Here is a 71,806-nt window from a genome sequence, read left to right as displayed (position 1 = left end):
AGAAGAACAGTCAGAAGACAGACAAAACACAAAAACACAGTTACAAGAACACAGTCAGAACTGACATAGACAAAAGACCACAGAGGAACACAGATAAGCAAAAAAAACACTATGAGAGGAGCACAATTCAGAAGAACACAGTGAGAATACAGAAGAGCAAAGTTAGAAGAACACAGGGAAAAAGTCAGAAGAACAGTTAGAAGACCACAATTATAGAAGAGCACAGTAAGAAGAATGCAGTCAGAATAACACAGTTAGAAGAACATTAACACAGTCAGAAATACAGAGTTAGAAAAGCTAAGTTCACAGAGAACACAGAAAGAAAATCACAGTTACAAGAACACAGTCAAGCACAGTCAGAACAACCTATCTGGAAGAGAAGATAGAAGAACAGTTACAATAGTACAGTCAGAGGAACACAGTCAAAGGAACACAGTGAGAATATAGTTAGATCACAGTTAGTAGAACAGATTGAGAAAAATACAGTCAGAGCACAAGAAGAAGCACAGAAAAGAGTTAGAAGAGCACATCAAGAAGAACACAAACAGAACAGTCAGAAAAAAACAGTTTAGGATATCACAGTTAATAAAACATTATAAAAGAGCACAGTTAGACGAGCACAGTTGAAATAGTTAATTCAGAGCAGTCAGGAAAAAAATTAGAATGGTTTAGTTTAGAATATCAGTTGAAAGAGCACAGTTAGAACAGCACAGTTAAAATAGCAGGGTTCGAAGAATGCAGTTAGAGGAGTACAGTGGCAACAGCACAGTTAGAAGAGCACAGGTTTGATTACTGTTTCTTTGTGAACTCCAGTCACTGTATGGATTCATTCAGTTCCACCAGCAGCTCACCTGGTGCACTGCAATGAAAGACTTATTAGATAAATACTGCATATTAGTACAGAGGCCTTTTCACAACACTGTGTATTTATACTGTGTGACCTTTTCCTTCTAGAAACAGACCCTGTGCACATTAACCACATCTGACTAATGGAATATTCTCAAAATGGGGAAGGGTGTGATCATGTGGCTTCTGTGGAGCCATGACAAGATGAGGTGAAGCTGGCAAATCTGGGACACTTCGGGACAAGAGCGCATCATAGCTCTGGCAGTGGGTGTGCACGCACACACGCATACACACACACACGCGCGAAAACAAGCACGTCATCTGGCCCTGTTTGCTCCACTTAATTTGTTTAGCTCATTTCGACCAATCTGGAGCTATCTAAAGGGGGCATATTTTCTTTCAAAAATGTGTTCTAGTTTTACACACACTGGGTGTTTTAAGCTCTGACCCTTTGGTAGAGTGGTAGGACTAGATTTGTTACTTGGCAACTTTTGTTTTTGAAATGTAGGTAAAAGTTTCAAGTTTTGAATATCATGGGGTATCATGTGTAAAATGTTAAACGCATTGTCATTTTTACTAAAACTTGTTCTTTACATCTTTACATGAAATATATAAATATGTCAGTATATTTATCTATTCAATAAACACACAACCTTTGTTTCCTTCTTCTGTTAAGTTACCGTCATGAAAATACACAGTGTTTCTTCGATGTTATATTATATATGTTATGAAACACAGCTGATAAACGAATGAAGTGATGTTTCCAGAGTCACATTACTGAAGAGTTCAAGGAGTTCAGCTGAGATGTCGAGTAACTGCACACGCGCACACATAAGTAAACTGATAAAGCAGTGACACGCACACACATCTACACATACACACAGTCAAATGGCAAAACCCTCTCCAGAATTGGAAATGGGCTTAAAGAGTAGCGGGGTTCTGGAGCGATGACATTTTATTTTAATCTGATGACCTTTTATCATAATAATTCATATTATCTCTTTGCACTGCGAACAATCTCCTTCACAGAAGCTCACACAGCTGATGATTACATGACAGGAAGTGAACAAAGAATGCTTTATGTCTTAAGTTCACTACTGGAACGCCTTCCTTACTTCTCTAACTTCCAGGCTTCATATTGTATTATGAATTTCAATGTTAAACTCATGCAAGGGGCCATATCTGCAGTAATCCACTAGTAACCAGGCAGGAACAATCGGACACTGTACATTAGATACAGGAAACACTGTCACTCTTATGCAGTAAAGATCCAATTTGAAGTCAGTTGTTCAACAGGAAAATAAAAACTATTTTCCAAGAAATGGTAGCTATTTATACTAAGCTCATCTAATTACATAAGATCAGTTACAATGAACAACATGACGTTATTAAGGCTGTTATGTTCCAACTTGAACTATTGCAATGTAATGGTGTTTAACATGTACAAGGGGAAGCTTTAAACCATACATCTACATTAACATTTATGGCATTTAGCAGATGTTTCCCAGAACGACTTTCAGAAGTGTTAAGTTGACCACTCCAAAAAATTTTGCTAGCAAGTGTGAATGGTCAAAAGATCAGTACTCATACCCAGATACAAAAATGCTCAATACCCAGTAGCTAGAAACAAACACTGCACTATATCTGAATGTCAGAGAACATCAAAGTAAGACATGTAAGTGAAAGCACAAGCCTTTAATAAGTGCAACATTAGTGTTAAGTGCTTCTGAAAGAGAGGGGTCTTCAGCCGGCCGTTTGACAGCGATGGAAGAGTTGGAAGTGACTCTGCTGTCTGGACACTCTTGGGAAGTTCATTTCACCACCTTGGCTCAAGGACAGAGAAAGGTCTAGAAGCTCTTCCATATATCTTGAAGTTTGGTGGGTCAAGCCAGGCCATACTTGAAGCTTGAAGGACTCAGGATGTTTTGACCATTGTCATCAGGTAGGGAGGTGCTGGTTCGTCTTTTGCTTTGTCAGGCAGCATCAGAATCAGTTAGGATTTGAGGTGACATTGTAATAATTATTCATTTTAGTCCACAACAATTTGCAGTTTTCCTCACTGAGTGTACCACAACAACATACTACTGTGGTTAAGAATGTATGACATGGTTTGATCACAGAAATAGAATCCTAGAACTGTTTGCAAAGTACTTAGAAATCTGAGCTGATGTCAAAATAGGTCCTATGTCTGTACTAAATCATAATAATTAATAATTGAGATACTTGGGTGAGCCTGCAGACGTTCCAGTAACATTGGGCCTCCACTCTTATAAAGATGGACACCATTGCCCTTGTAAATTGAACAAATCCCAAATAAGAACACAATGGGGAATGTCAGAGGGTTTTAAAAAAACTTGCTGAATAAGACCCACTGGCCCATTATAACCCATTATGACCCATTATGGCCCATTATAACACCATGTTAGGCCACAATATGTGGCAAACCTTTTAAATTAGAGACAGTAAGACAGTAGACTAATTTGTTTTGTAGTTGTAGCTTTGAGATATCAATTAAACTTAAGTGGAAACTTGAAGAAGTTTAAACCTAATTGGACAATCTTACATAATTATAAGCACAAGGTGTATATTTTAATACACCTTTAATGTAAGTCGTTTGTAGTCAAAAGTCTGAAACTCATCGACATCACCAAATTCCTCCCTTAAGATGCTTTTTCAGGCCTTCCACCTGATTCAGTAGCTGCTAGTTTGTTGGTCTTATTTTCCACTTGTACATCCTATCAGTTTTACAGTATTTCTCTATACACTTCAGAATTCATATTGATATTATATTCACTAAACACCAGTGACCCAGTTCCACTGGCAGCCATACTTGCATATGCCTCCATCATGTTTGACAGATGATGTGGTGGCGCTTTAGATGATTATTTATTTCTTTCCTTCTCCATATTTAAGTTAATCTTGCATTCATCTGTGCAAAGAACCTTGCTCTAGAACTAGACAGACCTAGCCGTCTAATCTACCTTTTCTGTTCCTGAGTGTTACCTATACATTTACTTTCAGAAATGCATCTCTTGATCACAGACTTTGACAACAATACGCCTACTTCTGCTGGAGTGTTTTGGACTTAATTAGATGGTGTGAAAAGGTTTTTCTTCACCATGAACTACTTATCAGTTAATGGAGGAAGGCATGTACATATAGTACTGACAATAAGTCACCCAAAGCTAATGTCTGTGGCACTTCCAAAATGCTTTGCATGTGATAAACAGTGAGCATCTATTCTTAGCGATGACAGAAATTGGAAAACACATAGTGTCCACAGAGAATGCTCTTCTCTGAATGACATCCAAAATATACATATTGTTAGCACTGAGATCAGTTTGGAGGGCTATAAAATTCCAAGACTCTGTTACCAGACTAACAGGAATTAGTGATCATGTGACCCAGGAAAGTGAATGCATCCCGCAGTGAAAAGAGGAACCATAAAATCAGGCAGTTCCTGAAATTTGCAGATTTTACATGACCAAGTCACATGACCAATAATTTAACTGCTAGATTGTATCTAGTTTCAGAGTGCTGATGCCCAAATTCCTCCATATTGACTTGACAGCATAACATGTCAGCTGGCAATGTCCCTGTCTCTTTTGGTTTTCCTCTTTGTTCACGTTTGCTCCATGTGCTCTGTTACGTGTTCTCTTCATTTGTCCCTCTCCTGGCTATCGTTTGTTACCACTCCCCCTCATTATCCCCCCTAGGTGTTCCCTGTCTCTCTGGTGTCTGTCTAATTCTCTGGTTTTGTGCTCGTTGTTCTTGTCTGTGTTAAATCTACTGTTTTATTTGTACATCTAGTATGGTTTGTGATGTTCCCAGCTCTGAAATGCGCTTTGTCTTCACCTCATCAACCATTACAGACAGTTAGGACTTTGAAACTTTAAAGATTCTTAAATATGAAGTTTATTAAATGGTTATTGACTTTGGTAAACACTTTGAATAGGTCAAGTGAACCAAAAATCACACCAAGTAGAAGTTCTTTGAGCTTAAACTTATTAAAATGGTTTATCTCTTATTTATTAAAACAGTTCTTTAAAGAGTTGTTCGTTGATGTGTTCTTTAGGGAACCTAAAGTACTTCCTTTAGGTCATTTATTTATTTTTAATAGTCCTTAATAAGGCATTTTTATTTTAAGATTTGCATTTTCTCTAAAAGGGAAAGATCAGGCCCTCAAGCTCAATGTTCAGTATTTCATAGCAATAGTAAGCCAGGCAAGTAATGTCTCTGAGGATCTATGTACAACCTTAGACATATGGTACTGTTCCACAATTAGGGAGATACTGTGACCTGAAAATCAAAAACTACAGGTAGAAAAATACATAACTACATGTTTTTAACTTAGTTCTCTATATTGCTGGAATAACATAACTCCATACTTCTAATAATAAATACGTCTGGGAGAGCTTGCAACACCCATGCACGTAGAAGGTAAAAGACGACCCCTGATTTTGGCAGATAGAGAGAGAGAAACTGCCCGACAGACATCTAATCCCTCCTGGACCACTCTGGTCTGACATCTGCATCCCATGTTGCCATGGGGACCATGTTGCTATGAGATCAATCTATTTATGCCACCGTGGATGGCACTGAGTGCCTTTGTGAAAAAAGCAGTGGGTCTGGTTGCAGTGGTACTTGCTTTTATTCAAACTCGCCTTTCACAGATGCAGCCCTATTTTGCTATACCTTGTGATGCTTTATCTCCATTATTGTTTCTTGTGGTGGGTTGTTTGACTTTTGGTGATATATATAGGATTGATACTCGGAGGCATGTTTGAACATACTTCTAATTCTTTTTGTTTTTAACTTTATATAAAAAAGTTACATTTTGTGGGACTTTGGGGGGACCTCGTGTGTAGTTGCAGGAATAATAATTATGATGACTTTTGTTAACTAAATTAAGTCGAGCTTGTGTGAATTTCATTCATTTATCAAAATTTAGCCCTTCAAATAATTCCAAAAGTGGAGCACTTTGGCACCTAGGGAAAGAACATGGGAACTACACTCAAATCATTTTGAATTCTCATTAAGCACATAATGTTAGGTCTACTTTCTACTTGAAAGTTGGCCTTTTTGATTGTTCTGAGGTTTGTGAAAGAAAACTTTTCATGTAGCCAATGGAAGCCCAGTAATGACACTTTCAGGCAGAAAGACGTGTTGCTAAATGTACCCAACCATCACCATGAACTGAAGGGCTCTAGACCAGGTGCTAGATTGAAACAGCCCTTCTCTTTCTGTATTGGTCTACCAGAACTTTCCTCTTGTGAGAAAGAGCAATGAGCTGCTTTTGCAAACCATCCACATCGGCATTAGCAAACCTCCCCCAAAACCGATAGTGTAGGCACTATCTTGTGCACTTATGAAGATCACTGACACTTCCCAAAAGCAGCAGATGACCTGAGGATGCCTGCTTAGAATCTAGCAAGGCACTTTTTGTTACTTATTTAAAGGTGAACGGAAAGTCCTCCCAGTTAAGTTGGCCAGGAAAATGAATATTATGTTCTAGTGATTACCGGGTCAATATGGGCACAGGAGTGGGAAACAAAGTCTGCACTGCATAATACCACTTGAGTACAATAGGCCAGTCAAATGCCCCCATTGAACAGTTAAGTCGCAATCCTCTTAACTGGGATGATTTCCAAACATTTTGAAAGAAAGAATCTTCAGGCTTGTTGACACTGAGACTACACCAATGTCTGCGATAAATAATAATCATGAGGCAGCAAATGAAATGAGGATACTGGCAGGGCAAGTAAAGACAGCATGGTTGCTGTCTTATCTATACAGTGGTACAAATAGGCCTATAGTTAGAGTCTGCCAGTTTTAGAGTCTTAGTATTTAACATTTGTGGTCTCATTCTCATACAGTTGATCTAACTCATGAGGCATTGAGAGAATTAATGAATGCATCACTTTCTACATCAACTGCAGAGGATTTGTTTTATGTCACATGGTTCTCATTTGGAAACTGCAAAGAAAACAAAATAATGCTTATGTTAAGAAAGTGATCTTTACCTGAAGATACAACAGACTTCAGGAATACATTTCATCCAGGTATAGCAAATTAATAACTACAAGTTGGCTTTGCTGGCTTAACAGCAACAATAATGTCGATGACCACATATCCCATTCAGTGTCAGAGACCAGTGAGGGAGAGTGTATTGACTAAAGACTACAACAGTCCCCCACACTATTTAATTTAGTGATTCTACCCTTGTTTATGAATGTCCATGATTATGCCAGGTCTGGTGAAGATGGCAGGGCCTTTCCATGCTTTCCTTTTTTGGGGGGCTGGTGAGAACTAGGCTCACTGTGGTTAACTGGGTTGTGGGTAGTCCTTCAAATGCAAGAACGCAAGGTGTTAGTCCAAGATCGAGATAACTGGGAGAGAATAACTGCATATGCAAACTAAAGCCTGCACAGTTAAAAGAGAAATGATAAAGATTACAGTTCAGAAAAGTTATTGCCAAGATGTTTAAGGATTATTTGAGGAGTGAAAATTTGAGACCATACAAAAAGCATCTTTGTTTCCCTTTAAAGCTGTTAGAAAATCCAGATGACTCACCTTGAAGAGAAGGGGGCTTCTGAATGTATGAACCAGACCTCTCCTCATTTGTTATGTAGTAAATATGTGAATTGAGGTTTTACAGTGTAAATGTGTAATTGGCCCCATGCTCCACCTGCAAATGATCACGTTGGAGGTGACTGAAGAAAGTAGCCAGCAAATTATAACATCCTAAACATTGGAATGTCAAAGCCTTGACTTGGCTCTGAGCAGTTACATGTGATAGGAAGGTAAACGAAATGCCTTTTTTTGAGGACATGGAGGAGAAACACTGAATAGATGCCAACACAATGCCATCAAAATGGCAGAGAACCAACTCCATAGGAGCCTAAACCCTTGGAGGATGACAGCAGCCCCAACATTCCAGACTCTGTAGGAGCTAGTGTTCTAGTCATTTTGGGGCCTGGAGAAACATTGTCACTGACCTAGGGCAAACATTTGAGGCTGAATCCATGCAGCAACTGTGTTCCTCTAAAGCTGTTGGGCTCGGATGACTCCTTACCATGTCAAAGAGAATAGGGCTTAGGAATGCAGTGAGTTTGGTCAACTAATACTCTGTGCATGGTCTGATTAGTTGCAGTTGGTGCTCCTTCTGCTCGTGTCACGAAATGTGTGCAGATCCAAAGAACTGAAAAAATAAAACAATCAATTCAATGATAATTCAATGTATGTCCACTGTGATCAGGAGAGTTCTGCACTAGTGTAGTATGAAGGAGACGGAAGCTGCTAAAATGTGCATGCAGGTTCATTCAGAATTGGCTGTGACAAATATAAGATATGAGAATTTTTAATCCCATTTTATTATCCTAAATAAAAGCTTTTTATTTAAAGCACAATGAAATGTATATTTCGCTAAACCTTTTGCTGGGCTGGTGTTTTGCCTGCTTATAAGACCAACATGACTGAATGATGCATAATAAGATTTATAAAATAATCTCTCTAGATATACAGAAATAGAAATATATTCATATTGATCTTGCCAAAACAGTAGTAAAGACCATTTAAGACCATTTTTTAGCTGGCTATTATTAATATGCCATCAAACCTGCCATTCTGCTCTTTTTGTCACTGTATGCATCTATCTGTCTTTACATTGTCAGGAATTTAATATGAAAATCCATATTTAACCCAAAAAAACATTCATTTTCATTATCTACAGTATAAAGTACCAAACCTTTTAGCTGCCCTAGTTGTTTTTATAATAATTATTTGTATTATTACTGCTACTACTACAATCAACAACAACAATAATTTTATAATAATACTTAAAATGATTTCAAATCATAATATCATAATATTAAGTATAATACTCTTCATTTATATCATTCTATATCCTCAAATTGTGTCTCTTTTTTTAGGAATCTTAAGAAATTGTGTGCAAATCCTAAAGTTTCTGTAATGCTTTAAACATCACAGTATGTGGGTAAATGTTGAAGGTGGTTCTGGGGCTATGGTAAAGGGCCTCTCACTGGCACAGAGCCTAGTTCTTCTGGAGTACTGCCAATATTGTCGCCCCTCTGCTGTGCCCCATTAATCCCCAGTTGCAGTAAGAAGGTAAAGAGAAAAATACATTTTTGAAATAGGGTTAGCATTTATGAAACCCTCTGGAGAGAATTTCAAGAGACACTGTCAAAGTAAAGGATCCAAAATGCTAACTTCCCTCTTGAGAGCAGATTAGAGTCGCCATTTCATTTTGGATCTTACCCCAGCATGAAAGTTACGTTTCCCTACAGAAGCTGCATAGTTCTGACTTTGTGTCCTCATGGCACGCCAACTTCTTCATGTAGTGTAAAGGTGACATGATTCTTGTGCTTGTTGCTTCAGTATCATGTGGAGGAGGATTTCCTGGGAAAGCGTGTGGTGGAGCACGTTGCCAGAGAGCTGTCAGTAATGCCATTCATGAACGAAATGAGCTTACCTCTGTGGCGTGCCCTGGATGTGACCCTGGATCTTTAGTGACTCCATCTGTTTCTCTTCCTCTAAACTATACATTACAGACAATCCATCATCTCCTCATGGGAAAGTTTTTCCCCATCATACCCCCACAGAAAAATAGTGCTACACAGTGGTGTGCGATAGGAACATGGCATTTGCCTTTAGTCACCCAATTCACCAATATGGTAGATCCTGCTGTTGACAAGAGTGTGTTTCAGAGATATTCACAAGTCGCATCAAGCAAGTCTTCCATTCAGTATTCAATCTCTGGGAAGGGAGTCTTACTCAGGCCTGAATATTTTAGTTTGGTCTTATAATTTGCCACAGTCATTGCCTTGTACAGAAGTACTCTCACTGAAAACTCATGAGGTTCAACATATATTATAATTATCATGGAAAAAAGTCAGAAGAAAGGACAGAACTGAAGTATTACTTGGTGTAAATGTGGTGTTTATTGGAAAGAGGGTACCATATTAGGCTAGCTTATTTACTATGCAAATTACATGCTAGTCTACAATTTAAATTGTTTAGCCTCTTCCTTTTAGACCATGTACACATTAGTAGCTTGAAGTGGTAGAATGTGGTCTGAGATACATCTAAATCCTAGTCAAGTGTGTTCTATGAGAACTAAATGTATGTGTTTTTTTTTTTTTTTTTAACTGCAAATTCACCTTATTTTAGGATGTGGGTAATTGATGTGACATGACATTTTTACTGTGATAATGATCATATTACTGGAACCCCATGTGAAGCCTACAGCATGCATACGGTAATTATTTTGTCCCTGAATTCTTAAAATAATTTTTTGTCCTTAATTTGTTGTCCTTAGTGTGACACCCCAAAAATATATACACCTTTTAGACAATTATGCAAATATCTTTTGCTAACTGCTATTTCATAGAGGATCAGCGAGAGAGGTCACAAATATAAAAAGAAAATTAACAGGGATCCATGCAAAAGGTGATAATATAATAATGACATAGAAAGTACAGAGATTTGAAATGTTGCCTTTAAAATGCAGCCATATTTATCAATCATATTTACTTGTGTTGTGCAGCTGGGAAGCTTTGTGTTATTGAACTATGCATAGCTGACATGGGGTTTACTTGGTCATGTTAAAATTAACATTGGTGGAAAACAAGCAACGTTTATTTTTCACTTAAAAAAAAAAAAATCATTACTGTTCTGTTAGTTTGATATAATACTGTTGCTGTTTTTTTTTAATCTAAAACAAAACACTAAGTATTGCATTAGGGAAACATCATACCTCATCTTAAATTGGTATAGTTTTCAAAGAGCACAATCTGACTCAAATGTGTCCAATACATTATAAGCAAAAATAGTGTTTTTTATAATGTCTTAAATAAATAACACTACATTCAAATTAGTGTCTCACAGTAAAAAAAATCTCTCATGCTATATGCATTGTATTTTCTGCATTTTGTTAAGTTGCACCATGAGATACAGTCCTGGTGTAGTTTAGTGAAAATGTTAAAAATAATTGACGTTGAACTTAATGAATCCTTACATTTTCTTAAATATCAGCTTTAAGACTGCATAGGCCTAAATCTATTAATTTATCTATCAAAACATGTGTTTTACACTTTTTACTGTGTATTTTAACTGCCTAGATATGTTGTTCTTATAATGAACAGGTGAGAGCAATCTTCACAACTGCTTTTGCTGCTACTTATTTCAAATGGCTTCCTATTCACTTTGTAGGGCATTACATAGATCATTAAAATGGAGGCTTCAATACTCAAACGCTGCATTCATTCACATGTGTAACAAAGGGCCATTTGGGATTTAGTCCACGCCATTTGAATGTAGAAATTTGTAGTTTCATGATTACAGTGTACACTTAAAATGATTCAGCCTTATTTTGATGTTTTTGATGCAGGTGGTTCATTCATGTGGCATTATTGATTTGAATGTGTGTACGCGGATCGTTTCAGAAAGCAGTTCTGTTCATATTAAAGACTACTTATCCACACCAATGTAAACTATTAGGCAATAAAGATCAGATCTAAGCACAATGAGGGTTGTAACGTAAACATGGTCTTAAACACCCTATTTACTGCATTTACTGCATGTAGCTTTGACGCTCTCATCCATTATTTTTAAATCATCACAGCATGTTACACAGGTAGGCGGATGTACCAATAGGCATCTTGCTCAACAACTCTTTTTTTGTGTTTTTTTTTAACCCTAGACCCTAAAGATTATGATCTTTCCCACTACAAACCACACAACCATGTAGTGTTTGGTTTGCTTCATTAAAGGATCCCCTCAGGTTTTTTTTTTAAATCTTGAGTCTGAGTCCAGCTGCAAATCAGTTACCTACAAATTAGTCGAGTTAAAAGTTGGTCAATATCTTTGGGGTCTTCTGACATTACATGCAGAATTAGTGCTACACTATACTATGATATTACAAGGCAGGCTTTTCTTCTTGTTTGGATACATTTATCCAAACAAAAGGAACATCTAGTGTCACACTGACCTGTTTCATTAAATAAAAAGTATCAACACTGACTGCTTATTGATTTTAACTAAATATTGTATTGCATGGAAGTTTTTTTGAAGTTATTCATTCTTTCCAAAATTGTCATACATCAGAATAAAATTAATGTGATAATGTAATGTGATTAATGTGAAAATAAAAAAAAACAACAGATGAAGGAAATCTGATTATAATAAAAGCACTAGCATATTTTATGTAACACCACCATTTTTATAGGGCTGAACACAGTGCAGATATTTATCTGTAAATCCACCAGCCATTGGGCACGTTATTTGATAGTGTTTAATACTGGCATTGAACATAATCAAACTTGTTATTTGTGGACTTGGGTATCAGACACTGGACTTAAGTTCTAATCCAAATGTGTGAGCAGGAATCCAGAATATCACGCTCAATCCGTTTCTCACACAGAACATTCCCCTGGGCTAATGTGCAGATCAGCCTTTAAGACAGCAAGCCTCTAAAGCCCAACATTCAGCCTATGTCTGTTACGTCCTACCTTAATGTCATTTTCTTACCCAGTTTCATGGATACCAGTTCACTCTCATCACTGAGGCATTTTTAGGGAACCATTTTAGGGCACCATCCCTGGTGCGGCTTTCAGTTAGGCTAATTGTGTCTTCTGTCACATACGTTTTTACTTCCTGAGCTGAAAGAAAAACACTCATAAAAAAAGGATAATTACAGTCTCTCAAACCAATTACATCGTTTTGGGTTTTTTAAGCCATTAGCTGTTTCATCCAGACTTCTGCCGTTGACCTGCTCTGTTGTTGGGCAGAGTTCAGTGAACAGACCGTCTCTGTGTCCTCAGGCTGCCTCCCCTCGGCACTGGTCGAGTGGCATGCTGCCTTTCAGACAGTCGCTCCAACCTCCCCTGTTGATTGGATTAGCAAAGGAGACACTGCAGGAGCTTTAGTGTTCTCCTCTCGCCTCAGATCATCTATGGCTCACCTTCCATCACCTCAGCTGACCTCACGAGGCCAAACACACATGACTCTCCTGACCTGCTCATCATACAGTATGTTGTCCTTTCTCTTTCTGACCTCGGCACACAGTGAAGAGGTTGTGGTCCCAAATACACTCCTAAAATATAGGTGCCAACATGGGTTCTTTGGAAGAATGTCATAGAACGGTGGTTCTCAGTCTGTATCCTGGAGCACCATTGTCCTGCACATGATAGAGTTTCCCCTGCTCCCAGCATACCTGATGACCTAATGAACCAGTTAAAGGGGAATAATTAAATCTTCACATAATTCAATCACTAACATGTAAACAAAGTCATTCAGAGTGGTCTGATGTGAAAAGCTCCATTGTAGAGAAATAGTCAGAAGTGTTCGCTCTAGTAGCGAGACATCTGAGGCACTTTAAAGGGATAGTTGGGTAAAAATAACATGAACATTATCTCTTACCCCAGAAGCAATCAATCAGCCAAAACATGCTCGCTTATCTTAGTTAAGAAGTATGGTAACTAAATGCTAAATTCGTAATTAATATTCTCCCAAAAATAAATTAAAAAGCTATATAATCGGGTTGAAACATTTTTAAAAATGTCATGGAAAGAATCTCACACTTTCCATTTGTGAAACTAATGCATGATGCATTTTAGGCAAGTGCAGAGGCATTTTTGATGTGCATTTATAGTTATAATATATAGCCTAGCACCTCCTGTTACAAACTTTTGAAATCCAACATATATTGGCTGATCAACATCATCTGGACTAAGTGGTAAAGCATGTTATTTAGATTTGTAGCTAGATTATTCCTATGCTTCTAAAAGCTACTTCACATAATGCTTCTACAAAAGAAATGTTAAAAAAGCCTACATTACCTGATGTCTCAGACATTCATTTATGTTTGTTTTGGCATGAAATATATTCTGCAATATCTTTTCACACAAGCCAAAAAGGACTTTTATCCACATTCACCCAGTTTTTCAGATCTCTTACTTGAACTATGCATTTCAAATGCCTATATAGCATTGGTGGAATACATAGTTTTTTTGATATTTCAAAAAATATATTTTTTTACAGCATGGCTGTCTTTGTGGAGAGGGGTGAATTGTTGCTAGCTAGCAGGGCAAAACAGTCTCACTATTTCACACACAAAAGGGCAAACTCATCTCTTCAGTGTTAATCTGATAGCAGTGTCCTAGTTAAACAGATAATAACAACATATCTAGGTAGGTTTCCAAAGAATCTGGAAGGCTGCACCTGGTACAACCTGGGAAGCAGGTACAAATGCAACCCTGAGAGCCTCAACTGGAGAGACCTGGGGGGACCCACCTCGGCACCGCAACTGGAACAGCTCTAGAACCTGTGAACTGTAGTTGTCTCAGGAGCAGAAAGAGCAGAGACTTTGGCCACAAGAACTGGAAATTCTGAAGAGCCAGAACTGGAGCCATGTGGGCAGGTGTCAACAATCCAGAGTACTGGATGGAACCTTGAGCAGGTCAAAAGACCCAGAGGTCATTGGCAGCTTAGAAGGCTCAGAGACCGGTGCAGATGAGACCAGATGGGGACAGATGACCTGGGAGCCAGCACTGGAACTAACCATTCTGAGACCCAAGGTAAGGACTGGAGACTGCAGGGCAGAAACAGACCAGGCAGGAACTGACTGGAGAGCAATCAGCAGGACAGGAACAGACATCAGGCAAGAGGTCAGGAGTGGTGGACTCTGCAGAGGTGCTTGATCCAGGCAGTTTGATTGAACTGTCCCAACCATATGAGAGGGAAAAGTTCCCCAACCTGAGCTCAGTTATGGGCTGCCAACTAGAGTCCTAAATACATGATGTAAACATACTTTGCCATTCCTAACCCAACTGAACTTAATACAAAGTTGTTCCATAACATGCAAATTAGGATTAAAGTCATTTTCATTAAGCACCTCACAAACATTCTACATACACATGGCACATAACCAGATGAATAACATCAGCATAAAAAAACTATTATAGACATTCCCTGTTACTAGCAAGATGTATGATGTGATACAAGGAATTTCAAACTTCCACATAATTTTCTATGTCAACACAACACATGTACCCAAAATATGTATCCACTGGTCCTTGTCTTTGCAGTATTGTACCATGTCCTACCCGTTCTGCACCGGAGCCTTTGCCAAACAGTGTTTAGTTGTACTGTTCAGCCCTGTATTAATATAATGGCAATAAGGTTGAATTGAATTTGAATTGAATTGAATCAAGTAAATTCAGTGCATTATCGTTTTATTGTCCACTGTAAAACAGGATTTTGTTGGCAAGACAACTGAATGCAATAAGCCTTGGTTGCATATCTTGAACCAAGGCATTATTCTACTGATAAACAGGCATTTCATGAATGCACTGTACACTATACAAATGATCTTGAGCCTGTGCTGCTACATATATACATTTATAATATAGAATGTATTATGCAGAAAATTGGATAATTGGTGTCCAGATAATATTTGACATCATATTAGTTGATATTAGTTGATAATATGAGGACTGAAGTGTAGGCCTTCTATGTCAAGAGAAAGGAGTCCAGTCTGGTTACCGATGTCCTTTTGTGTCCTGCGGGTCTCTCTGGTTAAGAATAACTTATGCAGCCCTTCACTGTGGCTATTCTCAGCTTGGGCGCGATTCACATGAACACATCCCTCCTTCTTTTTCGTTCTTACTCTCTGTGTCAGATTTTTTGCCTTGTCATTCATCAGCAGGGTCAAATCTATGTTCATACTGTGTATATTTACCAGTAATGGAAATATACATACACACTACTATGTCATCTAAAAGTATCTAGACCCTCCTTTTGATTAGAGAATTCTGCAGCCAAACATCATCACCGTGTCACTAGAAGGGTATAAAGCACTGTGTTCTCTGGAGTGATGGAGCTCCACCCAACACCTTTAGGATGAGTTGGAGTGGAGTTTGTAATCCAGACCTAGTCATCTAACATCACTACCTGAGCTCACTAATGTTTTCATGGCTAAATGCAATCAAATCCTTGCAGTAATGTTCTTAAATATAGTTTATAGAAGCCTTCTCAGTAGAGCAGTGGGGCAAACTTCCCATTAGTGCCGAAACCTTGGGGTGGGGGGGGGGGGGGGGGGGGGCGAGGTCTGCAGTGCATTTTTCAGAACTAATATTTAGCCAGTCTTTTTTTTCAGCAGAGAGTCTATCATTAAGTTGAGGACTTGCGTCCCCAGTTGACTCCACTGAAACATTTTCAGTCGATGATGACGAGAGGAGAGCACCAGCAGCATGTTGGCTTGCTCTTTAAGAAAAGTCACTGGCTTTGTTCTTTTTTTCCCCCTCCTCTCTCCCTCCACCCTCCCTCTTCTGCCTTCACCTCAGAAGAACCGCGCCAGCGTCGGGCCCAAATAACCATATCTAGGAGCCTTATCACATAAGCAACAAAACAGAAAGTAGGTCAGCACAAGCTGAACTGACTGTGGCGCAGGGCTTGGTAAAAAGGAGCAGACCTCTTTTTTTTCACAGAGCAGCTGGTGGTGGTTGTTACAGGGCCAGGTCACACAGACCTGTGGGTGTGGGGAGATGGAGAACGAGAGAGGGAGAGAGCGTGAGAGGGATGAGAAAAGACGACGAGAGAATGGGGACATGGATATGATGGCGTAGCTTAAACCTGAACTAGTTCTTCCCCAGGTCCATATTGACTCAAGGGCCTTCTCCTCCTTCACTTCACTTTCTTTTTCTCCTCTTTTCTCCTCATCCCACCACCCCCCACCCAACCCTTTTCTGTTTCATCCGGATATAGAATGTGAGAAGTCACAGAACGGTGGGGGTGGAAGACACAACAGAAAAAGAAAGAGAGAGAAAGAGGGAGAGAAATGGGTAGGGAAAGAGGAAAGACAGATAGAACAAGGGAACAAGGGTAGGGGGAGAGAGAGAGAGAGAGAGAGAGAGAGAGAGAGAGAGAGAGAGAGAGAGAGAGAAAACATATATAAGATATAGATGGAAACAGGGAGACAGACAGAGACAGAGAGAGAAAAAGAGGGAGACAGGGAAAGAAAGAAAGACGGTAAGTGAGGAAGAGAGGTAACAGGGAGAAGGCGAGAAGCAGATGCAGACAGAGAGAGAGGGAGAGAGAGAGGAGTAAGGGGAGGGGGTAGAGAGAGAAAGACAGATACAGAAAAAGAAAGAGAGAAGAGGGGACAAGGGTGGGCGAGAGAGAGAGAGATGAAAAAAAGAGAAAGAAAGAAAGACAGACGAAGGGAAAGACGTGAGAGAGCGAGAGAGGTAACAGGGACAAGACGAGAAAAAGGAGAAAATGATGCAGACAGAAAGAGAGAGAGAGAGAGAGAGAGAGAGAGAGAGAGAGAGAGAGAGAGAGAGACAGAGGTAGAGAGCACCAAACAGCTGATATGTGTTGGTGGATTTTGCTTGAACACGATTGGACACATTTGCAATGAGGTTGATGCTTAAAAGTTCTGATGCTTGTTACCATGGCAATAAGAGCTGACACCATCCCGTCGTGATGTTTTTTAGGATGCACAAGCCCTGGGTTTGGCGATGAGGCTTTTTAACTGCAGAGGCACACACGCAAACACAAATGAGAGGAAAACTGGAATTAATGCAGTGAAAAAGAAGGAGGAGGAGGAGGAGGAGGAGGAGGAGGAAGAGGAGGAGGAAGAGGAGGGTGTTTCGGCTGTCAGTGCATGTATTCAATGAACTCGTATACCCAGCTGAGGACTGAGTCAGAAAAGGAACCAGAGGGGATTGGTTAGTAAAAAAAAAAAGGAGAAACGGTCATAGAAAAAGGTTGAAAGAAAAAAGAGGGGGGGGGGGGGGGGGGGGCGTTTGAAGCAGTGCAGTCTGAAAGAGAAGCCGACTGAAACTCACATGAAGTGCTTCTGTGTGTGTGTGTGTGTGTGTGTGTGTGTGTGTGTGTGACATCTGATTTTCGTCATAGGAAGCGTGCATCTTCATCCACATCATGAGCGATGATGGTTTTTGTTGAGGGCACTTAACACTTAAAAGGACCCTGAGGAAGAGATTGATCCATTTACATAAAGGAGCTTTTTCCCCCCTCAGAACAAGCACACTTGTCTTACTTGCCTGGAATTTTCTTCTTCGTAACCATAAATCATTCCCCACACATGTGGATAACCCATCGCTAATTGACTGTGACCACTGCCTCAAATGTGTTTATCTATGCAAGAGAGGCTTGTGCAGGATTTGTCCTGCCCTGAACCCGATTAGTGTTTGACGGTTTCCCTGAAGAGGCGGCCTACGGTGCTTCAAAAAAGCAACAGACGGAGTAATAGACATGCCCTAGTTTGTCAACAAAATCACGCTCTAATGAGTGACGCACAAGTTTGAGCATTCCTGGATTCAGGGGCATTAAAGATTGATAGAGAGCAGGCGAATACATGTGAAATGAACTCACAGCAGAGTCACTGAGTGGGCTGCTCATCTGTTCAAGGAGCTTATTATAAATGTGCAATGCCATTATTATTAAAATGGTGTGAACTTATGCTGTGAGATCAGCTTGTGCATGTTTTGGGGTTTTATTCATTAAAGAAAAACATGCCCAAGTTTTCATCTTTACACAATTTTAGCTCATTACTCTCCTTTTTAGCCATTGAATGGGAAGGTGAAAAATACCTAAGGTGTCTTCATCTACAGTGGCATCTGTTAAGGGGTGATAGATTAGGCAGTAAGTGAACAGTCAGTTCTTGAAGTTGATGATGTGTTAAAAGCAGTGGTCAGTACCTACCAAAAAAGCTCCAAGAAAGGACAACCGGTGAACCGGCGACAGGGTCATAAGCACCTAACTTGATCCATGGAGGACCCACCTTACAACTTACAGAACCTCAAGGATCTGCTGCTAACATCTTGGTGACAGATACCACATGACACCTTCAGAGGTCTTGTGGAGTCCATGCCTCGAATGCTCAGATCTTAGTTAGCAGCACAAGGAGGACCTACAGAATATTAGGCAGGTGGTCCTGATCGGTGTACTGCATCTGCCTCCTCAAACCCAACAATCAGCAGCCATGGTCTCCTCTAAGCAGCTGCCTGCTTCATAAATGAATCATAAATGACCCACAAAACAGCAAAGGGCTATCAAAAATTGTGAAGATCAAGTCTAGAAAAACTATCTGAGAGAACTTAACCCCTGTTTGACTGCAAAAGACCTTCAGAACCATTTAGCTCTGCAGTGCCTGTGTGCACTGTTCTGCTGTGCAGCAATACCTGCACAAGTATGATCTTCATGGAGGAAAATCCTGGATCCTCCCCAGAAAATTCAGCATTTTGGATTGATAAAGTTATCAATTTTGCTTGCAATAAACAAAGATATATTTGGAGAAAAAATGCTGCAGAATATCATGAAAACAAAAGACCTCTACAGCACCAGACAGATCGAGCTTTGGATTTGTGTTGCATCCAGTGGTGCAGAGAAAAGATACTGGTTGAGGGAATAATGGATTTTAATGAATTCCAGCAGGATTCTGGGAACTAATGGCACACTGTCTATTCAAAAGGCTGAAAAAGATGATGATTCTAAACACAAGCAAATCCACGATGGACCACATCAAGAGGCACAAGCTAAAGGTTTTGCTGTGGCTCTCAGAGTAACATGACCTAAAAAGAATGGAAAATCTGTGAATAGTGTCAAATAAGCAGGGCATGCAGTATATTTAGAATTTAAGAAGATAAGAATTTCACAGAACTAAAAAGACTTTTTCAAGGAAGAATGGGTGTAAATCCCCCAAACAAGAATTAAAAGACTCTTAGCTGCTACAAGAAGTGTTTACAAGCTGTAATACTTGCCAAAGGGGGTGTTACTAAGTGCTGATTACTTACTGACTGTTGTTACCACACAAACTTTAGCTTTTGGCCATTTTCCTATTTATTTTTTATTTTTATTTTTTTTAAACTCAAAGGTGGAAATGAAAAATCATTTAAATTGACATTAAATATAAACATTAAAATATAAAATGTGTCTTCTTTATTTTTAGGCCTTTTTTGTAAATCAGGATATCTGTTATGGAATTAGCTATTCACAGCAACATCCATTTTGATCAGGGGTGCCCAAACATTTGCATGCCACACTCATCATTGATATATATAATGTCATGCTTAAAACTACTAAAATGATAAACTTAAGAATTAAGACACCTTCCAGAGATTAGTTTTTAAAAAGTACTTACAACTACATAAACTGCATGTAAATTGGGTAAATAATGCAATTCATTCTGGGCACATTAACTTCATTTTTTAAGCACTGTGTTAAAATTATTTTTTTATAATTATTCCAGGGCTTATGTTTGCTCTGGGAGTTCTGCTCTATATTCCTTAAGAAGCACATTGATTATTTCACCTGCAATAATTTAAATTTCCTTTTTCAGAGCATCATCTAAACACCAGATCTCCAGTTTCCAGTTTATGTGGAGTCAAACCTACAAAAGAACTGTTTCTCAAAAGATTACTATCGTGTGTCCTTGTATAAGAATGATAAAGGCCACTGGATGGCAGCAAAGCGTAAACAAGGCGCAGAGGGGCCTTGCAGTAATCATGTACATATTCTCCATAAGGGCTTGGAAGACTGTTTAGATTGTGTTCAAATACCACTACACGTGTATATAGTACATAGTAAAAATGGTTATTTAGCTCATACCAGCAGTGGAACCATTGTTGGTGCCATATAGTATCATTTTTTTTAATGACCTTGAAAAAGATGAACCAGACAAGTTAAGAGTTTAGCATTCAAATGGAGTAGTCGCGGGTACTTATAAAACCACTGCCTTGACTTTTAAGGCAGTAAGGAGCAGAGGCAGGCAATGAAGAGAGTGAAATTGCTCTTAAGATATGTTAAAATATTGATGGACAAAGGGAACGTGCTTATGGTCACTTGTCATCATTCTTAAAAGCACATTCGCAAAGCATCAGCCGTACAAAGTTGGAATAAAGACCTTAGAGTACACATAAGATCAGACACAGAGAACTAGCTCCAGCAATAGACACCTCTGCCTTGTCTGCGCTTTTACAATGAATAATCAATATAAATAACCGTCAATTACCCGTTCTATTACAATTTGCAACATGGATAAGACTTCAGAATCAGATTAGTCTGATGCGGTTGAAACAAATCATCACATGTTTTTTATGTATTTTGAAGGACAAACAAGCATCACAAACCTGGTAGTTCTAAAAAAACAGTTCCTAAGGGGCACAAAACTTCCACACTTTTTGAAATAAAAGACTTTCATGCCGTGCGTAAACTCAGGTTCAAATTTATTTTATTGAATCCGTTCTTCCCTCTAGCAGTGAAATGTTGGCACTGGCTGCAACACAAGCCCAGAGCATGATCCACCCCTGTGCTTAACAGTTCTTTTTTATTATTATTACTATTAAAACCAACATATGCTGTTTTCTTATTTCTGAATTGTTCATTTTATGAGGACAATGGGATCCACCAATATAAGAACTTTGCTCAGTTCTCTCTATTTTAAGGCTGCAGGTAAGTGGATATGTGTGCGTTTGTTCTATTTTTCTAATGAAATGTAGTTATGGTTGATGGCTGCCCCTGTGATAAAACTATATTTTTTAATTTCTAAAAGAGATGAAGGTCAGGGTTCTGACCGGGCTATGCAAGGACATTTACATTTCTGATGTTTAACTGTGCTACTTGTGGTGCTGCACCTACACTTCAAGCCACTGTCATTACAAACTTGGTTTCCAGCTCCAGGCCTACACCTGTACAAAGAAATATTATTAAATAGAAGAAAAAAATTGATCTCAAGTTTGTGAAGAGCCTTTCAACTGACAAAACAGTATGCTTTAACTGTATACCTCATTTGGGATTATTTAAAGGACAATGCATTGAATAGTTCTTTGAGGGAAACAGGATGGTACTTCTATGACATGACTGTTTTTAACAGGAAATTAATTTTCCCATTTGTGGTTGCTTTTTGGATTTGCTTTCACTTCACAGTTTTCACAAAACATTTTATGGGGTAATTTTTTTTTTTTTTATCAGAAAGCAAATTCTTACTCCATGTGATCAGAATGCTTTTGTTACGCATTCAGTTAAATAAGTTCATCTGGAGCAGAAAATCACACAATCAACTCAACATATTAGCATTATACAGCACCAGATGCATTTGTGTATTTTTAAAGCATTTACTAACGAAGCTGTCTTACGGGTCAATTTCACAGTCAACACTGTTAGCTTCTGTTAAAGGGCCCAAATACATGGCATAGTTTGGGCACTTCTGGTCAAAATATGTTATACTAAACAGTGAGAGATGGCCTGATTTCCAAAAGGTAAAATGTTCAGGAGGGCATGTTTAATACTTTAAGCAACATTACTTTTTAAAATCTCAAATGTTTAGGCATCCTACATGGGAGCATGTAACCAGCTCCGCTCTCCCTCGCAAAAGGCTTGTAGTTCTGTAGCCCCACCATTTCCTGTCAACTACCATTTCTTAATTACATTACCAGCTGAGAAAACAGCAACTTATACACATCTTAATATCGTCTTATAATCTTCTCCTGCTTTGTGGGCATCAATTCTTTTCATTTCCAGAGAGCTAGGCAGCTGATTTGAGGATCCCATGGCTGGTGATTATTTGGGACAAGATTTAAGGAGCATATTTATAAAGCTTTGAAATTTGCTACTTTCTAATGACGACTGAACAAACCAATTAAGGTTAGAGACCTTGGTAAAACTTATTGGAGAGCTCAAATTGCATGGGGTGTCAAAATAATGTTCCTCTTGCCCCCATCTGAAAAAAAGAATGCATAAAATGTTTCCCCTTGACTGTTTATCTTCTACTAAAATATTCACAGGAACAATTTTTGGCCATGGGTGCCTAAACTCTCTATAATGTATAGTCTCCACCGCCTGCACCATGAGACAGGTATAAGATATGTGATCTTTTCTAATTGGCTGTCCTGTGTTGTGTTTCATTTGAATAGCACCCCTAAGAACTGCAATATGAATAGGCTGACCAGTCATACTCAAACAGTCAAACAGTTTCATCACTTTTTTTTTTTTTTTGCTTCACTGGTTAGAAACACCTAGCTGTATAGGGGAGATTTTCATGGGTAAATCACGTTTACCCACAATCTTTTGTCCCAATGTAACAGTGGCAAAATTTAAACTATGAAACCACTCAATCCTCACTGTTCTCAATGACCGTCAAATAACACCACCTACTGTTGTTTCATGGTATAAAACCATGTAGTGGATCCAGCATGCATTCATCAAGCTTGCTCTAGGCACACACAACCACAAACACACAAGTATACGTCATTTGTTTTCTCTCTGAATGAAAATATAAATCTCACAACTTTTCTTTATTTACTACTATATACTATTTATATAGATGTACACCAATTGAGCATTGGTTAAAAGCGCACACACACACACACACACACACACACACACACACACAAACACTAACGTACCACAGATCTCATCACATATGGCAGACTGCTGAAATAAAAGGTTGTGAATTACAAATTGATAAAAAAAAAGAGCATCTAAACCTAGATATTTCTAATGCAAACAGGTACAGAAGTCACATCATCCACTGTCTGCGGTTGCTAATAAGCCTTTATCTGTACATGAGAATTTGTACAAAGATCTAGCATTTAGGAATAGATAGAACATGAAAGTACATATGTACAACTTTACATGAAGCAAACTAGTAAGGGGGGGTATACTAAAAGGACACTTTGCAAAATGTGTATTTAATTAAAAGAACCAAAACCAAATAAAAATAAAATAAATAAAAATCAAAACAAAAACAACCAAAAACAAAAAAAAAAAGCCTCCAGAGATTTTTCATTTAAAGCCATTTAATCCAGGAAACTGGTCACCAAAACAAGCTGCAGTGTGCAGAGGAAGGGATGAAACGAACTTCAGTAGTGCTAAAATACACTACATCTTGTAAAGCACTAGTGTAAGTATGGAAACAAATCAAACGCAGTACCCTTTAAAAACAGCTGAGATACCTGGAGCGACAAACAAATTATTGGAGATTGTTATTATTTAAGACAATTTATAAAAAAATAAAATAAAAGACAGAGAGAAAATGTGAATCACGGTAGTTATATTTACAGTTTGCACATTCAAATCGAACATTAACAAGCTAATGCAGGCAAAAAAAAACAAACAAAAAAAAAACAAACTTTCGAGCATTTCGAGCACTTCACACAGACATACAAATACCCCCAGAATGCAAGGAGCTTCTCCTCAGCTCCAGTCACTTAACAGAGAATGGAAGTTCAAACAATGGTTCAGACTGACGACTACCAAAAGAAACTAAAGCAGATCAAACTCTTCTGCTGCAACACGAGATGGTTCAAAGTCAGAGTCCAACAATTATCATTTCTTTCTCTTCTCCTCTTAAGTTTGTGTGTGCTTTCTACGTTGTCCATGGAGTTACTTTAGCATCCACAGTCATGGTTTGACCCTTTAAGCCACTGCCATAGACCAGCCATACAGCTTGATCTTTTTACTTCTAGCTTATGCTTTGCAAATTAGATCTTTTCCAGCTGCTCTAGGTGCACTCTGTAATGGTAAATTGCTTCTAAATGAAAGACTTTTGGCTTTTAGGCAAGAAAGTTCACAGCCATCCTAGCTGAACGGTATTTTTCTAAAAGTCTTCCAACGTGTAAAAGGCACTCTATGCAAGTAAAGGCTTTTGTTTTACATCTGGATGCGAGCAGAACTCCCCATAAAGCACTAGTCTTGAGAGCTTGAATGCATAGTCCAAGCGACGTCCAAGAAACATGTGCACAGCTAGCTCTGATCAACATTCACAAAACAGAATCCCATCATCACTGTATATGTAATGACGCGCCTTAAAGCCCCAGGGACCCTACATAATAATTTGAGGTTTAAAAAAAAATGTATTGCAGTTCAGAATCTATACGGTCCCAGAGGATTCAGGATCCAGACATCTAAAAAGTGTAAAATATAGGGTCGCAGAGGAGGAGATGCATCAAACTATTTACCACTGTTTGAACCTCCATGCTCGCGCTGGGTGAGCGTATTGCCAGCTGTACTGTGTAGCTTTAAAAAAAAAATAAAAAATTGGCACACAGAACTTACTTCCTACACAGGAATATTAATCATGGACAGAAGCCTCCAAAAGAAAAGAAAAATAAAGTTCTGTTGCCAGTGACACTTGGCTGGGTTACAGTCCCCATTGCTGGACAAGAAAACACTCAAAACAAACATCACACATAAAACGACACAAACCACCAGTCCGAGGGCCGAAGCTGGAGGCAATAGCAGCTGTGTCCTAGCACTGAGGAAAAAACAATATTAGAGATGTACACACGCTTCCACCCAAAACTGTGCTTTTCTGTCCTCAAAAGAACAGAGGCTTTCGCTCAACTTAACACAATGGTCAGCAGTTGTACTGCAAGTGCTCCCGTGTCAAAAACAACCTGTTCATGTTTACCACCCTAGCACCTACATTTTAATAATGAATAATGATAACTAATGGTGGGAAGGGATTAAAAAAAAGCGCCAGTGCAGGCACATGTCTAGGTGGGGGAGAAAAGAAAAAAAAAAAAAAAAAAAAAAAAAAAAAAACACTGTGGAAAAAGACCACAAAAAAGCAAAAGTACACCTGAGAAGGTCTTTTAAAAAGACAGAAAAGGAAAGAGAGAGACAGAGAGAGAGACAGAGAGAGAGAGAGAGAGAGAGAGAGAGAGAGAGAGAGATGAAAGATGACCAGCGTAGGGGTCTGGGTGAGAGGGTCACTGAGGCTGTTTAAGGGAGCAGAGCTGGGTGTTTTCCAGGCCACACCAAGGCTGTCCCGTGCTGCTGCTTCCGCCATCAGTGCTATGCTGGGGCACTTTGCACTGGGCGTGCTGTGCCTGGCCACAGGAGTCTGGGCTGAGTCTGGGCTTCTCTAGTCCTTTAGTGGCCGTCGTGAGTGGCTATCATTTCCTCTGCGCGCCGGTGCGTTTCTAGGGCCTTTACCGTAGACATGTCCTGAGGCAGCTCTGATTTGCGGCGCATTAGGGGGCGCTCTTTCCGCTGGTCCCTCTGAAGCTAAAGCACAAAAATATTCATGTTGGTAAATCTGCAAAGTCATTTAAAAAACAAACAAAAAAAAAAAACACAAAACCCCAAAATCAGACCATGAGATGCTACCAATGCTTTAAAATACAGGTTCCAGCAATGACATTGCCCTCTTAAGTACCAATTCTTTCAAAAACACTTTCTGAAGTTCCAAAGTACATACTCCTGATTAAAGACGACAAGACCCTGAGACCCTGAGAACAAGACCACTATTTTAAGATCAAAATAATAACTTAAAAATAATAATTTAAGGACACTGAGTAAATTACCGGAGTAGCTTCCTCTTCTACTGTCTTTTTAAGCATCATGACATCATCCATCATTGTACCATCTGTTTCTATCTCCATTGGGCTGCCCAAGTTGGTGGAGTCAATATACATGAGGAACTATAAAAACACAAATCGACACCAACAAATTAACAAAAATAAACAGAAAAAAAAAAAATCCTGATGTATACTAAAACAGATGGTATGCTATGTGCCTTTTCTAATTAATTATTTTTAAGATGGACAGACATCAAAACTTCGTAAGCTAATACCTGGATTTACAGACCCTATTTACACTTCATCGCTTCACATGAATTGGGCAGGTCAGACTATCTGATCACGCAACAAACAAGTGTAACATGCAGCATCGGAGATGGACTGCTCAATCACTACTTAAACCACTTGAGGAGGAAGTTTCAGATGCAGCAGCCTTAACAGTCATTAGCTGTAGCTAAACATCTACAACAGGTCTGTGTCAGTACATTTCTCCAAATGAGTATTGTTTCTAGCAGTGGTAAACTGTGACTGTCAGACCTAGGTCTTCAGTTCAGGCCCCAAATGTCAAAACTCATGATGCTTATTTCTGCTATTCCCACTGTGGCATTCTAGTGCAATGATAACATTTATGCTTGTTCTAGTTTAAACACAAACATTTAAACCCTGATTTGAAGCATGTAATGTGCATTTTACCTTTACCTGTAACACTGCCAGTAAAGAGCCTTGCTGTTTTCCATCATTAACAATTGATTAAAACCTGGTGTCTTTGGGAAAACTGGTTCTATGTTCAGGGAATCAGAACTTTATTGGTTGATTGGTCCTAAATATGTTGGTGGCCAGTCTGATATGTCAGGCCTTCATCCTTGCCCCAAAGTCCCAAACTATAGGAGAGCTCATTGTCATTGATGTATTCACCCATATCCAGACTGGACAATTTTTTTTTTACCAATCAAGACTTTATAATAAAAAATGACTGTACCATAGAAGTATGATAACAATCATAAATTCTACTAAATTCAAAATTGTTTTATTCCAGAAATCATAAGCCCTCTGAAGGCTTAGAATAGCCTTTGGAACAACTCACTGAACACATGAAGCCATAATCAATCAAAAAAAAAATCAAATCTTCAATGCTGAAACCAGCAGTCATTATTCTCTCATTACTCCTTCCTCTTGCACAGCAAAGGGGGGGGATCTGTATTCAGAGCTTTCTTGTTTGTATTCAGAGCTTTCTTGTTCATTTCTTGTTTTATGCTCCCCGTCTACTTAGAAAAAGCACAAACAAGATATACTATATCAAACCACTATGACAAAGGGAAACAGATCTGAACAGTTCTGTAGTTTTTGGCATACATGCTCTTGCTTCTTAATATTTAGCCAAAAAGTTGATATCACTGATATCATGTTTGGTCTCTTCATATCAGTATTTTCAAGCTCAAAATACTCTGTTTTACTGGTGCTGGCATTTGGCCCCCTCGGTGAGTGACAAGAGCAACAAACTGAAATGGCATATCTAGAATCAAATCTAGACCTCACCTGTGGGTTGGACTTAGCAAGGTTCTCTATTTTTATCCACGCTTCCTCACGCTCCTTCCACTTCATCTTCTCTCTAAAAGACACAAAAGAAAAAACCCACATGTAAGTTTAAGAGTGTGCATATATCAAAACAGAACAGGAGTTCAAAATTAATGAAAGTTTTCCTACTTATTTTTCTCTGCTCTGAACTGCTGTGTGCAGTCATCAAAGAGTTTCTGATTCATCTCCATAAAGAGCTTCAGCGCATTGTAGATCAACCCATGGATTGTCCTGAAAGAAAGAAAGCATGCAAGAAGAGAAAGCTTAGAAGGTTATGTAATTTTACTTGGACACACTTAACACAAAATAACACCCAACAAAGTTTGTTAAAGAAACTACAACATTAAAGCCACCAATGTGCCTAAATGACTAGACATTTACATTTACGGCATTTAGCAGACGCTCTTATCCAGAGCGACTTACAAAGTGCTTTGCTATTTACCCAAGAAAACCTCAGCTAGTTAGAATAGGCTAATAATTCAAAAGATACCTCCAAGCTTAGACATTGCTAAACACAATACAATAAGGCGACCATAGAACTATTTGTCCAAGTACTCTCGGAAGAGGTGGGTCTTCAGTTTGCGTTTGAAGACAGCGAGCGACAAATGAATAGCAGCCACAGTAGCTTTTAGGCTCTTACTTTAAGTGCCTGTACTCTTCTAAATCTCCATCTCTCTAAAGCTCAAGTTAGTTAAGAAGCAAACCATATTTAATTCCACATACACTGATATGTATCTGACTTGGCACATCATTTCATGATCCATGATTTTTGTTCAAAGTCTATAGATGTTTCAGTAAAAGCTTTTCTTCTTACAAGACTTCTCTGAAAACACTCTGCAACCCACCCAGTACAAGAAGAAAGTATGTTATCCGGCCTGCTTAAGAAGATCTGACTCACTTGTTCCAGTGGGTTTTGGAGTTCCGGTAAAGAGAGGGGAACATGATGGGCAAGATCTTGGCTGCATTGTCGCTGATCAGACTCATAATGTACTCATTGTTCCAGTAGTACAGGGCCCGCTCTGCAACCTGTAGTAATACAGCATGTCAAAGTCTGACACACAAACAAATGTGGGCACACGATGACCCAGCACACACAACAATCATCTAGCTGAGCAAGTTTCTTTTGAACCCAGCATCAAATCTGGCGGGCCTAATAAGCCTTTCGTGCCTCGACAGTATAGTTTTTATTCATTTTGGCAGGAGATTTCATTTCATTTCATTTTTATTTTACCTGATAATTGACTTTATAGAGAAGATAAAAAAAAAATAAAATAAAAAACACATCTGACCTTTAAATATACACATCCTCAGGTTTTTAATCCTGCTCAGGTTCCATATAAAGTAATATCACTAAAAACCCAATGGTGCTCAGATTTAAACTCTGGTCATTCAAACATTTCTTAGAACAACTGTACAAATGTTATTTTCTTCATAGGAGGGCTGCAACTAACAACTGTTTCTAAAAAAATCAATGAATCACTAATAGATTAAAACAAATAGTCTCAAAAGTATGCTTCCATTAGTTCTGCTTCCTTTGCTGCTATTCCTTTTAAGATTTAGGAATCCCATATTTCCACCTACATTCTTCAAACAAAGCAACTCTGCGTCACTCAGTTTATTCAGCTCAATGTTTACAAAATGTTGTCTACCACCATGTTTAATGGTTTCCATTACCTTTCAAAAGTACATAATAGGGGTTGAAATGTGATGTGAAATGCAGAAAATGAAACCGTGCAAACAATTGTAGAGCTTGTCGCCTACAATATTTCCCTTTATTAAAATATTTCAAAAACAGTGTGGGCTGACCTGAAAGTGTGGACTGGAGACACATTTAGCTAACTGTCTGAAGAGTGGCTCCATTACTTTGACAAACTCAGAGGGCTCAATGACATCCAGGATTTCCTCCAGCTCATTGAGGAACATCACCTCTTTTGGACTATGGGTCTTTGGCCAGTATTTTAGAAGAGCCATTACCACCTGTAGGTAAAAATAAATAAATAAATAAATCCTAAAAATGTAAAAATAAAGTACCAAACAAAGCACTTGGTGAAAACTATAAACATTAATGTAAAAGTTTATTTTTATACAAAATAAGTAAACATGCATAATATGCAAATCAATTGATAACAAATCAATACTAACAAAGAAGGTATGCTTTACTGCCCAGTTCCAACAAAGATCACATTTCAGATACAGAGTCAGTCACCAACAACAAGAAGGCTATAGGTCATTCAATGAGTTCTAACACCTAACAGGCATATTCTCTGCATACAGCCATCTTTTGTTGCCTATTTATAAAGTGTCAAACAGTTGGTGAGTAAAACTGTGAACAAAGAGGCGAACATACCGGCTCAGTGAGGGTGCTGTCCTTCTCTAAAAACTGTACCACACAGTATGCCAGCTACAGAGAAAACACAAAGAGAAAACAACAATTATGCAGACAGCAACGGTAACATATTGGTATTTAATCACAACCTCCTACCTATATTAAATTACTAGGTAACAGAAGACTTTTCCTGTGTAGTTGCTGCTGTCGGAAATAAATAGTTACATGAAAAACTGAAAGTGCAAATAAACACAATGTGTTTGTAGTATTTAGGAATTGTTCACATTTTTGTTGTCGTTTCATTTAGGAATGTTTTTTCCTCCTTTCAGGCAACAATGTTTTTATAGAATAATGATTCAAATTTTAAATTTGTCCAATTTGTTTAAAAGGTAGTTGGCATAATGCTGTGAAGATTTTACTTTCTTGCATTTTATAATGCATGCGTGAGTTCCATCAACATTACTCTAATGGTGTCACCAGCCAGTGTTTAGGTCACCAATTACAGAACAGACACAGGGAGATCATTTGCATTGCGGTGCTGTACCGTTCTCTCCCGTTTTTAAGCTTTTTTTGTGGACTAGGGGAGGAGCCATCAAAACGCATTCAGTCACATTTTTATACTTATTACTTTTTATATTAGTTCAGAACAAATCTAAATGACTGACTAAACAAAAGACAGTGTGGTGACTTCACAGCACAGACGGAACCACAACTTTAAGTCTACATGTATTTACAGACACAAAGCTGCTCAGAATCACTTTTAACGTCCTCGTGTGGTGCTCTCCCACACTGTGTGGGTTGTGGGGATGCCTCGTGCACCACTATTTTCCACAACATTCCATCGCGTACAGCAAAACTAGAGACGCTATCTGCAGACAGCAAAGGCTCAGATGACACGTAAAACATACCTGTGGGTGGTAAACACTGAGAGACTTGACTTTATGCAAAGGCAGCAAAACTTTCAATAGGAAAATCTTGTGCTCTTCTTTCAGCGGTAAGGCAAATCCGTTGATTATGCTGAAAAATGAGAGAGGTGTAACACTTCTTACTAATCATCTCAAGTTTTACCAGAGAACGAAACACTGATGTATGGATAAAACACAGCAACGCTTATGAAAAAAGAAGCATACCTTCCTAATATTTCCAGTAACTCAGCTATTCCATTATGATGTTCAGTTTCATAGATGAACCTGAAATCAGTGAGTTAGAGAATAAAAGAGGCTGCCAGATAACAGACACCTTTAATATACACTATTTTCTACAGCCTTACCTATAGAATATGTTATTGATCTGCTTCCTGATGTATGCTCTAAGGCCCAGAAATTTCCCATAAATACGATGTAGAGTGGTCTTCAGGAAGTCTCTTTCCCTAGGGTCTTCACTGTCAAAGAGTTCTAACAGCTGAAAAACAAAACTATAATTAGAGCACTTCCTGTTTAGCTGAAACTTGAAAACAACTACTTAAAACAAAGTAGAAATACACTTAATGCCCATACCTGCATTACAAATCGCTGGTCTATGTATTTTTTGGCTATGTTTGGTTGGAAGTCTGGGGACTCTAAAAATCGCAGAAAAAATTCATAGACAAGCTGGGGAAGGAAAGAGAGAGCATAAAATGAGCAAGTGGTGTAGTGTGGATAGCTGTTGAGGGTATGAGAGTATGCATGTACATATACCTGCAGGTGTGGCCATGCAGCCTCTAACGTAGGCTCATCTTCCTCTGGGTCAAACTCTGCCCCTGTTGGGTTGGACGAGGGCGGTAATGTCCTAAACATGTTGACTGCAAACTGCACAAAACAAACAAAAACGAACATTAACAATAATATTAATACTAAAGTAATCAGGCAGAATAACAACACAGTCAACAGTGGAAAATGTGGTAAACCTATGAAGTCACAATATTTAAAGACATTTTCCATACTACATGATCTTTATTGTGACACTTAAACAGAAAATACACATGATGTTCGATTTTCAAAACTACCATAAAAACTGTACAATGATGATTAAAACTCAATGAAATTGGTCTAATAGGATATTCATGACACGCTTGGAAAAGCATATTGTTTTTCATGTCAAATTATATCGGCATACTGCACACCTCTACATGTAGCCAAACATAATAAATACAGAGCTACCGAAAACCAAACTGTCCACAATCACCCTGCAACCTTAAAACTCTGGGCAGCTAAACAAGCCACCAACACTGTAGTACAGTAGCTTTAAACACACCCAGTTTACCTGAGGAATGGTTTCTAAATTAGTTCATTCACTGAATCAGGTATGCAGGGAACAGAGAAAACTCTTATATGTGCAATGTGGGAAGATGTATTGCAAGACCCAAGGCTGCATCCAAAACCAGGTACTACTATACTACAAATACCATTGTAGTGCATCCACCTTTAATGGTAGTGTACCATTTCTGACATACTATTTATTTTTGGTGCAGCCCAGGACTGAGAACCACTGCCCTAGCAGATGCTAGAAACATGAGAAGTTGCACTTCACTTAAAATGTGCCCACAAAATGAATAAGCATGCACCTCGGTCACAACCACAGAAACAGAAAACTGCACTGCCTTTGTAAGCTTCTCTATGCAATGATGGGGAGATATACAGCGGAATGTACAATCTTATGCATAGGTTTTAGCAACCCTGGGTCAAAATGACAGGTTTTTGATTTACAAAAGTGAACATATCTACACAAATCTGCAAATTCTAAAGCATGGATACTGCTTATGCACATGAAATACCTCAATTCCCCACCCAAACATGTTATTAGAAAATCAACAAAATGTGTCATTTGACTAGGGGGCCCAAACTTTTGACTGTGCATCACTGATGCCCAATTAAAACCTTACCATCTCCATTGTTGTCAGATTTTTTTTTTTTTTTTTTAAACAATCATTTGAACCCTGTAAATGCTCCTGTACCCTGTAAATGTAGGGAGCATTTACAGGGTTCAAATGATTGTTTAAAAAAAAAAATAATAATAATAATACAATGGACAACAATGGAGATGGTAAGGTGTAAATAACAGAGAACCAGACCAATAGAAATAACTTCTATTCAGAGGTAATGGAAAACATTTTACCTTCTCCTTTAAGTTTTTAGAGATTAGCCATTTTAGAGATGTTTTTCATTGGACAGTATAGTCTAGACCAATTCTGGAGTCACACAACACCACAAATGTGTGCAATAATATAAATTTTATTTTTTTACTGCCCATCACAAGCTACCCTGTTGGAGCACATTGCTTTTACTTCATTTAGAATTTTTCAAATCTGTCAAATTTAATTCACTAAACCTGGCAATTAACAGAGGAGCTGAATCAGGTGTGTTTAAACAGGGAAGTTGTCAACTGTACCAGAGACCAGTCCACTAGAACCAGGTTTGAAGAACCCCTATGAACATTGAAAGCACTAATCTGTGCAGTACTGCAAATGTAAACACATTATAGATCTCACTATGCAAACACAATTAATGTGAACAAACTTTTCAGAGGTGAAACAAAGCAAAAAGCTATAAAAAAAAAACAACAGCATTCAAGTGTGTCAGAATTCATGCCATTTCTCAAATAGATCGTCACTGCAGTAGTCGTGCAGTAGATGTTGGCGTTACACCAGATCACATGAGCTGTTTGCATGAAGTGTTTGGCATGCACGGTCAAGTGTGAAAGCCCCTCCCTCCCCCAAACAAGCCCAGAATAGATCCTGACTCGAGTATTTAAACGTCAGTAAAAGTAAAAATGCCACATCATGAAAAAATAATACTTAATTTATTTACACTTAGCTGAACCAAAATGTTTACAAGAGCTGCATAAAAATACAACACAGTCTTGTTCTCATAGCATAAAATGCCCCCTTCATTATATTCCCATGTTTGTCCATATTTTCCACTGTCTTATATGATGTTTATTATTTTCATCCTTCCCTTTAAATGTCTAACAAAGTCTATTTCACATGAGGAGCATCTCTTCCAAAGGTGTGGTTCTTTCTTTTGAGTGTATTCCAAATGAAAATTGTCTTCCTCATTTGTTCTAACATCTGTGTTAGAAGTAATCACTTGGATAACATGGTTGTGACATTCCTCAGAGTGGTAAATTGACATTTGCGAAAGTTTGTGAAAAAAAAAAATGCAAAAAAAAGACCTTGACGTTTGATGTCAACATTTGTGTTACTACTTAAAAAAAAAAACTAAAATGTTGTAAAAGCTCTGTGTGCATCCACAAGTTGTATACAACGAACAGTTCAATCTTCTCTTAGTTCGTAGTAGTAATTTGAGACTTCAAGACTACATGTTTTAACAGAGCTGAGCTTCACTTGACAGACAAATATAGAGCCATATAAATATGTATGTAAATATTTATAGTTGGAGACAATCAGCCAATCAACTTAATATTAACATAATTAATAAATGAACTGCTTGCAGGAACTGTCCATAACTGCTTGGTCAAAATAAGGGCACAAAAATGTACTGGAGCAAAAATAATGACTTTAAGTTACTTTTACCTTATCTCAACTTTTTTTTTCCGCTTTGTGTGACGTTTCTGTGAAGTTTGGGTACTTCCCCCAAACACCCAGACATATTATGAATATGTTTGCTTACATTCTAATTATTTTATTACTATAAGCTCTGTAGACAAAGCAAGCCCATTATCTCAGTGTCTAATAAATCGCTTCTGTTGTACCACACTGAACCTTAATTACTGTCTGGTCTGACAAAGGCAACAGTGTACACACACAGAAAATAAACATAAGATTGCACTCCTCAGGGTTCAGACTCATCTCTCCACTTTGATGATAAAAGCAGAGAACTTCAAAGTGTCTACGTTCTTAAGGGAGTGGGATGAGCGAACTCTAGGGTGAGAGTATATTATCATGGTGATTTTGCAGGGCTTTGCATTTTTTATTCTCCTGCGCTGATCAAATACAAGCAGAATCAGAAGAATGAGTCAATTTGCACTTCGATCAGCAGTGTGTTCCTGCTGAACATGAAGCCCGGTCTTTGATAAATATCAAAGGGATGTTATTCAGCACTGAAATGGCCAATGTTGGCACCATGAAGCTTTGGCCAGGTACACTAAATCACTCTTGCTAAATGAAAAGCCCTTGGCCAAACAAAAAAGGCTCCATAAAAGGAAAGGTAAGAAACATTTGAAATCAACTGCCAACAACACTGGCTCCAGCTTTTGATATCCCCTTTTAGGAATGCCAGTCATGATTTCAATGTATCGTTAACATTTTTAAGTTTAATTTGGGAAGCACCTAAACCAGAAGTATTCACTCCTGTGACCATTAATTAACAGATTAGTCATAACAGGTAAGTCGGAGCAGGAAAATCAAACTGTGGAGTGTAACACACACACACACACACACACACACACACACACACACACACACACACACACACACACACACACACACACAACTTTAAACAAGAATAGATTGACACTGTACTTTACCAGAAATGTAACCCTTTGTTATGACATTTGCAAGTTAGCTCTGGTGCATCCTACTTCAAACAGTGCTTCAGATTCTAAATCTGAATATGAAGAACCTATCAAGCCTCAAGAGTGTGTAGCACATATTTAAGTGTTATTACTTGGAGTAAAATGGTCTCTTGACCAAGGCCATTAATCAATGCTTTCACTATACTGTACATTTTTAGGCTTGTTTTTGTATGTTTATGACGAACAAATGTGTCAGACCCTGTCATGTTTAAAAAAAAAAAAAAAAAAAAAAAAAAAAAAAAAAAAGAAAATGAACATAACTGAAAGCTTTTCAGACTTGATGCTAGAATGTTAACAGGCTGAACAATCACAGTTAAAATGGCTGACCATCAGGCCTAGTCTCCGCCCTGAATTACACGACTTGATAAATGAACAGCATGGTTGTGTTATGTTTTTGTCATGTTTAGTTACCTTTGCTGCACTGCTTTTGAAATTGCTAGTGAAATATTAATGCTACTTCAGTACATAGAGTCAACTGTCCTTAATAGCTTTGAGATGAAAAAGTAGCATTACATTGACACCATAAGAAATTTAAAGAGACATGTTTAACTGAGGGGAAAAAAGAGGAAAGAAAAAAAAATAAAAAAATTCAGCTCTGCCACAAGACCGTCAGTTCTGTCAAACACATAAAATCATAAATTGACTATGAGAAAAAGAATATTCATGAATTAGTTCATCCTTAACTGTGCAGATAAAGGAGGGATTATGTGTTCACCATCCATTTTAGGAATGAAAGCAAGTATTTTATTCTAGCACTAATGCATGCAGAGATAGCACAATGCATGTTTCTCATAGTTTAAAATGTCCTCTTTATGACTCATGGTTCATATCTGAGGGAAAAAAGCAAGCCATGAGAAAACTGCCAATGAACCTGCAAGGCATGGCCGTCAAGGCACAAATCAGGGAAAGGATACAAAAAACATTTCTGTGGCATTGAAAGTAAGCAAGAATCCTATTCACCACAAGCTTACTAAAATGATATTTTTTTTTAAGACTTCTTGTGTTATTAAAAAAAAATTACAAATCTGACCATCCAACCAAACTGAGCAATTGGGGTCAAATGGGCTTGGCCAGACAGTTAACTAAGATCCCATCTGGTCACTAAATTGGATACAGAGTTGTATTGTGAAGATGGGGGGACCTGGGAACCTGGGAATTTACCAAAAGATACTGAACGTGGTAAGACCATAAGCAGTAACATTTTTTGGTTTGATGAAACGAAGACTGAACTATTTGGCCACAATTCCCAACCGTGTGTGTGGAGGAAACCAGGCACTGAGCATCATCATTATTATCATCTCTGCAGTCATACACAGTGGTGGCAGCATCATGCTGTGGTGACGTTTTACTATGACAGGGACTGTAAGACTAGTCAGGATAAGGAGAGGAATATAAAAGAAAAAAATAAAGCAATGTGAAACCCTTTTCCATGTTTTATATGAGAAAAGAAAATCAACTGAATCAACTTTAAGATGAGTCTCAAACATGTGGGTAACTTGCAAGGGTCTGAAAACCTTTTTGCAGACCGTTCCTTTTAGAGTAGATTGGTCTATACAGACTGTTGTTTGTGCGCCTTAATGCAAGTTTCTGGTGAAATATATATATATATATATATATATGTGTTTTAATACATTTTCAGAGCCAGTTCACATGTCGGAATTCAATCCCAAACCACCACTGGAGATTCACCACTGAAAATCCCATTGGACTTGAGCACTACACAGCACAGGTTATTGATTTACTCAGACTCTTTGCATTTTGTGACAGAATCAGTGTCTGTGACCATTCATGGGGACAATCCTTTGCATCTACTCTGTTAGAACTCTAACACAAAGTAGAGGCACAGTACATCAACTATCTGCTGCGGCACTGATTTCTGCCAGGATGTATTCACTCACCATGTGTACCACCTCTGGGTATATGGGCTCAGTGATGACATTTCTGTTGTGTGTAATGTATTCCACCATTTCACTGAGCGCCGCCCGCTTCACCTCCTTCCATTTCAGGTCACTCAGCGGGTCGGATACAAAGTCAAAGAGCACACAGCACTGGCGCAACTTCTGCACAAACAGCTTCTCCTGCTCCGCGGGGGGCACATCTACAGAAAGAAAGGGAGGAGAAAAAAAAAAAAAGATATATTCAGATAGATATATTTATATTTTGACCTGTTTTTCCCCCCTTTGCGCATCTTCTTTTGGGTACGTTGGTTAAAAAAAAAAAACTGCAGGGGTTGTACTCTACATGTAGAATGTACCCATATTTAACATGCCAAACAGTCAGCCAAGAGACCCCAGACAATGTAAAAAAAAAACAAAAAAAACAGTGCAATAAAAAAAAAGCGGGCAAATACCCACATTTAGCCAAAAGTGAAAAGCGTGCAATTTGTGTATTGTTAAACTCACTCTTTCATGAACTCAAATCACATTGACATGAAAGTGGGTGTGGGTGGAAGTGTTTAGCTCAGTGGCTGGGGAGAAAAAACAAGCTAGAATATTTATGAACAGTTTGCAGGGTGTTTTACGCTATCACTTTAACCCCCCCCCTCCTCCTCCTCGAAGTAGTGCCTGGTTTTTAAATCAAGAATAATAACCAGTGGCTTCCTTTTTCGCCCAAGAAGTGGAGCCCAGAAACTCAAGCACTAAGGCTAGATTATCTGATAGCTTTTCGCTGGGATTGAGTCCAGCTTTCTGTCACACACCTGTAATTGTAGAAAGACAAGTACTGTAGAGAGTCCCAAACAGTTAATTTGCTCTTAAAATAACATGACCCCAAAAGCAAATGTAGGGACTGCCTTTAATGGCAAGAGAGTCTTCTTTCTGGTCAGTCTGCTACTTGAGTTTTGCTCAGTCCTATGACATTAAGATGACAATCATCCTGATCACCACAACCATCACTACTGTGTTTTAGCAACATCCATGGCCATATTCCTTATTCTTTCAAAATGCTACACTGAATTATCCTCCTAGGTTTGTGTACAAGAAATGTTTGGGATACTTATTTATTCTTACGCAGAGAGGGAATAGACCAAGATTCAAACAAAAGAGCTGCATCCTGCAAGGGCAGGGCAATCTTCGACCAAGACAAATCTTTCAAAAAAGCTTTTCTACAACTTGATCTTCGGAGCTTTTTACTTTTATTATTTATATTGTTTGTATATTGCTAATTTATCAACTTTTTGTAAGTGTTTGTGTCTTGCTATCCCTCATCTTATCTCATACAAAAGTCAAGTCAAGACAGTCCAGTTGTAGGCACAACAATGTAATAATCGTCTTTTGCTGTGAGAATTTTTAAAATCATTCCTGCTATGTTTTTGTTGTCCCCTTCACAGATGCTGTTTACCAGTTAAAAATTCAAATTTGTTTTGGTTTGCCCACCAAAAATGCCAAATAACCACTGATCGATATTAGGCAAGAGAGGTTCCTTTGTAGAGAGATTTGTAGGTTCATTTCATACACAGAGGTCAAATTGCTTTACATTACATTAAATTAATACATTTGTTTGTATATTTAAGATGTATTGTTTTAAACAAAGTAAAATTAGAATTAGTGCCACTACAGAATAAAAGGTACAGTAGATCTAGAAAAACAATGTTTTAAATGGAGGCCAAATGAAGAGTATTTTCAGCATGGATTTAATTGATTCAAATAATGGCTTTTTAAACTCTCTCTGTCAACAGGTTCCATTTAAGAGCAGCATGTAATCGACTAGTCCCTTAAAAACATGGAGTTCCACTCTGTTCACATTGCTGCAGAGCATCAGTGAAATGCACTGGTTCGACACCATTAAACGGTCTTTATACCAGTATCAGTGTCTTAAAGTGTATTCTGTAAAATACTGGTAAGAGTTTCAGAATGGGGATGATGTGAGCTCTGGGTGAGAACTTTAGCAGCTGTATTTTTAACTGGAGCCGTTTGATGGTCTTCTAACTGATTCCTCCAAATAAGACAATTACAGTAACAAACTTCGGATGAGATCCTCCAGGTCTGGTTCAGGCAGAGAATACTCCTAAGGTGATAAAATGCTGATTTATTAACTGCTTTAACATGGCTGCTAAAACTGAGATCAAAGTCCATTCATATGCCAGGGGTTACGTGCTAGTTCATAAAGGCGCCTGGCCATAATTGCAGCTCTGACGCTGTCAACATGTCGGACAGCTTGACTCACTTTTGCACAGCAGTAAATGTAGCTTTACTTTTGCACATTTTCCCACTAACAAAACACACAGAATTGTAGGACTTGATAAAGGGTCTAGTAGCAAGCAGGGTACAAACTACATTTACCATTTGCTTTCTTTGCAGTAATGTAAGCTACACAGTGTTAAAAGGGAACACGAATATAGTTCTGATCATTATAAACTTTCTTTGGGTACAACATTCACACAGACACTGTTGACCACTTTCAAAGGAAAAGAGATACAGCAACATTCATAAGCAGCACACTGGACTGACTGGTCACTAAAACGCTCACTGTTTGTAGCATTTATAAAAGGACTGCTGCGTTGCACTGAGAAAAGTGTAAACACCTTTTCCTCTTTGAAAACAACAAGGAACACGCCCTGTAACTGTAAGGATAAGAGGGATAGTCCCCCTCTATACATACGCACACACACACACACACACATACACACACTTCCCCAAGCTGTGACCTCACTTCCTTTGACATCGGCAGTCTCAGTGGGGGATGGGAGAGGCAGAAGACAGTAAAACAGCTCCAACCCCCACCACCACCACCTTCTTGCTAATATTTTCAACCGTGCTCCAACTAAGGCTTCCTCAATTGTTTATTTGAAACATGTGCTACTCTTTCAGCTCCCCCCCCCCCTCCCGAAAAAAAAAAAAACACAAGCAGAACCTAACCCTGGCAGACAAACCAGACTATTTTCTTACAAGCAAGCTGAAAAAATCCCATTTTTTCTATAACCTACAACCAAAAAAAAAAAAAATCTTTCCACTACAGCAAACACAGCGGGTGCATAGCAACATTCTTACCCCTACCTCCCCACCCCCTACCCCCTCTACGGACAATGAAATAGAACGGCTCACCTCTAAAGTGCATGAGGGCCACGGGCTGAAAAGGCCCGTTTGAGCTTGGTGCATCCAAAACCATCCTGCTCTCTTCCTTAGAGCATGTTAACATCTATCTGTCCACAACGGCGGGAGAAGCTGGCTCAGCTAAGACGAGGACCTAGCCTCCATTTCAGCACCAGCACTCTCAGCAGAAAATGAAGCCTCACTGCCGCTAGAGGGAATCAGCTAGCTAGTGATGTCATCCACCAAGAAGACACCAGTGACTGGCTGAGCAGAATCACATGACTTGGCCACGGGCCTGCAAGCTCAGAAGGCTTTCTATTGGCCGTCCAGTCTGAAACAGGGTGGGACTTTTGCTATGAAAAACACACACACACACACACACACACACACACACACACCCCTTTCCGCTAACCTTTTCCACCGTTGTACTCCCACGTCAAAGAAACTTTCAAATAACATCTCTAATAAGTGGAATGGAACAGGTCTGTCCTGTTGGGCTGACATTTTTAGTAAGGCAAAAAATAACAGTAATAGGGATGCAGATTACATATTTCCATGGATATGACTGCTGATGCACATTTGCATATATAAAAACTTGTTTTTCCCTTTGCCACTTGAATCTGGTAGTAATAGTAATATTGATCATCATCATCATCTAAGCCACTGTGTCAACTTTTTAAAAAAAGATTAAGATTTGCTTCTACAAATATTACAGACGTTTACAGCATTACTTGGGGGTTGGGGCACTGGACTGCATGGTGGGGTTCAATACATCTATAGTATTTTGATGCAAATCAGTTGGAGGGGAAAGGAAGGAGGGGATAAATAAATAAATAAATAGGGATGTCCCGATCCAATTCAGTGATTCAGGCATTTTTAATGGATCAGGTATTGGCTTTAAGGTTCCGATCCCGAATTTCGTTGTAGCAGAGTGCCATCTGGCATCCTCTAGGTGCCATTAATAGAGATTATCCTCAGCTGCTGAATGGGCCAAACTTCTAATTTTTTGTAAAACCACCCTAGACAGAGTTCATCTGTGAGTGTGGTGGCCAGTTAGCAGCCAAAACAAAAGCTAAAAGTTGTCTTCTAATGTTAACTTTCCATTCCACCTTAGTTACATACCTGCTGTACTATTTAAGATGGAATGAGGAAATTATTCAAATTTGTGAACAAGGTAAACTTTAGCTTAGAGCCTTGCAGTAAACGTGCCAGAGAAACAAACAGCTCACAGAGCCGAAGCTAAAAGAGTGCGTTAGTTATTATGTCAGAAGAGGATGATTTTAAACTCTTCACTGTTCCTTAATAAGGCTGTCTACTTTCTGCAGCTTTTTTCCACACTGCCAAAATCACACAGTTTGGTTGTAGTTGTGCAACGACAAACATTCTATTTAGTTATCTCCATTTGGGAAGATATAATTACTCCTGCACAGTCTTTACTCTTGAATTACGCCTGGTTAGAAACCAAACCAGAGCATGGCGCAAATGTGCTGTTATCCCAGAGAGAACCACACTCCTTTCTTTGGTTCTAAACCAGCTCTGATCATTCATAATCGCAGTGACAACAGTGCAGAGTTGTAAAGGAACTGGGAGCTGAATGGTCAGGTAGGTCAGTCCCACTGAATTATAAAGATACTAAACATGGCAGAATTTAAATCAGCCGTTTAAAAAGCTGCGTCCAATCACAGTAAATCAGTTCAGAATTTAGTCTGATTATAGAAACTGCTTATCATTTATTATTAGCACATCTTACCCACGTTGTGGGTCTGTATTGTTTATAGAAACACAAAGATCAGATTGGATCGGTCGATAGTTAGCATTAGGAGACCCGGATCAGAGGGGGGTTTCTAAAAAATAAATAAATAAATAAATAAATACACAAAAAACTTGATAAGGACATGAAAAATATGACATATATAGCTTTAGAGATTTTGCTGCAGTCAGCGAATTCATAAGACATTTTCACACACATGGGGAACTCTTTAGCAAGAATTACCCAGACACTTTTACCAATGTTTGCTGCATTTTGCTGCTGCACCACTGTGACATAATTTCCCCACATGCACAACAAACAGGCAACCGCACTGAAAAAGTTAAGTGCTGACAGGAAACCACATATCAGCTCGCTTTTAGCAGCGGGCCTGCAGCTGCCATATGTCGCCTCATCAGAGCTGAAATGCACATGATGCTGTGCAAGAAGAGGAGGACACCAGCTCTCTGCTACTGAGTGACAGGGTAATTTAGGCCACATCACAGCCTGAAAGGTTTGTTTCAGATGCATTTGTGAGGAGACAGTCTCCATTATTAAGGGTAAAGTCCAAAATATCGAAGAAAGATTTGCTTATTTAAGTGTGACAAATGTACTTCTGCAATTCTAATGAAGTAGAAAAAAAAAGATAACCCAGCATCAAAAAAAGAATCAAATGTAGGTTGGTTCTTGGATTAGCCAGTACTCAAGTTGAACTGTACCAGAGCCCATTCTGCCCTGTCTGACGCCAACACTGACTCGAGTGGACTAAAAACAGCACTGAGAGTCATTGATCTGCATTAATGCACATGACCTGAACATAATGTTTCAGAGAGAGAGGACACTGCAATCCAGGGTCATATATTACAAGAGACTCATGTCCACAACCCCCCCTCCAATAAAAGGCTTATCTGTGCTGTAGTCTGTTTAAAAGGAGCTCCTGTTGTTCTGATACTTCACTACAGGAATTAACTGCCCCTGCAATACAGTCTGGATTTATTTGCAGGCACATTCAGAACTAAAACAGAACGGACGTCAACAGTTCATCAAGCAGTAATTGCTGCCAACAGTGGATTCATCCAAAACCTTATCGGTTATGCTGCAACCTGTATCCACCTACAGTTGTTTAAATTATGAACACCCCAAACAATAAAGCTGACAGCTGACATGTGTGTTACAAGCACTGGGTTTTCTTTGGCACATCAATTTACTGCAGTTACACTTTGAATTCAGACAAGGCAAAAACAAATTCAATTTGTAAATAATGTAAAAAATGAGCAGAAATAAATCAGTCAGCAAAAAGTTGAACACACTGCAGGACAATCAGGTAGTTCTGCTCCTCCCAATGATCACAGAAGGCATCCCGGTGTCAGGCTAGTCCTAAAATCTTCTCAGGTCATCCTGTGGTGTGGGGTGTAAATAATCTATTCTTCACCCTTCCAATATGTTCGCTGTCCAGTTGCGTAAACAGTGTTGATGATTTGTATTAACCTTTAACAAACATACATTAATTATACCATAAATATAAGGCTTCCCTACAAAGCCCACACTGTTATCATATATAAATGTTATATTTATAAAATAAAACTAGCACAGTAATTGGAGTTGTGGCCATTGAACATGTTTGTTTGGATTTAAAGTCTCATTTGTTCAGGAGATATTCTGCAAGATTTCACGACCGGAGAGCCAGAATAGGTGGATGTGTTTAAAAAGGGTATGGTGTTTTAGTCTGGATAAATCCATTAGTGCCTGTGCTGTGTTACTAAAAGATGACCAATTCTGTAAAATGGGCAGAATCTCAGTAAATATAAAATAGGCAGGATCTCATTATCTGTATTATATTATAATGTCCTTCATAAAATACAAATAAATAAGTCCTGCAGTGTGTCCAGGTGTAATTTAATATTTACCATCAGGACAAAGCAAAACTTCACCGCTAGAGGGAAACATTTGAAGCTGTGGTCAAGCAGGTCTGTCCTACTGGTCAGTCAAAACAAAACCCTCAACTTGATCTGAACTGAGAAGAGGACACTTAGTATGGACCTCAAACCCTGTTCCGGTCAGCTGGATTCTAAACCTTCATACTCAGCGAATTAAACAAAAGGGCAGACCCAGAAACCCATTATGAGAAACAATGACTGCGGTCAGCTTTTTTAGTATAGAGCTACAGACAAGACTAATTTACTGAATTATTTCACTTTCACTTCTGAAAATGTTTATTTCTGTTCCTATTCCTACAGGATTCCTACTTAAACATGTCTCTGACTAATAGTTTCTAATGAATGCAAAAGTTTAACCAAGAACAACAAACTACGAGCAATAAACAGTACGCAGTCTCATGTTTCCATAGTTCACAGGTTTTACAGAGACAGCAAGACAATGTGCCCTGCCCATTTTGTTGGTATCAGCAAACCCAGAAACATAAGGACTGGAGAATTAAAGTTCTCAGGATTAGCTCCAAATATAGCCACTTGAAATAAATCCAGGACATAGTCTTATCCACTTATGTCTACTGGTCGATTTCATGGCTTTCAATTGCATAACTGAGTTTTAAAGGAGGTCCCAAGATGCCTCATATTCCTTTTGCTCTAACAAATAAAAATGCATCAAGCATAAAAAGATGTAGACCTGTTAATATTGGTCCTCAGCTTGTTCCAAACTGGCATAATTCTGCTTTATTTAAATGTATTCAGCCATATGTAAAAGACACCCCAATCAGGTCAGCAAGACTTTTCCATTATTGGAAATATGCATGCCATTAATATTGTTTTTAAGGTGAATTCGGAGCAACGTCAGTCTACACTTCCACACACACACTAATCTGTCAGAAACACTGCAAGATTTTGTACGGCTAGAAAAATGTCTAAAGAAATATTGTCATTGGACCATTCAGATTTAAATAAGCCCAAGTGATATGATGAAGCATTTATTTTGTTCTAAACATTGAGTGCTGTTTGGTTACTCTCCCTTATCAATTTAGCTACACTTATAACTGTTATAACTGTATAACTGTATAACTGATCTGTGCACCCCTAATCAAAAGGCAAGCATGTTCTGGTGAAAGTAAGAAAACCACTGCGAATCCTGTATTCAGCAGGTCATATTAATTAGTAGTATTTCAAGTTATTATCAAGTCACTAGTAATTACTAATAAGTATTTCAACTTCATATGGATCATTAGAAAAAAAAAAAAAAACACAGAACAAGTACATCAACCTCACCTCAGTCAATAGCTTTCAAGAATCTTTGTTAAAATGTGGCATTTAAGTGCTAAATTGAAGTTCTGCTTTACAGTTTATTGCTTTCTGTTCAGCTTTTTAAAGCCCTCAGCAACACTGACGTACAGCCTGCAGTCCAACTGGGTCACATGTGTTCAACCATATCTATTGTTCAGAATTAGATAAGACATGTACACAGGCTTGGTTAAGAACATCTCGTTCACTGAACAGAGTCACACACTCATTAATATCCCAGGTATTTCAAGCGCTATGCAAAGAACAACAGTGAGCCTACATTGTAAAACCTCTGCTATCCTTTGATGATGCTGTGGAGAAGCCAGAGTGTAGTCCACAGCAATATGGGTTTGGCAAGTCTTTGTTTAAGAGGCCATCTAGCGTTTTAACAGATCCGTACAGCTCTTACTTTCTGCTCATTTCTTACACCATTAAAAATGTTTTTTAAAAAGCAATTTCATATTGAAAAGACGTGATGCAGAGAGTGCCATTAGCTGCCTGTTACATTTCAAGTCTATTGTTTGAGGTTAGCAGAGCGAGTGGATTGTTCTCACTGGTTTGCCTGAAAGATTTATTTATGTAGATCCACATAAACCTATTGAGCTTTACCTTTGAATGCAGGCAGTTTTTGGAGCTCCCTGTTATTGCTGAGGCTAAAGCGAGAGGAGCTTTGTCTCTTTTCCTTTTTGACAGGGGCTTGGGATCCAGACTGCTTCCCCTTCAGCAGCTGTGTGGTGGGTGGCACGCTATTGCTGCCTTTCCTGTTTGATCCCTAATGGGAGGAGAGGAAAAGAAGAAGAAGAAGAGGAGAGAACAAGTCAGGTTTCTTCTCATTATTTAGCTTTTCATGTCCAGCGTTTTTCTATGGAGTCTATGGAGACCAGATACTTTTGGACATATTATGCAAGTCGTTAAGTTTCCACAAGCAGACATCTGAAGGCTCAGAACTGCATGAGTCAGACATCAACCTGCACAGTACAGAAGGGGGGGGGGGGGAGACACTGGGCTGTAATGCAGGGAAGTGTTAAAAATGAACTGCAAGTGATTCATCAAGCTTTAAAATAATAATTTAAAAAAAGTCTTTACTACATATCTTAACTATTCAGCTTTTCAAGGCTAGCACACTAACCATAATGGCTAGCTTAGCATTCAAGACATTTTTAAATTAAATTAAATGTGCTAGGTGATGTGAGGGTGGACATCTCATACTGTTCAAGAAAAAGCATCATATTATGGGCATATAGTCTTAAAGAATCAGCCCGTTTAAGCTTAGTTCAGCAGCACGTCTGCACGCATGAAACAGAAATAAATGGTCTATGGTAGGGCAGAAACTAAGGGCTGTTTTTGACTATGGCTTAACATTTGATTAGTGGGCTACACCTATACTGTGGGGCTTTTCACACATTTCTTTCTCGCTTCTCATAACATATGAAGTGTGGCTAACGTTCCCATGGCTTCTTTAGCGGTAAAATATTAAAGACCTGCCCACAACACTATACACAACATAACGTGTCAGACTACATCTTTAGCTTTGGACATATGAAGCCAATATTGCTAAAAAGCAATGGATGTCAGTGTCAATTTTTTACCAGCTTTACAGCTCCAGAGGAAAAAGTAACAGGCACAAACATGTTTTGACCGATTAGCAACATTTAAGCAAAAATGTGTAAAGTTCAGACAAAATTACAGTCAAGTCCATAAGTATTTGGACAGTGATAATTTCAGTTATTTAGCTTCTGCATGCCACCATGACAAATAAGAAATGAAGCAATCAAGATGTGTTTGAAAATTCAAAAGGTTTAACAAAAATATTATATTTATTGTTTAGGAATCGCAGCCTTTTTTTTCCCTTTTTAAAACATAGTCTCTCTATTTTCACAGGCTCCAAAGAAACTGGCCTATCAACTGATAAGCAGCTTCACAGCCAGGTGTGGCCTGTTCCCTCATTATTGCCTGACAAATTATGGAGATAAATGGTCTGGAAATTATTCCAAGTGTTGAATTTGTATTCGGTAGCTGGAACTCTTACCATGTGGTCTAAGACGTGACTATGCAAACGAAAGAACACTTTCAAGGAGGTAGTCTACAATAAAGTCAACAATCAAGAGATGCTTTAATGAATGCAAATACAAAGGGTTTACCACAAGCACACCACTGGTAATATTCAAGAACAGAAAGGTCACAGACTCAATTTAGAGATTCTATAAAAAGTCTCAGTTCTGAAAGAAGATTCAGACAGATGAAACCAAGAATTGAGTGCAGAGAAGGAAAGCAAGAGTTTATGGACAAAAGCATACAACCTCATCTATCAAACAAGATGAAGGCACAGGCTGGGATGTTATAGCATGGGCACGTATGTATGCCTGGTGAATGGAACTGGGTCACTGGTGTTTACTGATTATGTGACTGCTGATAGAAACAGCAGGATGAATGCTAAAGTGTACAGAGCTACACTTTCTACTCAGGTTCAGTCAAAAGCTGCAAAACTAATAGACTGATGCTTACCGAACAAAAGGATAATGGCTCAAACAAAGCAAACCCAAGAGCTTCATGAGACAAAGAAATGTGTGTTCTTCAGTGGCAGAGTCTGTTATCTCATCACAATCCAACTGAGGACGCTTTTCACTTACTGAGGACAAAATTAAAGCCATGAAGCCACAGTAAAGGCGTGGCAAAGAATCTCAACAGTGGAAAATCAGCTTTAAGTGATGTCCATGGGTTTCAGACTTCAGGCAGTCAACAAATGTAAATCAGTGCAGTGTATTAAAAAGAATATTTATATTTATAATGATTAGGTTTGTCATATTACTTTTAAGTCTATAGAAAAATGAGTGGAGTATGTAAAAATGGTCAGGGCATTATTTCTGTTAATTCTCCTGAATTGAAGCTGAAAGTCTACATAATGAATCACATCTTGACCTCTTCGGTTCGAATCCACTGACATGACGTACAGTGGCAAAATTAATAAAATGTTGCCTCAACAGTGGAGATGGTGTAATGATGTGGCAAATGTTTTCTTGGCACACTTTGGGCCCATTAATGCCAATCAATCATTGCCTAAATGCCACAGTCTATTTGAGTATTGCTGCTGACCATCTGCATCCCCTTTCATATCCACAATCTACCCCTCTTCTACCTATTAACCTACCCATCTTCTAACGACTACTTCCAGCAAGATGACGCACGTCACAAAGCAGAAGTCACGTCAAACTGGTTTCATGAAAATGACGATTCAGAGTGCAGGGTTCTGCAGTGGCCTCCCCAGTCACATTATACTGAATCCTATACACTATTTGTGGATGTAGTAGAAACTGTGTGATGCCATCATGTCACCTGGGACCAGAATCTCAAAGGAATCGTTCCAACATCTTGGGGAATCGATACTGAAGAACCGAGGCTGCATTGGAAGCAAAGGGAGGCCCTACCCAGTAGCACAGAGTGGAGTACTGGTTGGTCACATAGACCAGTACAGAATAATATTGAACTAGCCCTAGCAAGGTTCCCTAACTACATGCCTGGTTAAGGTTATTAGGTTAACGTTACCTCATGATCCGAGTTTTCTTGCCCTGCAGTTTTGCCGACTTTGCCCGACTTTGGCGAATCCTACAAACAGGAATAAGGCATGAGTATAATTCCCGATATGCTCAAATAAGGCAAAACAAAGAAATAAATAAAGAAAACACACATATATAACTGCTGATCGTGTTCAACCGTATGCAAAGTCAAACGGACCGTTAAATTAGACCACCACATTATCAACGGGAGCAGCTAGCTAGCTAGACATTTAGCTAGACATTTAGCTAGCTAGTTAGCTAGCTACAGCAATGCTAACACTAGTTAGTGCTACATTCATGGCCGTGAATGTGGCATATAATTTTGAGTAAAGCAGCTAGCTACATCACTGCCTTATCTGTACAGATGAAAAACACTGCAGCAATGTTGCAATTTTCTAATGTTAGCTAGCAACAGCTAGCACTAGCTAGCTAAACAGGCTAGCTGACAGGCTGAGCTGTTCCGCATCAGGGGACTATAACGGTAGCTAGCTAGCACTAGCTAGCACTAGCTAAATAACTCAGCAGACTTAGCTAGTTAACACCACAATGGGCTTTAAGAATATCATTTGAAATTGGTCAGCTTTTTAATTCTGGACTACATGCAGCTAGTATAAACTTTAAACTAGTGCTTCAGTGCGTCCACATAATACACAGCTAGCTAGCTAAAGTGAGAGGTAGACAAACTTGGCGTTAGCGGGTGTCTCAACATTAGCGCTAGCACTACGCCCCACCGACCTGGGCAGATGAAGCCCACTACTCCTGAGCAGTGTTTAGGGGGGCTTTTGTCTGCTTGCAGACTCCTTAGTCTAAGATACGCTTATCGCGGATCGATAACTAGCGTTCAGACCTAAAGAAAAACTGTGAAAAAAGCAACTTACCTTGTCTTTTTTCGTTTTGTTCGGCATCGCATTCATGTGTCCGACCCTACCCTGCAGACTGAGACTCGCTCCGTGACAGCAGTGAACGACTCGTCTTTCCCCTCATATCTGATAGGCTGCTGATAGCCAGCTAGCTCGATCTGTCAGCGACACACTGACATGCCCCTCGCCTGGGTGGAAGGTGGACTAGTCTAGATTTCGTTTTTACGCTATATATAAATTTAAGCTCAGTGTAAAAGTAGAAAAGGACGATTCCCGTGTGTCGTGCACGGTTTTGCTGTGAGATCCGAACCAGTTTTCTGAATTCCCGTCAGTGTAGGAGCGAGCGCCGACTGATCTGGGATCAGGGTTGTCTTTTAATAATAATGACTTTACTGACAGAAACAGACCCTACATCAGGACTCCTGCTCTGAGAAGCTTCAGAAATACTGGTCTAGTGCGGGTAATGTTATGGTGTACGATGAAAGTAGGTTTGCTCCTACAGATGGGATGTTAGTTTTCAATAATGGAGTAATAGCCTTTTTCTCAGTCACACCTAATGATGCAGGTACACGATATAAATGCTTACTGTTTATGAGACCTTCATAAGAAACGAATGAATGAAATGAATGCAGAACAATATTAGTTAGCTAGTACAGTGGTCCAAAAGCCTGGTCCTGGATCACCCCCTGTACCAGCAGCCTGGTGTTTTCACAGCTCTCAACACAAGAGCCAAATAATCAGCCAATTAACAAAGCCCTTTCAGATCAGTTCAGGTGGATGTGCTCTGAGCAGAAACTACACCTCAACCCTACAGAGCAGTGAGCACTGCGGGGTCAGGATTGGGGAACTATGCTTCTGGAGAAAGAAAATCAGGTTCTGGTGCCATCTGCTGCTCAAAACATGAGCCCTCATGGTTTCTTCAACTGAAATGGCTGACCTGCCTTGAGTTAGGCTTCATATGAAGTGTGTGTGTGTGGTGAGGAAAGTTATGATTGTGCTTCGGTCAATATAATATTTTTCTTAACCAAGAGCATAGTAACGGCACTGTCTTGTAATGCATCTTGTTGCTGTCAAAACACACAAAAATGTATATTTGAAATGGTACCTTTACAGAAAGCCAAACCACTTTTAACAACTAATGTAAGTAAATGTTAAGAGACTCAGTTTCAAATACCTTTGCATTAAGTCTTCACACATTAAAAGGTCAGTAATGTCTTTCAGTGATGTAGAAAGTAAAATTAGAGGTACTATAAGTAAAAGAAAAAAAAAATACTACTAATAACAAAATGTATTACACTGAATGTATTTCTGTTAAACCTGCATCCTACTACAGCAAAATAATGTTTCCATCAGTAACAAATAAAAATGGAAATGTGATTATATGATTCACACATCACTCAAGACATAAGTCAAACTTAAGACATATCCTTTTACATATGGCAAAGTTTATTTTAGGGTCCCATTTTTTAAATTACAGTATCAGACTGAACATAATTACACTTAAAAAAAACAAGGGGGAGCAGCATAAGACAAAACTAAAAATCAGTGAAATGTGAATAAATACAAAAATGCAAACACAACTCAATACAAAAGAAAAACAAAAAGAAACAATGGAAACTGGTGCTCTGAAACTAACACCAACTGTGGAAATGGATCTGAACGGCCATTTAACAAGGCTAGCGGAACATCAACAATCAGAACGGGATCGTTAACATTAAGTGGGCTCAATTTGCACCCAGGCACCTAGCCAGGTATGGCTGCGTAGTGCATGGAAAACTCAAAGGAACTGCGTCATCTCCTTTTTCCAAGTATGTTGGGTGTCGCTGTCACTTGCCCATTATTTACATTTTGCACTGGGTTTACAGACACGAGTAAGGTCTAGCTCTAGATGAAAGTATTTTAAAAAGAACACCCCCCCCCCAGCTGCGTTTATTCCATTCAAAACTAAGAACTTAGTCTGTCCCTGGAAACCCGTTGCTTAGAATTTTAAGATTGGATATGTACAACCTTGCCATTAGATACATGCATCTTTCTACACATGGAAAATCATGCGATTGTGATCTTGATGCCATTTTACCTGTGTACCATTCATCCTAACTGCAGCCACCCAGGTGCAAGTCAAGCCCATGCCTGTACATTTTTACAGAAGTAGGAACTGATAAACTAGCAAACTCAATGTTTTAGTCCACCTCCTCCATGCGAGATGTGTCATCATCCCCTTCTAATGGGGGCATGTCTTCAATGGGAGCAGACGAGGGCTCTTCAGTGGACAGGTCGTCTTCATCAATGCCTAAATAGGAAAAGAAATGAGTTGAGAATGCTCAGCCTATCCAAGTCTAAACCTGCACAATAGGTTAAGTTTCCATGGCAACAACACTGAACTAACAAGTGTACTTTCATACACGAACTGTACTCTTACCCAAGCCCAGCTTGATCATTCTGTAGATGCGATTGGAGTGCGTCTGAGGGTCATCAAGCGTGAACCCAGAGGATAGCAGTGCAGTCTCAAATAGCAAGATGACCAGATCCTTCACAGATTTGTCATTCTTGTCAGCCTCTGCTTTCTGCCTGAGTGTTTCAATAATAGGATGATCGGGGTTAATCTCTAGGTGCTTCTTGGCAGCCATGTAGCCCATGGTGGAGTTGTCCCTCAGAGCCTGGGCCTTCATAATCCTCTCCATGTTGGCTGTCCAGCCATATGTGCTGGTGACAATACAGCAGGGGGAGGACACCAGACGGTTTGAGACAGTAACCTGCAAAAACAACGAGAGGGAGTTAAAAGCGAGTGTCTATAAGTGTCTTAGGTCAGGTTTAGATCTGACTATCAAAGAAATTAAGTTTTTTAACAGTTCCTCTGACCTTCTCAACCTTCTTCTCAAGGATGTCCTTCATGATTTTGCACAAGTTCTCAAACTGTGCCTTCTTCTCTTCCTGCTTCTTCTTCTCCTCCTCATCCTCAGGAAGTTCCAGACCCTCTTTGGTTACAGACACCAAATTCTTGCCCTCGAACTCCTTTAACTGCTGAACACAATACTCATCAATGGGCTCGATCATGTAGATCACCTCCAGACCAGCTTTGCGTAGGCGTTCCACAAAGGCAGAGTTGGCCACCTGATCTTTGGTCTCACCTGCAGAAAATGTGTACCAATGTTTTAAGATATTCAAGCATTCTTACAGAAGAGCAAAAATGTTTACGCAGTGCTATTCAGAGATCCTACCTGTAATGTAGTAGATGTGCTTCTGTGTGTCCTTCATACGGGTGACGTAATCTTTAAGTGACACCATTTCATCACCAGAGGCAGAAGTGTAGTATCGCAGCAGCTCGGACAGTTTTTTCCTGTTCTGAGAGTCTTCATGGATTCCAAGCTACGGCGGGAACACAGGAAGGAAAACACTTAAAAAGGATCCTTACATAAATTCAAACAAACTAGTTTCTCCTCTTTCGTAATACCCTTTGTAGTGTATTATGAGGATGAGTATAAACTAATCAGCTTTGCACAGGTTTACTGGATCAAACTAGAGGACAAACAGGTGGCAGGCAGGTGACATGTGGTTAGCAGGGCATATGGTGGTGTTCTCTAATTCCAGTCTCGAAGGATCACGGCATTACACAGTTTAGGATTTCGCCTTTGCAACCACTTATAAGACAGGCCCCCATAATGAAAGGCACACCTAATCAAAACCTTAGATTTGCTGATACATTGAAACACATGTGCTGTAACAATACACTAGAACTCATATGCATATGTACTGAGATTACTTTTGTCATCAAATCTTCATCTTGTCTTTTTTGGCACTGACATCTACAAAAAAGGATTTCCGAAATCCACCTACCTATAGTTTCCTCATTTTCACACGATTTAATATAACATAACCTACCTTGATATTCTTGGAGAACTGTTCATAAAACTTCTTGTAGTTGTCCTTGTCCTCCGCCAGTTCAGTGAAGAGCTCAAGGCACTTTTTGACCAGGTTCTTTCGGATGACCTTGAGGATCTTGCTCTGTTGCAGCATCTCTCTGGAGATGTTCAGTGGCAGATCCTCAGAGTCCACCACACCCCTGATGAAGTCTGAAAGTGCAAATGTAACATTTAAATAAAAAAAATGTCAAGCAATGAATGCACTATAGGTGTGTGCATTCCTGATGGTGTACTAGGGGTGCTCAATACTGTAATTCAATACTTGTTTACTTACTGAGGTACTCTGGAATGAGTTCATCACAGTTGTCCATGATGAAGACCCTGCGCACGTACAGCTTAATGTTGTTCTTCTTCTTCTTGTTCTCAAAGAGATCAAAAGGAGCTCTGCGAGGCACAAAGAGCAGTGCACGGAACTCCAGCTGGCCTTCCACAGAGAAGTGCTGTAAAGACAGTAAGTGTAATGAATGTTAAGTGTTTGTACGTATTTAAAACTATGACACTTCATTTTCAAGGAGGACATGTAGACATTTTGTTGACTCACCTTTACAGCAAGGTGATCCTCCCAATCGTTTGTCAGACTCTTGTAGAACTCCCCATACTCCTCATTAGTGATGTCATCAGGGTTGCGGGTCCACAGAGGCTTGGTCTTATTGAGCTCTTCCTGGTCAATGTACTTCTCCTTGATTTTCTTCTTCTTCTTCTTCTTGTCGGAGTCCTTGTCATGGTCTTCATCATCTGAGCCAACGTCCTCAATCTCTGGCTTGTCTTCATCTTTCTCTCCTTCTTCTTCTTCTTCTTTTTCCTTCTCCTTTTCTTCAGCTTCCTCAGCTTCATCATCACTCACTTCCTTGTCACGTTCCTTCTCCACCTTTGCAGGCAGAAGATCAGTAAAAGTTAGTTATGTGTAAGCAGTATCAAAATGTTACCTCTTGGGAAATTGAACAAATTGTATACCAATTCACAGGTAATGTGACAGTGCAGTTTTGAAAATGGCTTCTTTAATGTATGGGGGCTACTTACATACAGAGTGATTGGATAGCCAATGAACTGTGAATGCTTCTTTACAATCTCCTTAATTCGCCTCTCCTCAATGTATTCTGTCTGATCCTCCTTTAGATGTAGAATCACCTTTGTGCCACGTTTAATTGGCTCAGCTAGAAGAAAAACATAATGTAAAACATTTAAAACTCTTTTGATACATAAGCAGTGCATTTCACTATTCCACCTTAAAACAGATTTCCTTGAACACATTTGTAGCACAATGTGTAACTTTTTTTTCGTAATAATTTGACAGAGAAACTAACCATTTTTGCAATTTGACTTTTTGGGTCACACGGAAAACAAGGCTACACAAAGTGGGGGCTCATTTAAAATGGATACATTAAAGTACAGGTGTTAAAATACTTACAGCTGTCCACCTTTACTGTAAAGGAGCCTCCAGCAGATGACTCCCAAGCATACTGCTCATCATCGTTGTGTTTGGTGATGACTGTGACTTTCTCTGCTACAAGGTAGGCTGAGTAGAAACCCACACCAAACTGGCCAATCATGGAGATGTCAGCTCCAGCCTGCAGAGCCTCCATGAAGGCCTTGGTTCCAGACTTGGCGATGGTGCCCAGGTTGTTGATGAGATCTGCCTTGGTCATACCAATGCCAGTGTCAATGAGGGTCAGTGTGCGCTCCTCTTTGTTGGGAATGATCTCAATTTTGAGGTCTTTTCCAGAATCCAGCTTGCTTGGTTCAGTTAGACTTTCATAACGGATTTTGTCCAAAGCCTAAAAAAAGAAAAATATAATAATTAGATCGAGCAGTTTCAATGCAATTTTGTGTCAAATGCAATTGTGCATTTTAATATAATATCCATGATACATTATATTCAAATCCAATGTCCAGCTTGCTTACATCTGAGGAGTTTGAGATAAGCTCCCTGAGGAAGATCTCTTTATTTGAGTAGAATGTGTTGATGATTAGAGACATCAGCTGGGCAATTTCTGCCTGGAAGGCAAAGGTCTCTGCCTCCTCCTCCATCGGTTGGTCGTGTGCTTCAGGCATCTGAATGAGACACATAAAGCCAGTGTTACGACAAACATTCAGGTAAAGTTGAACTCTTCTTATATTAGGCTGAGCATTTCATCTGGCATATTAAACAGCAGGTTGTTTCTGTAGTCGCAGTACAATAACTAGTGTACAACAGCTAAATGTAAAAGTTTACATTATTATTTTACCTTATTTATTTATTTATTTTGTGCACTTAGAAGGGTAATAATCAAAACATAATCTTGAAACAATGGAACAGCACTATACAGTGTCTTTCAGTTATTGTTTGAGGGGGTGTCCTTGCCCATTCTTCCTGGCAAAAGCCTTCTAGTTCAGTAAAATTTGTAAGAACTGCTCTTTTGAGACCTAATTTCTGACGATGTTTAGGTCTTCTGTTTACTTCTAGATTTTGCAGGCATTTCACAGAATCTATTCTTTCCTCTACCAGTGAAATGCTCTCTGTAATATTGGCTGCAACACAAGCTCAAAGCATGATCGATCCACCCTGTGCTTAACAGCTGGAAATGTTTTCATTATATTCTGCACATATTATATTTTCTCCAAACACACATCAGCTCAATTAGATCAAATAGTTTTCAAACTTATTCAGTCCACTGGACAGATTCGATTTGATCTTGTCAAATCTGGTTTGGATCGCTTTCATAAATGGTCCTAGATCACATATGTTTCCAATTCATGGGCATGTAATATAAATGCACATGCTCTAAGTGCTGCCATCATTGGCCAGCACCAGCAGGTGACGGAAGCGGCATTTATGAATGTTACACTGCACTTGTGTTCAGACCTTTCTACTGTCTTTTGTAAATAATAATGTAAACATTTCATATCATATATCAAACCTGTACATTTAAATTGCTTAACTGCCAGTGCAATATTGTAAATAGAGATTATGTATAGCATGTGTATACACTGTGTATAGAGCAAGTTAATGTGTAAATATTCAGTATTTGTATTTTGTCTGATCTGTGTTCGTTTTCACTACAGTAGGGGATGACATTTTTTACTCACCTTTACACCTGTGTAATGTGACGTGAAACAGATCATTTGCAATTATCTGTAAATAATCTGTAAATAATATTGTTATTGTTTTTTTACTTTACTTTTTTCCTGATTTATATTGTGTACATAGTGGTAATTTATCTATGTTTTTGCATCTGAGTGTCTTGCTATCCCTTTCTGCTGTAACACTGAGAATTTCCCCACTGTGGGACTAATAAAGGATTATCTTATCTTATCTTAACAAACGTGATTTGATTTGAAGATCAAGACCACCAAATCTGATCTGAGTAAAAAATCGGAATTGCTTAATGAGGTTTGTAATTTAGCCTGAATCTTCCTGAAGGTCTTTTGTACGCCTACAAACAAACTTGTGCATGGGGCTTCTTTTATTTTTTCACTCTAAAACTGTGCAAAAACAAAAAGCCACTAATATTGTTTCATTGTTGCCAGAAAATGTTTCAGCTTTATTTCAGCTTCTGATTTAGGGGTGCCTAAACGTTTACACAACATTGCATTGCTAAAAATAAAATACTGCCTTAAGAACCCCATTTAAATAAGTGCATATTACAGGTTACTGGCCTATGCAGCCATGTTATTATAGTCGTGTTATTCCAGAGAAATGACCTGCTTGAACAGAACATGGACCGATGAATGCACCATCACTGTTTAACAAGGTGGTGAGTGGTGTTTGATGCAGACGCCTGCTCATCGATCATTTGTCCGGAAAAGTCTATCGCCACATGGCTTCGTGCTCCGATGCGAAAAACGCGCCACCTGCTGATCGGAGCGATGAACATCAGCCTTCTAGAACCTACCAGCCTCGCAGCGCAAGACATGCATGACAATTCACAGACTGCTTGAGCTGTGAAAACTGCTGTATCTGCGGCCACATTAATCCCTGGCATTACAACAGGACAGAGATACTGCATTTGCAAATTATTTAACACTGGCTAGCGCTAAACATGCTGTAGCGTTGCAGGACACCGCGATAAAACAGCGTATCAACACTGTAATAATCGTATTATTTATGATTAAAATAGCAAAACACGACCACGCTCCACTTTATTTTCCCTAACCAAAGATGCACTAATGTTAGCTAGCTAAGTTAGCTAGCTAAAATAAAACCCTATGATTTAGCTAGCTAGCATAGGACACGATTCATAGGGAGGTGTTAATTTGAACATAAAGCCAGCCTTGAGATGGCCATGTTCAGTCAGCCTTCATCCCCACATCTCCTCTGTGTTGTGTTGTGAGGCGATATTCACTGAAGTTAGCTATGCTAGCTAATGAGACTAGCTAGCCTGCTAACCAGCAGGTTATTCCACGCAAAGTACCTCAGGCTTACCCTGTCAGCCAGCTAATGTAACGCTGTAGCTACAATAGCACTGCGGTTTCACACACTATTGGCTAATATCTGCCTCGAGAGCTTTAGTGCTAGCTATGTGGCTCTTGAACTAAAGTCCGTTAGGGACTCGAAATGTTTCTCGAAAACGACAGCTAACAGCCGGACCGGACAGTTGACTGGCTCTCTGCAAATAATGCATTCAAGCCGGGGGTCACTAGGGCTCATTTGTGGATAGACCAGGTGTCAAACCCTTACCGTGATCGAGCCTCACAGGTCAGCCGTACTGGAATGCTTCGTTGTTGTCTGGGCAACGGCTCTGCGTGTCTCCCCGCTGTGGTGCGCGCTCTAACTGTCAGAGCCTGAGCGCGCCGCTTATATAGCTGTAGCCTCGGAGTGTTCGAGAACCCTGACGATCCAGAACACTCTCGAATCTTCCCTGCGCGCTTTGTCGCGGGAGCGGGGCGGGACTTGGTGTGTCAGTCAGAGGCTTGAGGAAGGAGGGACTGGTCCCCTTCAAATAATTTTGTAGCAGGAAAATGATTGAATCAAAAAACATTCGCTGACAACTCATTCATTTCCGCGCAGTATTTTATTAGAAATGTTTAAGTTGCTTTCTTTCCTTTTAAAAAAAATGTTACAATAAAAAAAACACCATATAATTATATTTTCTGACTTTTCTTACTCCAACAAGCACAACACATACTCAAAGAATTTCAAAAAGGTATAATAGAATAAATAGGCTATTTATAACATGATGAACCCCTAAGGCCTATAGCTAGCAGTCGCAAACTGCAATGTGTGTTTCAGAACCAAGTTTAAGGTAAACAGATTTACATGTTTTGTGAAACGCTTAGTCAACTTCTTCCATTCTGGAAGTGTCGTCATCTCCCTCTAGAACAGGCATGTCCTCCTCGCTGGGCTGGAGAATGTCCTCTACTGCTGAATCGTCATCATCAATGCCTACAATAGAAGGGGAGGATGTAAATATTAGAAGATTTCATTTGTGAGCCACTGTCTCTAAATTGTTTTGGCTTTCTCAAGTAGCTTGAGAACACTAGCGTGTTGGGACTGCAACTCACCAAGGCCGAGTTTAATCATCCTGTAGATGCGGTTAGCATGTGTCTGTGGGTCCTCCAGGGTGAACCCAGAAGACAGCAGGGCAGTCTCGAAGAGCAAAATGACGAGGTCTTTCACGGCTTTGTCATTTTTGTCGGCCTCGGCCTTCTCTCTCAGGGTCTCGACGATGGGGTGCAGGGGGTTGATCTCCAGGTGTTTCTTGGCAGTCATGTAGCCCATGGTGGAGTTGTCCCTCAGAGCCTGAGATTTCATGATCCTTTCCATGTTGGCTGTCCAACCGTATGTACTGGTGACGATGCAGCAAGGGGAGGAAACCAAGCGGTTGGACACAGTAACCTGGATGGAGATGAAAGATTGGTCAGTGTAACAGTCTTAATCTCACGTTGAGAGCTCTGTGTGCACTATTTTATGTTAAATACATTGTTCAACCATAAGGTAGCCTTCACTTATACCTTTTCAATCTTTTTATCTAAGATGTCCTTCATGATCTTGCAAAGGTTTTCAAATTTGGATTTCAGTTCTTCTTGCTTTTTCTTTTCGTCTTCGTCTTCAGGAAGCTCCAGACCCTCTTTTGTAACTGACACTAGGTTTTTGCCGTCATATTCTTTAAGCTGCTGGACACAGTACTCGTCAATGGGCTCGATCATGTAGATCACCTCCAGGCCAGCTTTGCGAAGACGTTCCACAAAGGCAGAGTTGGCCACCTGTTCCTTTGTCTCACCTTGAGGAAAGGGGGAACATATGTTTTAATTAAGTGATGTTTAAGTGATGTTCTTCCTCCTATTGCATTTAGGAAAAAGCATTCAAGATTTAGTAACAATGTACTAACCAGTAATGTAGTAGATGTGCTTCTGGTTGTCTTTCATGCGGGACACATAGTCCTTGAGAGACACCATCTCATCAGCAGAGTTGGAGGTGTAGTAGCGCAACATCTCTGACAGCTTCTTGCGGTTTTGAGAATCTTCATGGATACCGAGCTGGAAGAGGACAGAGATTATTAAGAGATAATGTTTATGTTTCCTTTTTTTAAGGTAGTATGTGGATTAATCTGAATATGAGCAATGCAAATGTACCTTGATGTTTTTGGAGAACTGCTCATAGAACTTCTTGTAGTTGTCCTTGTCCTCAGAGATTTCAGTGAAGAGCTCAAGACACTTTTTGACCAGGTTCTTGCGGATGACTTTGAGGATCTTGCTCTGTTGCAGCATCTCTCTGGAGATGTTCAGTGGCAGATCCTCAGAGTCCACCACACCCTTCATAAAATCTAATGAGAGAACAAAAAGGTATATCAATAAGTAGGCCATGTCACATTTCCAATGCAAAGAATTTTTTCATGTCCATATTTTGTTCAGTGATAATATATTGGCACACTTACTGAGATATTCAGGCATTAGCTCTTCGCAGTTGTCCATAATGAAGACTCTGCGCACATAGAGTTTAATATTGTTTCTCTTCTTCTTGTTCTCAAAGAGATCAAAAGCAGCCCTTCTTGGGACAAACAGCAAAGCACGGAACTCCAGCTGGCCCTCCACTGAGAAGTGCTGTATGAGGAAGTAAAAGGTCACTTTGAGTCTTTTTGTAAATTGATGTAAACAACAATGGCCAGTAAGTTTTCCAATAAGTTATTCTTAATACTTAAACTAACTCACCTTGACTGCAAGGTGATCCTCCCAATCGTTAGTAAGGCTTTTGTAGAACTCGCCATATTCCTCATTGGTGATATCATCAGGGTTACGGGTCCAGATAGGCTTGGTCTTGTTCAGCTCTTGGGCATCGATGTACTTTTCCTTGACCTTCTTCTTCCTCTTGTTTTTGTTATCTTTACTGTCCTCGTCCTCGTCGGATCCCACATCCTCAATCTTGGGCTTGTCTTTGTCATCACCAGCTGCTACCTCCTCCTCCTTCTCTCCCTCTTCAAGATCAACCTCTTTTTCTCTCTGTTTCTCAACCTATGCAATGATAAAAATATACAAAAAACAACAAAACCACTAACATTAACATTCTGCAGAACATGAAGATAGAAAAAAAAAAGAGCGCTAAAAATCGAACAAAGCACTTACAAAGAGAGTGATGGGATAGCCGATAAACTGGGAGTGCTTCTTAACAATTTCCTTGATGCGCTTCTCTTCAGTATATTCCGACTGGTCTTCCTTAAGATGAAGAATCACCTTTGTGCCACGACCAATAGGTTCACCTGGAAATCCCAACCACAAAGAGGTTAATATAGAAATGAAATACTGCAGATTTTTTTTTGTATTTTGCAGAAGTATTTGTCAAAGGTTTGCTTGGAAATCCTACCATTGTCTGGCCTGACAGTGAAGGATCCCCCAGCTGCAGACTCCCAGATATACTGCTCATCATCGTTGTGTTTGGTGATGACTGTGACTTTCTCTGCTACAAGGTAGGCTGAGTAGAAACCCACACCAAACTGGCCAATCATGGAGATGTCAGCTCCAGCCTGCAGAGCCTCCATGAAGGCCTTGGTTCCAGACTTGGCGATGGTGCCCAGGTTGTTGATGAGATCTGCCTTGGTCATACCAATGCCAGTGTCAATGAGGGTCAGTGTGCGCTCCTTCAGATCAGGAATGAGCTCAATCTTCAGGTCTTTGCAGGACTCAAGTTTGCTTGGGTCTGTTAAGCTCTCATATCTGATCTTGTCCAAAGCCTGTGAAGAAAGGATAAAGCACAATACATTTCAAATGTTTAATTTTTAAAGCACAGAGTGTTATTTCTATCCAAGCAGCTGCTCTAAACTTGTGCTTATGTGCTGTTGTTTAAATACAAATCTAAAACTTACATCTGAGGAGTTTGAGATGAGCTCTCTGAGGAAGATTTCTTTGTTGGAATAAAAAGTGTTGATGATCAGAGACATCAGCTGAGCAATTTCAGCCTGAAAGGCAAAAGTCTCCACATCCTCCTCCATCATGGGCTGGGCAGCTTTCTCTGGCATCTGTAATAAATATGTAAAACAAAATGATTATTAATAATAATAATAAGAAGAAAATAAAAAAAATATGTTTTCTAGCAGTTAATCCTTAATTAAAACATTTAAAAGGATTTTTAAAAGCTAGTAATTGTAAATGATCTATACATAGTGTATTTGGTTCATTTAGGGCACCTTTTAAAAATTGGTTCTGTCTAACACCAAAATACTTCCATACTAGGAGTCAAATAACCTATTTTCAGTACTACGTATATGCTTTTATGCTAAGAGTGTACTATTGGTAGTTATTGGTTTACAGGTTTTTTACGCTTTGTAAAGTTGTTATAAATAACTTGTTACTCTCTCTATTGCTTTGCAAATTCATAAAACAAGTGTAGTTAATATGTTAGTACTTGACAACTACTAAGTATAGTTTCATTGTAGCAGCTGGCATACAAAAAATGTGTTTTTTTATTAATACACAATGATATATATATTTATTTGACTTATTTTAGTATTATCTCAAATAATCTATGTTTTTTTATTAGGCTATAAAATTGCAACATTTTGAAAGAGCAGGCAAGGGCCAGCTGTCAGCACTCCTCTACAAATCTGGCACCAGCTGCACTTATTGCACCTGTCAAGTCTTTGGCTGGGGGAGGAGTGTCACAAGCTCATCAAATAATTCAGGAAAAAAAAATTATGACTTGAATAGAATTATCCATACTAGATGTTGTCCCTCAAGCATTCTAATCTGGCATCTTCATATTTCACTGTGTGTGAAGGTCTTGGTTCTGCCTGCAGCTGCCATGTCTGCTACCATGCTGTTCGCCATGTGCTCTCTGATTGACCTTTTGTCATGAAACTATTCAAGATAAATGCAAACATTTTCTTTTATCTTGAATAGTTAAAAAAGTATATTGCTTGCATATGAGTCAACAGATTCAGAGTTTTTTTATTAGTTCTAAGAGATTCATTTTAAAAATGAATGACCATGAATGAACATCTCTGCAAAGCATGGGGAATTTGGATTATTAAGTAATTAAGTATTAAGTAAGGTAAAATATAATGTAATTTTCAGGAAGAATTTGAAGATCTAACGTATCTAATAAACTACGAAATCTCAGACAAATGTAGGCGGCTTTCTGGTTAGATGGTGATCTAGCATGAATCTTACCTTCTTGTTCTTCTTTAAAGTCTTCTATATAAAATATAGGTATGTGGGTCTTCTGATGTATGGAGGTTCACTCCACTTGGTGCGAGTCTTCTTGTGTCTTGTGTGTAGAGCTGTGCTCCCTGCAGTTCGTCTTGAATGCTATCTGCCGAGCGATGGGCCTAGTTCTGTCTTTTTATACATGGAGGGCACGCTTCTCGAAACTCCCATTCAGAAGGTTCCAGAAGGAATACCAACAGGAGGAGATAGGGGGGACAGGGTTGGGTGTGTGTCTGGGAGGTGGTCCACACCACTTCTCCTTTTAGGGCCACAAGAGGTGTCTGTCAATCATGGCAAGAACCTTCCGGATGGTCAGTAGCACATGGGCCTGCCGGCGTCACAGCTGAGGGCAGTGATTTCCTCCCAACTTCACAGCAGTAGCAGCTCCTTGGCCACACAGGTGTAACATCCAACAAACTGTCACTGGCATCTCAATTCAAAGTGCTAAGATTCACAGCATGGACAAATGCCAGGCATAGGCCAAAAGGAAATAACGACCACCCCGCATAACAATTAACCAAAGAGGAATATTCACTTAGTTAGCAAGACAGTAAACCCGTCTACTGCCTGAAATCTCAGACTTCTTTGACAGGATTCATTCAAAACGTGCTCTGATTTTAGTTATACAGTTTTCAGTTCCTGCTTTTATTCCCATATGGTTTTGTTTAGTTTAACTGAGGGTGGGTAGATATGCCAAAACTACAGCACATGCACACAATGGGCTTTATCCAATGTTTTGTGTGTTACATACTTTACTGGACTAAAAAAAAGAACATTAAAGTTAAAAACTGTTTTTCTGTGGAATTTAACTAGTTTAACACACATATTTTGAATTAATTATGGCATAATTAAAGGTTTTATATTTAAACAAAACTATTTATTTAGCTTTTTTTAGCCACATGACTTTTTTATGTTCTCTTTGTACATAAGATGTATTCAAGTACTCACAGTACACAGCCTGTTGTGCTAATCCCACAACACCCGTTAACTAAAAGACTGTCATATTGTGAGAAAAGATTATTGAGATTATATTATGAGAAAGATCTCTATGGCCTATGTCTGCCAGTGACCTGTCCCTAATGAAAAAGATCTACAGAAGTCACAGCCTTATTTCAATCACAGGCTTATCTACAGAACTTCTACAGAAAGTACTAGAGAGACTTCCCACATTATCGCTCACTATAAGAAAGCACCAGTTCAGTTGCATGTCACCACATTTGTACAGTGTATGGCAATTAAGAAGGTCATCAAAATGATTAGTGACTGCAACAAATGGAACAGAGAGCCTGGGCCTGCAAATCAGAAAGTGCCATACAAGCTTTTCAGCTCATGGCTATTCTTTTAGCCCTCGGACTTCCCAGAGGATGCCCTGACTCACAGCAGATTTACATTCTCCTAAACTGAATGTAATATATATACAAAAAAAAACATTCAGTCTTTCACAATTAGACAGATACAGAAACTAAGTCAGGTCGTTTTTGTTATTTTTTTTTAAGTGTATGTTGTGGTCTATATTTTCCAGTCAGTGATCTGACTAGAACAGTCCAGCGATTTCTGGATCTTTGGGCTGCTCTGCCACCTGGGGATGGCACTCTGCAGCCAGCCCCCCCTGCTGGTGTTTCCAGAACCTCTCAAGTCTCGCAGGGGATTTAGTGGTGGTGAGCTGAGTAACATGACACATGCTTTCTTACGTAACGAAAAGGCACATTCACTGGCTCCTAGACCTCCTTTGCACATGTCTTATTCCTGATCAGTCGGCACAGGACTAGAAGCACAGCGTTTCCTCGAGTTGGGCTTAATGAGACAGAGAGCTGACAGCATTTAACCAACCATGTGGATGCGTGATGTAGGGCTTCTGCTTAAACATACAGTGTACTCGTGGGTGTTGTTTTAAGTCCTTTTTTTGCGAAATTATCATGAGGTTTACCAGTGCGTGATATAGCCATGTGTAGGGTAAGAGGGTGTTAGACGGTTTGCTAGCTCTTCTGTCAGAACGGCAGATGGTCGCGACTGAAACCACAGAGGGCTACATTTCCTCTCACAGGCTTGGCCCGCGGTTAAAAATGGAAAGAGGAAATGTTATACTGAAAGAAGCTGGTGGATAAATTGTGCAGAAGTACAGCATTTCGGCTGGCGAATGTGCAGTAGACTGCAAGCTGGGTGTGTTCTTACCGCGCATGTGCAGAAGTGAGTTGTAGCTCGGCACGTGTGTCGATTCTTGTAGATGAGCGTTCAGAGCAGTCTGCGATTTCTTTTAAAGAATTTTATTTTATCTTTTTTTTTTTGCAAACGAAGATGAAACAAGGGATTGTGTTTTGTGTCTATTTATGAAATTGTTTTATGAACCTTTCTCGAGCTAGCTTTTTGCGCAGTCTAATTTCATGAAGTATAGTGGAACTAGGATTAAAGAGTTCGTCCCTTGACGATTGATCAACGCCTGTCTTACTCAAAATCTGTTAAAAATGTAGTTTTTATTTATTTAAGTACTGGAAGAAATCGCTTGTTTAACACGGTGAACAGAACCGACTCCTGTGGAGCTGAGCCGATTGATCCGACTTACTGAACAGAGCCGGGTGATCCGACTCACCGGGATGAACGAACTCAAACTCGGTTCATCTGCCCAACTCTGAACACTGCCGTTCGTACCGGATGCCTTTTGGCTCACTGGGCTTCAAGTCTCCTTTGCCAGTGTCTAGAGAATCAGCTTCAGTGTGGGCCGGTGTCTTATGTTTATGTCTACAGCCGTGAGAAAGTTAACCAGGGTGCCTGAATTCTTAATCCCTCAATACACACGAGCCTCAGTTCCAAACCCAGGGATTTTTCTTGCTCAGGCAAGTTTTCCAAATATAAGAAGAGACCCTCTTAAAGGCTAGTTGCCGCTACACCACTTTTTCTGGCATGACTCTGCATCTTGGCCAGTGGGTTGATGGGTCAAACCTGTTGCACGCAAACGCGCTGAAAAGTTACATGTAGGTCATAATAATTGTAGTGGCTTTTGCTGTTTAAAGCTGGATTAAATGTGTGAAGCATGGTAAACCAGTCTCAACACAGTTTATCCTGAGCTTTACTCTTTAGCGGTCTAACCACCACACTTTGTCACATGTTGCTCAGATATGTGTGCACCTGCAAATGTGTATGGAAATGTGTCCTATTCACTATATCGTGCACTACTTTGAGGTTCAGCCATTTTGCAGTGGTGTCCAAAAACATAGTGTCGTATATAGTGTACAAATTATGTACACTAAACGGATGTGAAATACCCATAATCCATTGCATTGTTTGGTTTGGAGCGTTGTGCATAACTGCTCTGAGGAAGACTGAAGTTCAGACTGGGGATGCGATGCACTCTGCTGTCACACAATCAGGCGTCCAAAAACCTTTACTACCTTGTGGAATTCGGTTCTCTACAGTCGCGCTCTATATAGTGATCTGGGTTTTCGCATGTAGAGGATAGTTATTATGGCATTATTAAGACTTCAACCTAATATAACTGACCTTATATGTTTCAAACATGACAGACACCACTGCAACTAATGGAACTCACTCCACCTTTCCGTGTTTTTAATGTTATGGTGTATAGTAAATGTTTAAAGCACCTAAGCCCAGATGTAGTGGAACCCAACTGAAAACAAACAGAGAGAGAGAGAGAGAGAGAGAGAGCACAAGTCAGAGTGCAAGCTCTCCAAAGAGCTACCTCAATCCACCCCCCACCCCCCTCTCTCTCCTCTCAAGGTTCTGTCTCTTTACTTCGACCAAACGGATTGACTAAACAAAGCTGTTCCAAACAACCATGCCAGAGTAATCATAGCTTAACATCCTCTGATAAGGAAAAGTTGGATCTGTTGCATCTACAGTTTCATACACCAGGATCCTGGAGGCCCAGAGTCCCTCACAGTTTGGAGACTACCTTGCTCAAAATACAACTGATTCAACTTATCTCTTAGCAGTGAAATCTTCAGAATTTGCTGGACACCTATACTCAAAGACCCCTGTTGTAATCATCACAGTGTTAACAGAAAGTAATAAACCAGTAAATTTAACTTAAAATATGTGTTTTACTGTTTTAAGGGGGGGTGTGTGTGTGTGTGTGTGGGGGGGGGTTATCCCAAAATTCCAAAAAAGTGTAACCAATGAATAGCCACTGTGCTTGGGCTGCTAACCAGGTCCCTATCCATAGAACTGTAAAAAGCCTGTTTAGGACTTGACTCTAGTCCCTAACCACACCTCATTTGTTTAATTCCCTTATGTATGTGCACATTGTTGTGTACTTAAAGATCAGAGGTATGCTTAAAGTTTAGACAGCAAATGGCCTGTAATTTGACTAAAGTGTATGGGGCAGAAAAGCCATAGAGTGGGATTTGGATTTATACTTATTGTTTTAAATGATACAACGTGTATTATGGTATATCGTTGTGACTACATTTTAGTTCAGTGGTTTGTGCAGTGTGTGCAGTCAGTGCTGCATTCCTCTTGCTTGTACAGTTTTGATTCAGGTGGGAGATGATCTGAGGCATATTTGGTATCTGAAGGTTCTGAAGTTTGCTTTTATTTTTTGCCCTAAAGGTAAAAAAGTAATGGAAGTTGTCGAAATATTTCTGAGTGATACAGTTTGCTCCTTCAATTTAGCAGTTCAGCTACACATAAGTGAATCTCAAAACTCTCGAGTGCCCAGTGCAGGTCCTGGAGATCTACCCAATAAATGTACAGAACGTAGACAGCACAATGTGTCTAACAAGCAACCACAGATGTAGGGCCTCTGCTGGCTGGCTGTACTATGATGTGACAAAACAGCCTATTGTCCTTTCCATCTCCAATGCCCAACGGTTAATTGTAGCACGCTTTAAAACGTTACTCTGCTATATTGTGGGAAGGCAGGGTTACACTTAGGAATGAAGTGATTGACAGCCTAGACAGGAAGGGGCCGCATGCAGAAACTGCATGGCTTGGACACTGGTTGCGAATTTGGTTCCAAAAGAAGTAGTAAACGCATCCTCCTCCTAATCCTCCAAATTCTAATGCACAGTTACTCTCGTACCATAAAAAAAGTTCAAATCTGGTCTGTACAGATGTTTACAGAACTTAGTAATACTCCCAGAAATGATGATTTAGTAGCAGCTGAAATGCTTTCAGATTTCGCAATTGGAATTTTTGCTGAAGATATTCTTGAATGGGCAGCTTGTTTAGAGGCTACCCACACATTATTTTTAATGGGGCTGTATGGGCGTTTCCAAAAGCTTCGGTTTGGGTCTCTTCGGGTGGTCCATTGTGGGTTTTAAGATGTTTAGGATTATTATCCTGTTGTAGAAGCCATGTGGAATGTAATTAGGGGGGCTTTCAGACTTTGGTACTGTTATTGACGATAACATGCACATTTCATGCATAAATGCCCTCTGGTATGCCTGTTGTACTTACAATCTATGTACACATGCACTTGCAGTACAGAGAGAAAGACATTTCAGTTTAGAGTGCACATATTGTTAATATAGAACATTTCTACATACTGCACACTTTTGTCAATGTTGGAGTTTCTCTGGCTGTCTTTTAGTTCTAATAGAATACAGAGTGAAATGACACACATCAGTGTTTTATTTTTTATTACTAATACTTGGATTTTCCATAAATAAAGGACTGACCCCATGTTATCTGCCATACTCGCAGTCTCATCATCTTGCTATCTCAGCCAAACACAGTAGGTCTCTTTTTGTGAGGGCTATTCTGGCATGTTGGTGGACTATCAAGTGTGTGTGTATTGAATACCTTATATGAGGTATAAGGGTAATGTTGGTAATGCTGGTGTTTTGCAAGCTAACAGGGGGTCTGCACTAGTGTACCGTAATGTCAGATACAGTAGATACAATTTCATTTTACAATCATACAGTTACAGCACAGCAGTTTTGCGCTGAATATTGTCTGCATGTGGCCCTATGCACAAGTGGAAAGTCGACATTTGCCGTGTGCTGAATGCTATAGTAGAATTTTGAAATAGAAAGGAAGAAATGTGTGCACTTTAACATTGTAATAAAATAAACTTTTGCATTGATGTAAAATGACTGCCATCTAATAATCTGTATGGACAAAATGGAATTTCCGGACATTGCGAACATTTAATTTGTTTTTGATATGATAGGTAATATAAATATATGTGCAAACACTAAATTTATGTGTCCAAATAAATCTGAAGTTAAAAATAGTATTAGCAGTGCAGAGGAACATACAGCATATATGATTAAAATAAATAAAAGTTCAAAACACTTTCATATTGTCTTCATTTTTCAAGGTGTGATATTTAATTGTTAATGACGAGCTACGGTTTAAAGTGATGATTAAAAGCTTAATTTACTGATATCAATAAAAAAGTTTTCAAAGGGTTCCAAAGCGTTTTATTTCTCAGTAAGCAGCACATATTGAATATAGACGCTGTTTCCTCTTCACTATTGTTGTAAAGTTGCCAGTTTTAAATGACGTTTCATAAGTGTAATCCAGAGGGTAGAGTCCACCTGGCTATCCCCTTTCCTCTTGGACAGTTATCTGACATTTCAGCTTCTGTGAAGCAGCTTAAAATCAATACTATTAGTGTTAAATCCACAGGGACGAACAGGGGGCTCCACACAGCTTTGTACATGACTGACCGTATCATTATTATCCATTTGTGCGCCTGACAAGAAGCATCCACAGGGTAATTACGCAGGCAGTGATTTGAATTGCATCATTAATCTTAATATCTTTAAGCCTGGACCATGGGTGATGGTTGTACAGTCCGGCTGAAAAGAAGAAACAGGAATTGTGAATTTAGTGAAATAAAAATGTGATTTTGTTTAGTAATTTGAGCAGGGGGTTGTACATGACCACAAGATTATAGTAAGCATCTTTCCCCTGGTTTCCTAAACAATTTTAGAGTGCCTTCCTTATTATTAATTCATAAAAATCCTTTCAAACAATACACTGACAGGGCAAAACAGAGATAGATTTGCCCTGCATTAGACTGCATAGCTATGTAGTTTTTTTTTAATTGCATGCTTCAGCTTTTAGGCAGGTCCTTATTTAAGTTACAAATAAGACAGCACTACTGACAGTTTCCTATCATTTTCCTGACCCCTTTTCCTCCATGGCTCTGTGGTTTTTATAAAATGTATTAATGTAATATATGCCTAGTATAGAACATAAGCAACCTGTTTTGTTTTTTTTTGTATTATCAGACTCTCCAGCTTTTAAAACACTGTAGCCTTGTTTAAGGAAAAAAAAAAAAAAAAGGAACCAGCCATGCAAATAGTCATTTCTGGTTAATGAGTACATGACAGTGATGCCACTGACATGACCCACAGCCTGCAAGTTCTGAAAAAGAGCATAAAACAACTGAACTTAAATTGCTGCTTTCCAGTTTTGAAACAGTGAATATGGTACAGTTAAGCCTAACGCTTGAATTGAAGCCATTTGGATCCTTTGTAACCTAACAAGAAAAAAAATCAATACAACCTCTGCTACTGTGCTGCACATTTAAAAACACTAATTCTCTCAACTGAGGCACAGCAGCAGCAGCATGTCATGGCTCCTTGTAGCTTAGCACGATTAATCTATTAAAAGGCATGTAATTGGCTAGGTTTTACCTTTTCACACTTGGCTAGAGGTATGAGGACATGAGCAGTTCTGGCAGGGCTAAATGATAGCTCTTGAAAATAGGACAGAATGTCTCAGAGGACCTCATTTAATTGCCAAAAACCTTTGGGATTTAAATACTCCATGGAGTCCTGTGCGGAAGTGTCTTCCACCACAGAAGATATGAAATCGTGTGCAAGCTGTGATGCCAGCGTTTAAACAAAGTCCAATGATTCACTGATCAAATGTGCTGCTGGGGCAAAATACGCTTTAAGGTGTTAACTCCAGCGCAGGAGATACTAGACTAGCAACAAAATGGTCATGCGTTGGCTAACCAAAAATATAAATATCCTTGCTTGCGCTTTTGCTGTGCTCACATTCCTTATATGATTTTGCAAGATTCATAATCAAGACTAAATAGAGTTGCACAAAGTACTGGTTGCCTGTTTTGCTTTTTGGTGTTCTTTCAAAATGTAAAGATGCCCCTTTGAATAATTATTCTGCCAGCATGATGCTTAAAAGACAATCAGCAGACCCAAAACCCACATACGTTTTTATTTGGAATATTTCAACAAAACAGGCAATATAAAGATATAGTCCGTTAAGAATTTGTAAAGGCTTTCATTAGAGGATGCAAAAAACAACCAATCAAACAA

The 71,806-nt window shown here is 39.2% G+C and overlaps 4 protein-coding genes across 9 annotated transcripts in view; all 4 read right to left on the bottom strand.

The window, feature by feature from the left end:
• Positions 1-23,421: 23,421 nt before the first annotated feature.
• ppp2r5cb (protein phosphatase 2, regulatory subunit B', gamma b) lies at positions 23,422-50,116 on the bottom strand. 6 transcript variants are annotated; one of them, XM_072683740.1, is made up of 16 exons: positions 50,041-50,116; positions 49,152-49,211; positions 46,218-46,380; positions 37,500-37,699; positions 31,767-31,877; positions 31,587-31,679; positions 31,361-31,491; positions 31,221-31,280; positions 30,999-31,107; positions 30,112-30,165; positions 29,571-29,741; positions 28,663-28,790; positions 27,894-27,995; positions 27,726-27,798; positions 26,196-26,312; positions 23,422-25,896 (listed from the first exon to the last, which is right to left on the bottom strand). In XM_072683740.1, the coding sequence occupies exons 1-16, from the start codon at positions 50,074-50,076 to the stop codon at positions 25,762-25,764; spliced, it is 1,743 nt and encodes a 580-aa protein (XP_072539841.1). In that variant the 5' UTR covers positions 50,077-50,116; the 3' UTR covers positions 23,422-25,761. The 6 variants fall into 6 exon arrangements, 5 of the variants coding, with proteins under 5 accessions (XP_072539841.1, XP_072539860.1, XP_072539849.1 ...); XR_011979929.1 differs by lacking the exon at positions 23,422-25,896 and adding an exon at positions 27,274-27,451 and having other exon boundaries at positions 26,231-26,312; XM_072683759.1 differs by lacking the exon at positions 26,196-26,312.
• A 1,331-nt stretch (positions 50,117-51,447) lies between these two features.
• Positions 51,448-58,774, bottom strand: hsp90aa1.2 (heat shock protein 90, alpha (cytosolic), class A member 1, tandem duplicate 2). Its single transcript, XM_072683714.1, has 11 exons — positions 58,600-58,774; positions 55,845-55,994; positions 55,351-55,717; positions 54,963-55,096; positions 54,484-54,810; positions 54,217-54,382; positions 53,902-54,092; positions 53,241-53,388; positions 52,882-53,150; positions 52,442-52,775; positions 51,448-52,312 (listed from the first exon to the last, which is right to left on the bottom strand). Exons 2-11 carry the CDS (start codon positions 55,992-55,994, stop codon positions 52,203-52,205), a joined length of 2,196 nt encoding a protein of 731 aa, XP_072539815.1. The 5' UTR covers positions 58,600-58,774; the 3' UTR covers positions 51,448-52,202.
• Positions 58,775-58,969: 195 nt separating this feature from the next.
• On the bottom strand, positions 58,970-62,424 carry hsp90aa1.1 (heat shock protein 90, alpha (cytosolic), class A member 1, tandem duplicate 1). Its single transcript, XM_072683725.1, has 10 exons — positions 62,219-62,424; positions 61,720-62,086; positions 61,482-61,615; positions 61,071-61,370; positions 60,797-60,962; positions 60,495-60,685; positions 60,251-60,398; positions 59,874-60,142; positions 59,424-59,757; positions 58,970-59,304 (listed from the first exon to the last, which is right to left on the bottom strand). The coding sequence occupies exons 1-10, from the start codon at positions 62,369-62,371 to the stop codon at positions 59,195-59,197; spliced, it is 2,172 nt and encodes a 723-aa protein (XP_072539826.1). The 5' UTR covers positions 62,372-62,424; the 3' UTR covers positions 58,970-59,194.
• A 9,266-nt stretch (positions 62,425-71,690) lies between these two features.
• The window catches only part of mgat2 (alpha-1,6-mannosyl-glycoprotein 2-beta-N-acetylglucosaminyltransferase), a 4,100-nt gene continuing 3,984 nt past the window's right edge, over positions 71,691-71,806 (bottom strand). Inside the window, exon 2 of the mRNA XM_072696905.1 lies at positions 71,691-71,806. This exon is cut by the window's right edge and continues 1,626 nt beyond it. The gene's annotated coding sequence lies outside the window, so the exon portion shown is untranslated.

The sequence above is a fragment of the Salminus brasiliensis genome, chromosome 1 (genome assembly GCF_030463535.1).
Source record: "Salminus brasiliensis chromosome 1, fSalBra1.hap2, whole genome shotgun sequence".
In the NCBI taxonomy this organism is placed as follows: Eukaryota; Metazoa; Chordata; class Actinopteri; order Characiformes; family Bryconidae; genus Salminus; species Salminus brasiliensis.
This window is presented reverse-complemented; position numbering and strand designations above follow the sequence as displayed.

What these genes read in the sequence shown, in the direction of transcription:
- ppp2r5cb (XM_072683740.1), bottom strand. Translation starts at nt 50,076, where the DNA reads ATGAATGCGATGCCGAACAAAACGAAAAAAGACAAG. An exon ending in TCCAAAACCCACTGGAACAA is followed by an intron (nt 27,996 to 28,662) that starts GTGAGTCAGATC and finishes TCTTTCTTTCAG; the next exon opens with GACAATCCATGGGTTGATCT. An exon ending in TTGCTAAGTCCAACCCACAG is followed by an intron (nt 26,313 to 27,725) that starts GTGAGGTCTAGA and finishes GTGTTTTTATAG; the next exon opens with TTCCTCATGTATATTGACTC.
- hsp90aa1.2 (XM_072683714.1), bottom strand. Translation starts at nt 55,994, where the DNA reads ATGCCTGAAGCACACGACCAACCGATGGAGGAGGAGGCAGAGACCTTT. An exon ending in TTATCTCAAACTCCTCAGAT is followed by an intron (nt 55,718 to 55,844) that starts GTAAGCAAGCTG and finishes TTCTTTTTTTAG; the next exon opens with GCTTTGGACAAAATCCGTTA. An exon ending in TACAGTAAAGGTGGACAGCT is followed by an intron (nt 55,097 to 55,350) that starts GTAAGTATTTTA and finishes TTTTTCTTCTAG; the next exon opens with CTGAGCCAATTAAACGTGGC.
- hsp90aa1.1 (XM_072683725.1), bottom strand. Translation starts at nt 62,371, where the DNA reads ATGCCAGAGAAAGCTGCCCAGCCCATGATGGAGGAGGATGTGGAGACT. An exon ending in TCATCTCAAACTCCTCAGAT is followed by an intron (nt 62,087 to 62,218) that starts GTAAGTTTTAGA and finishes CTTTCTTCACAG; the next exon opens with GCTTTGGACAAGATCAGATA. An exon ending in GCTAATGCCTGAATATCTCA is followed by an intron (nt 60,686 to 60,796) that starts GTAAGTGTGCCA and finishes TTCTCTCATTAG; the next exon opens with ATTTTATGAAGGGTGTGGTG.